The sequence below is a fragment of the Chlorocebus sabaeus genome, chromosome 9, assembly GCF_047675955.1.
Source record: "Chlorocebus sabaeus isolate Y175 chromosome 9, mChlSab1.0.hap1, whole genome shotgun sequence".
NCBI classification, from domain to species: domain Eukaryota; kingdom Metazoa; phylum Chordata; class Mammalia; order Primates; family Cercopithecidae; genus Chlorocebus; species Chlorocebus sabaeus.
Window position 1 is genome coordinate 90359129 of NC_132912.1, and position 72089 is coordinate 90431217.

The window sequence follows — 72089 nt, forward strand, 5'->3', positions numbered from 1 at the left end:
GTGTCTTTGAAGGAAAAGCTAACTTATGAAAACGTGGTCCCAAGTTACTTCAATCTGGATCACCATACGACTTTTGTAATACTTATTTCCCCAGCTGGCATATAAACTGGAGTTCAAGTGGGAAAAAACAAGGTATTGTTCAGATTTATGATTTTTTGGATCAGGCAAAGATTCTGAGCAATAACCTATTAAAAAACCCAGCTGCTGATTTAAGTATGTAAGTATATGGGAGGAACGTATGAGGAACACATGTATCTGGAGTGGTGGTAAATACAGAGCATGTTTGCTTCGCAAAGCAGATTAGCTCATACTTAATAATAGAGTAAATCTGCTGGGCCATGACTCAATGCACCCAAATTCTCCAGATTGCTATGTCTCTACTCGCTAAGCCTTCGGGATCAACAAGCACACAACTTTGAGGGTGCTGTCTCATTGATGTCCGTATGAGCTCTGGTAGTCCAGGTCAAGATTATACCAAAGATTCAGGACTTAAATTCCTGCAGAATGTAAGCCCCTTTCCAAGTTCTCTGCTTTACTGTATCCTGTTTATTTTCAAACTCAAATGGAAAAAAAAAAACAAACAAAAAAACACCTTGGGCTTCAAGAGGCACCCTGCGGCAAGGCCCAGCGATGTGAATTTTCAACAACCGTCTCAGGCAGATTTCATGCTGACGGTTCAGGCACTATACTTTGAAAAACACAGTAACACAGCTGTCCTGTTTTGGCAGCCTAGGAGGCTAAGGTTTAGTCTGGGCTTTATTCACACCCAAAACAACTAAAAAAGCGGAGGAGTCTTTGAGTCAATCCCTGAAGCTCTGGCTAAGAGGAAACTCGCCCACGCTCCAGGGCAGCGACGCCGGCTCCACCTCAGCCACGGCTGTCTCAAGCTCCTCCGGGTTTTCCGCCGGCTCCACCCGAGCCACAAGTCTACAGGGTTCCTCGGAGCTTTCCGCCGGGACGCAGGACCCACAGCCAGCTGCCGGTACCTCCTCGAGGACAGCGAAGCGCATCCCGACTGCCGTCGGCCGGAAGCGCCCTCCAGACCCGCCCCCTGCCCTCCGGAGCCGGAAGCTTGGCAGCTGCAACCGGCTCCGCGCCCTCCACGGTCTGCGCCGACAATGATCCGCGCGCCCCGCTGCCTCCTCAGGACCTCCGTAGCGCCTGCCGCGGCCCTGGCTGCGGCGCTGCTCTCGTCGCTTGCGCGCTGCTCTTTTCTAGAGCCGAGGGACCCAGTGGACTCGTCGCTCAGCCCCTATTTCGGCACCAAGACTCGCTACGAGGATGTCAACCCCGGGCTGCTGTCGGGCCCCGAAGCTCCGTGGCGGGACCCTGAGCTGCTGGAGGGAACTTGCACCCCGGTGCAGCTGGTCGCCCTCATTCGCCACGGCACCCGCTACCCCACGGCCAAACAGATCCGCAAGCTGAGGCAGCTGCACGGGCTGCTGCAGGCCCGCGGGTCCAGGGATGGCGGGGGCAGTAGTACCGGCAGCCGCGACCTGGGTGCAGCGCTGGCCGACTGGCCTTTGTGGTACGCGGACTGGATGGACGGGCAGCTAGTAGAGAAGGGACGGCAGGATATGCGACAGCTGGCGCTGCGTCTGGCCTCGCTCTTCCCAGCCCTTTTCAGCCGTGAGAACTACGGCCGTCTGCGGCTCATCACCAGTTCCAAGCACCGCTGCGTGGATAGCGGCGCCGCCTTTCTGCAGGGGCTGTGGCAGCATTACCACCCTGGCTTGCCGCCGCCCGACGTCGCAGGTGACCCCTCGGGCGTCCCGTGTGCTGTCCCGGTCCTCCTACCCGCCTTGGATCCTCTCCCGCCTTCCCCAGACCCTGGGCTTTTCCGATGCCCACAGCTCTCTTTCCCCTTTTCCCAAGCCGTCATCCCTCGGGCTACGTCCTCCCTGTCGCGGGGTATTACAGACTTGGCTATCTCTTTTTCCCCTTACACGTATGTTCATGTATTCATCAGGTGTAAATTCAGCATCTTCTACACCCTCCCTGCTTTAGTAGAGTTGGGGATCCAACAGGAAAGGGGACAGACAGGTCTCCCGCAAGTTTTGCGCTCCCATTCCCAAATTGAATTGCCCCTTCGAGCGCCAACCCATCCCTTCCCCCTTCCCTGGCGTCCAGTTTCACAATTGGGCTCACGTTTTAAAAAACAGAATCTAGAATTTTCTTCCTCAGGCTTTGCTTCCGATACTAGTTTTTCCTTCTTCTTCTTTTCTTTTTTTAACTCATCATCTTCTTCAGATGACAGTTTTAGACCTACAGCCTGTTTTAGGAACCTGATCTCAAGCCTTTGTGCCCTCCTTTTTTCTTCTGTTTTGTTCATGTTTTTACTCTAGCGTTCCCATCATTGTAGCTGTGGTCCATGGTCACACGCAGTAACTTAACTCATTTATTCCATTAATTATACTTTTTCGAAATTTGAGAAATCATCTAGTAAGGCCCCATTATTTCACAGGTGAAGAACCGGAGCCCAAGTGTATGCCTTCTTAATTGTCTTTTTTAAGGTCTAGAATCCAAGTCTTCTGTTTTCCTAGAATGGGTCTTTTTCTCTTAGAAAATGTTGTAATAGTTACAAATAATAATGATAGCATACACCTCATGCTTATTGTGTGCCAGGTATGCCTCACATTTATTTCACAAAATCCTTACGACCACAATCCAGAGTTGATAGTATTTTCCCCCATCTCAAAGATGAGGAAACTGATACACAAACACAGTATCAAACAAATTTGCCCATTTTCGTACGGCTAGCTGTGGACCCAGGAAATCTGATTGAGAGCTTGCTCTCTTTACCATTTTGCTATACAGCTTCCATTTGTCCAATAGCATACCTGATAAGAAAAAAACAGGTAACACTTTTGTACCACAGAGATGAACAAGCGTTAATAGTTTCTTGATCACTTTTAAGGCCAGAATTGAAGGGAGGATTATTGTTTAGCTTCAAAGCCCAAGTGAAAAATTAGACGTAGGCTGGTTTGTAATTTCTTCTGTAGCTGTTGAACAGTGAAACCATCTGTAAGGGATTTCTCCACTGATTCTGTGTCATGTTATTGTGGGTAATTCAGTTAGCTGACCTGTGTCTAATTATTTGTTGAATTGTGTTTTTTTAAAGATATACTTTTTCCATTAACGGGTGAAAATTCCTCATAAATCTTTTAAATTAACAGAATGTTGAAAGCAGAGCATATTTTAATATAACGCAATATCTATAGTGACTTTCTGGAACAAGTGAATTTTTGTTCTCAGATGGCATTGTGAAGACTGGCATTTGTCTCTCAGTACAGAGCCAGGGATGAAAATATTACAGTTCGGAATAAGCCCACTCCTGACTGTTTTCAGTCTCAGATGATAAACCCTTTGCCTAGCCACTTTGTTATTCTCTATAGACAATAGTTTTGCCTATTATGTACATCTGGTCTTTTGAGGGAGTCTGCTGAATTAGATTTGTAGTTTTATAGAAACAGAACAATGCCTTTGTTTTTGTTTAAAGACTAGCAATAATTAGATAGTAACAAGGATAAAATACCCAGATCCACTTGGGAAATTACATTTTAGCAGCCACAGAAAAAAGGTGATAAAGTTAGCTTATTTTCCTTGTCAAGATGTTTTCTTAAGAATTGCAGTTCAATTGACAAAGTGGGCAGAATTATCCGTTTCAAGAGAGACACTTAAACATACATATTGATATTTTTTTGCATACACATCCAAAGCCCAGATGAAACTATATTCAGTTTTCTCATATTTTATGTACAAAAATGATATACTTGGTGTTCTTTTCATGATAAATTGTTGGATAAATGATTAAAAAAATGTGTGTTTTGAATATGACTGAAAATAAGGGCATGCCAGTAGTTGAAGAATGATTATGCATGCATCTCTAATACATATTTGTTGCCAGATTGGGGGAATAATGTAATTTATTAAAGTCTAAATAGAAAGTTATCTGGGGCTTTAGTTAGAAGATAAACTAAGTCACAGGCACCAGCACAGTGAAGCACAGGAGACCCGGAACATCAGTGCGTTTTGTGCTGTTGTCAGTCGTTTTTGTCCAAAGCAGAATCTTTTGTAAAGTTACACAGAGTTGGGAAAGTCAATTGAGAAAATAAAATACTCTGTTTAGACTTTGGCTTAGACTGAAAAAATAGATTCCATATGTTGAATTCTCTCTTACCTTGTAAGTGGAAACTTTGCTGATTTTTAGTTTGCTTTCTCAAATTTTCCGTGCCTGATAGAAACAGTACTTATAAATGTATAAAGCAGGTTCATTGCGTAGCATTACTACAACACATTTAATCTTCAGTCTCTGTTTCTTTAGTCTTTTCTAGCTATTCTCATGCATTACAGACATTATAAATCGGGAATAATTTTACCCTATGACTTTCCTGATCAATATGTGCTTATTTCAGCTATGCGGATTAGTAAGATGTTAGTGTTCCTTTTTCACACTTAACATTTTCAATAATTTGAAACTGTTGTTTATGTCAGTGATTTACAGATATATATATATATATATTTCTCTCTTTCAGATATGGAGTGTGGACCTCCAAGGGTTAATGATAAACTAATGAGATTTTTTGATCATTGTGAGAAGTTTTTAACTGAAGTGGAAAAAAATGCTACAGCTCTTTATCACGTGGAAGCCTTCAAAACTGGACCAGAAATGCAGAACATTTTAAAAAAAGTTGCAGCTACTTTGCAAGTGCCAGTAAATGATTTAAATGCAGGTAATATGCCTGTTGTCTTTAAACTTATGGTTTAAATAATTTTGAACTGTGAAAATGAAAAATAAGGAAACAGAATTTTTTTTAAAGGCCCACAATTGATTTAGATTAAAAAAATAATATGTTCTAGGTCAAAAAAATTGTATACCTTGTGCTTACTATTTACCATTTTTAGATTCATATTCTTCTTTGAGTGTTATTTAAATTAATGCACAAGATTCTAGCTATATTCTGGAATTTTTTTGAGGGCAGAGTATATAAAGCCTCAACTGTAGGCATTATTTTTAAAACAAATTATCTTTTCTGAATTTCCCTGTCATGAAGTGATACAAATGAAAAAATCATATAAATTCTTTAGCTTTTGAAGCAGTTCAAATGTACCTGTTAATGTGTAAGAGAGGTAAGTTTTAGAAAGTGGGAAGCAAAGTACTATGATGTTTTTTGAGTCTTTTATATGTAGCCATGCTGAGAAGATGAGCAGTCATGTCTATTATAAGTTATTGCAGTGGATGGGCTGACCATACAGCTTAGCATCCAAACTGGTGGGACACTTTTGAAAGTGAAAGGGAACACTATTAATAATTTTGCCAGAAAAGCAGGTGGGAAACCAGGGCACATGGCCACCCAGCAATGGGAGATTAAGAAAATAAGATTTTTTTCTGTTTTCTAGGAATTTATATTCCATACGGCAGATGTTGACAAAGATACATGCAAAGATTGTAGATTACATTATACTCTGAATTAATTTCCAAAAGACTGGAAGTAGATGTTGGGGAAAAAAATAGATTAGAATTTGTCAGTCACAGGACCTGGTTGCTTTATAAGGATCAAAAAGAAGATGCCTAGACTACCATTTGAATTTGAATATTTTCTCTCTCTCCAAACTGGCAGTACATTGCCATCACCCATGGAGCTTTAAAAATTATTTACTTTATTGAGAAATAATTCAAACATAAAGATAACAAAAAAGGCTAATGTAGTGAACATCCCTATACCCACCACTTGGTTTTACTCAATTTTAACTTTGTGCTTCAGTTACTTGCCTTAAATAAATTGAGGTCCATTGGTCCCTTTCCTGGATCCCATTCTTCTTCCCTTCTCACCAATGGTAATTGTTGTCATGAATTGGGCATTTATATTATCCCATGTTTTATACATAAATGGGATATTGTTTTGCAGATTTTAAAACTTTTAAGAATGATATCAAAGTTTATACCAGTCTGAAACTTGATTTTTATGCAGCTTTTTGTTTTTGATGTAATGTTTGTAATTCTAGTCCTACATTTTAAATGTATGTATTGCATTCTATAAGTATACCAATATCAAGCCATTATTCTGTTAGTAGGCATTTAGGTTGTTGAAAAAGATTTTATTTAAACTATTTTTAGTCTCTGAATGGGCAAGAATTATGTATTTTACTGATGGAGTAACAGCTACTTCTTTTGGAGGCAATATTAATATAGTGGTTAAAATAATGTATTCTGGAATTGGACTATTTGCATTTGAATCTTGACTCTACTATCCTATTGAATAACTGTGATTTTTGACAAGTTTCTTAATATGTTTATGCCACAGTTTCCTTCTTTGTAAAATGAATGTGGGAATTATTCTTGCCTTGTAGGATTAGTGCAAAGATTATATAAGATTAATTCATACAAAGCATTTAGTACCTGGTATAGTAATTGCACAATAAATACTTTTGCTATTTAAATACCCTTTTGTTTACATAGAGGGGTGATGCTATATGTATTTTCAGTAACTTTACTATTTTTACTTAACAATATATTTGTCTGTAGACAAATACAGAACTGTCTCATTCTTTTAAATCCTGTGTTATTTCATGGGACATATGAATGACTCAATTTGTAAGTCAATGCTAGTTAAATTATTTAACCCATCATCGAATTTTACTGCTGTAAGAGGCTGTTGCTAATGCAGTCCAGATTCTTTTTATATAAACCGTTTTCCTACTGAAGTTTTTCTTAGTTTTTAACTCTTCCAGGTAATGCTATAGTGAACACTCTTGTAGTCTGTTTTTTACACTTGAGAGTTTATTTGTAAGATAAAATAGGTGAGGCTGGGTGCCGTGGCATAACCTATAATCCCAGCACTTTGGGAGGCCAAGGTGGTTGGATCACTTGAGCCGAGGAGTCCGAGACTAGCCTTGGCTACATGGTGAAACCCTTCCTCTATCAAAGATACAAAAATTAGCCAGTCTCATAACCTGGTCTCCAAATAAATAAGTAGATATTTAAAAACGTTTTTTAAAGGTAAATAGGTGAAATTGCTGGGTGAACACACATGAATATTTTATATCTTGACGTATACTTTGAAATTATTCTCTGAAGGTGTAGTAAAAATTTATATCCACAGTATATGAGAATGTTCATTTTCCCATATCTTCCAACAGTAGATATTATTAGTCATTTTAATTTTTGCCAATTTGATTAATGAAAAATAGTATCTAGCTTTAATTTGCAGTTCTTTGATTACTTCTGAAAGTGAACATCTTTTCATGTTTAGTAGCCATTTGCATTTCTTCTGAGAATTGCCCCTTCATAACTTTGTTCATTTTCTGTTAGGTTATTTTTGTTTTCTTATGAATCACAAATACCTTTTATGTGTTATAGGTATATTAATTATATCTTTTAATTCTGCCTGACAAAAGATTCGCCCTTTGCTTGTTGTATGTTGCTAATATTTTAATTTTTTCCTTATTTCTTAGGTTTGTTGATGGTGCCTTTGATTGCACAGAAGTTTACATCTTTTAAATAGCCATATCTGTCTCTTCATTATGGCTTCTGAGTGTTGTATTTTGTCCAGGAATCCTCCCACTCCAAGATTATTATATTTTCCTATTGTCTTCCTTTTTTGTTGTTTTATTTTTTCTCAGGGGAGCGGAGGGAAAGGGTCTATTTCGTTTCTTAAATATTTAAATTTCTTACCCACCTGAAATGTTTTTGAGGTTCTGAAAGATTGACCAAGAAATCAGAAGGGTCATAACGGATAAGTCAGAGCTGCAACTTAAATAAGATCATGTATCTAACTTCTTTACTTTGTAAGTGGGGAAATTGACACTTAAGAGAACTTACCCAGGATAATTAGTGGCAAAGTCAGGTCTCAGCCTGTCTTGATCTGATGCTTTTTCTCCCTGTACTCTGAAGAGTTGTTTGGTGATTTTTTTTTTTCCAGTAAACTCTCTTCCAGTTAAATAATATACCATTTGGACTGACTTCATAGTTTTAGAATTAGAGCTTTGAGTGTAAATAAGCCAGGTCCTTTCATCAAATGTACCTGGTACTTACAAGCCACTATATTGTATCAGGTATTGAGATTATAAAACCTTTTCTTTACATGAGCAAAGTTTTGAATGGCTTTTCTGTATATTCCCAATGAAATATATTTTTTTGTATCGTATACTGCTTCAGGGGAATTCTTTAAACTCAGAACTAGCGCAAAATGCGTGTAACGTCAGTTGATTTTTGGTCCCATTTGCCTTTAGGAAAACAGGAAATGCAGTAAAATTAAAGAAAAGTTGAAGCAGTGGAGGCAACCACTGCAGTTGAGTTTTTTTCTCTCTAGCGTTAAATATCATCCACTTCTCATGGACTAGCAAGCAGCAGTGTTTTATTTACTAACAAAGGCTACTTTTTATAGCCCAAGCATTCATTCCCTTATCCCGTCTCTTCAATACCCATATGTATCTCAAAGTAATGTAATCAGCAAATTAGCAGTGTAAAAATCCTAGATAACTTATTTTGAAATCCACTTCTGAAATCATTTGAGCAGCTAAGTTGGAACAACTGATGTTGGTACCAATGTTTCTCTCTAGTGTGTGATTTTCCCCTTTGTGCTTCTGTTCTTTGGCTGTCTCTCCTTCCCCCTCACTTACCTTGCACTTCTTCCCTCTCTATCTCTGTAGTCTTCTCTCTCCTTTTATATCTTTTCTGTACTTACTGCTGCTTCTTAGTTATAAAATGAATTGTATAATTTAAACTGTTCAATAAATGTACTTTGTTATTTGTAATTTTTCAAGTCGGGTACTAAAACCTTTATAACCTTAGCCCCCCCTCCTTGAACCCTCTAAAATTAACAAAATCATGTTAAGTTTTATATAGCAAGTCCTTGGATTACACTTTTTGTTGATATTGCTAGGCAAATATGTTCTTAACAAGTAATTACCTGATACAGGAGGATTGCTTGAGCCCAGGAATCCGAGGTTGCAGTGAGCTGTGATCACCACTGCACTCCAGCCTGGACAACAGAGCAAGACCCTGTCAAAAAAAAAAAAAAAAAAAAGGTGGGAGAGGCAGAAAACAGTTACCAATTACAGAAAATTTCTTAGTTTTTTTGGACTGAAATTTATACTTCTCATGATTTCTTCCTGATAGTTCAGTTCTGCCCCCTTAGATTATACAGAGCAAGTCTCTTAATGCTTTGATAGCCAGGAAGAAACTAAATAATTTCTTCCCCAAATCGAAGATGTCCATTTTATTGAACTGTACAACACAAAGATATTTAACCTTTGAAAAATTGCAGAAAATAATGACCCACAAAATTTTACCTTTTTTTCCCCCCCCAGATTTAATTCAAGTAGCCTTTTTCACCTGTTCATTTGACCTGGCAATTAAAGGTGTTAAATCTCCTTGGTGTGATGTTTTTGACATAGATGATGCAAAGGTAAGTATTATTTTTGCAGTTCCTTTGCTTTTTTTGGCTTGCTTGTCTGCATTTGGTTACTTGAAGCAGCTTTTCAGAAAATGAGCAGTTAGGGATCATAGACTGTTTTGTGACTAACTCCTAATTTTCCTTGAATAAAGAGAGACTAAAGGTTCACACTGGTCCCACCTACTTGTAAATAGTTCAGGTTCAAAAAACTCTGGAAACATTTTTTCCATGGTGATTTGATTTCTAAATCAACCCATTTACAGACCTACCTTTAAGCAACCCATCATCAAATTTTACTGCTCGGAAGGGATTGTAGAGCTGATATAATCCCAGATTATTCTTATAGGAAGCCAAAGCTCAGAGAGAATAAATGGTTTTCCAAAGTCCTAGCGACTGTTTTATAACCTTTTTCATGGGAAATTGTGTTCTGTGTTTTACAGTGAACACTCGTATGTCCTTCGCCTATATTTACCAGTTCTTAACCTTTTTTGCCACATTTCCTTTATGAGTCTCTCTACTATATTAGTTTCCTATTGCTGCTCTAACAAGTTATCACAAACTTAGTGGCTTAAAACAATATAAGTTTATTATCTTATGGTTCTGGAGGTCAGAAGTTCAAATTGAATCTTACAGGACTGAAATCAAGGTATCGATAGAGCCGTATTCTTTCAGGGGGCTTTAGGAGAACATCCATATCGTGCTTTTTCTGATCTCCAGAGGCTGCTTGCATTTCCTGTCACTCAAACTTCTGATGGGTACATCTCCAACTCTTAACTGTCCTTCCTGCCTGCCTCTTGTAAGGATACTTGTTGATTACACTGTTGATTACACTGGGCCCACCTAGATAGTCCAGGATTTATATCTCCATCTTGAGATTAATCACGTTGGCAGATTCCCTTTTATCAGGTGAGGTAACATATTCATAGGATGTCAAGGATTAGAATGTGGACATATGGGAGCAGTTTTTTCTGTCCACCATGTATATATAATCTTCTTGTACCCCCCACCATCAGGATGCTTCACTCTTAAATACTTGGACATGCATCTAGGACAAGAACATTCTTTTGTATAACCACAATACAGTATACCATAGTTATATTTATGTGTATAATGTATACCACAGTATTTTCTAATATATAGTCAACTTTCAAATTTTCACATCCTAAGTCTTTTATAGCTGTTTTTTGTTTGTTTTGTTTTGTTTTATAAGATTCAGGATCTGATAAGGGATCATTCATCGCATTTGGTTGCGTTTCTTTTAGTCTCATTTAACCTGAAAGAGTGCTCCAGTCTTCCTTTTGCCCTTCGTACTTTGGTGTTTTGGAGGAGTCTAGGCCAGGTTTTTTGCAGAATGCTTTTGGATGTGTCTGATATTTTTTACTTAGGATTAGATTCAGATTAAACATTTTTGACAAGAGCCCTACATAAGTGATATATCCTTCTCAGTGCATCATGTCAGAAGGACTGATGTCCATTTGTCACGTCATTGATGATGGTGATTATTATTATTTTTGAGACAGTGTCTCTCTCTTGCCCAGGGTGGAGTGCAGTGACGCAATCTTGGCTCACTGAAACCTCCGCTCCCCAGATTCAAGTGATTCTTGACCATTTGATCATTTGATTACAATGGTGTCTGCCTGATCTCTTTATTGTAGAGGTACCTTTTTTCTTGTAAATAAAGAACTTCTTGACCGGGCATGGTGGTTCATGCCTGTAATCCCAGCACTTTGGGTATTTTCTATTATTTTCTTCTTCAGTGATTTGATAGAAAATAATTTATCCCTGCTTTGGACTTTCACTGTGAAATAGGTTTATATACTGAAGTATTTACAGGTGAAATAAAGTGATACGTGGGATTTGCTTCAAAATAATTCAGTGGTAGTGGTAGGAGCAAAGCTGAAATGGGATTGGTTGAATGCTGATTGTTGTTGAAACTGGATGAGTACACAGAGGTTCTTTATACTAGTGTCTTATGTTTTTTATGTGTTTAAAGTTCTTCTTTTTAAGATTTTTTTTTTTTTTTTCCTGAGGCAGAGTCTCCCTCTGTCACCCAGGCTGGAGTGCAGTGGACTGATCTCAGCTCACTGCAACCTCTGCCTATTGTGTTCAAGCAATTCTCCTGCCTCAGCTTCCCAAGTACCTGGGATTACAGGCGTGTGCCTTCATGCCCAACTAATGTTTGTATTTTTAGTAGAGACGGGATTTCACCATGTTGTCCAGGCTGGTCTCGAACTCCTGACCTCAAGTAATCCTCCTGCCTCACCCTCTCAGAGTGCTAGGATTACAGGTGTGAGCCACTGCACCTGGCCAAGAATGTTTTTTACAATTAAAAATGAATAGACATTTATGAAATTCTGAGATAATTAGATATCCTGGACCTTGAGTACCTTCAGCAAGCATTTTTTGAGTTTCTGTTCTGTGACAAGCACTTGCTTGGAACTGAAGACACTAACATTAGATAGATACTGTCCTCAAAGAATGCTGCAAGGAATGAAAGACATGTAGCTAAACCATTGCAAGATAATAGAATGTTTATACAGTAATAGAAACATACGCAGATGCTGCTTGACTTATTGTGGAGTTGCATCCAGATAGACCCATGGCAGGTTGAATATCTTAAGTTGAAAGTGCATTTCCGATTTACAGTGCGTTTATCCAGACACAGCCTCGTTGTAAGTCAAGGAGCGCACTGAATGTGTATTGCTTTTGAACCAATGTAAAGTTGAAAAATTGTAAGTCAAACCATCGTATGTTGGGGACTGCCCGTAAAAGGTGTAGTGATGTACAAAGGAGAAAATTAATTTGTAGGATAGCTTTTTTGCAATTTGTGTCTTTAATAAGTATGTCTAGATTTTCTCTCTCTTGGGATTAGTTTTGGTATTTAATGTACCTATAAAAGTCAAGTCATTCATGTTATCCATTATTTGCTGAATTAAGCCAATATATCTTTTGATTTTAAAAAGTGTTTTCCTTCTCTGAAATTATTTCCCCATAATTACTTGTGTATTTTTGCTTTCAATTTTTTCTTTATTATGGTAGTTTATTGTTGACTAATTTATTTTTTCCCCAAGAAACAGTTTAGCTTTATGTGTTTTTGAACTTTATATTATGGAATTACTCTGTGTATGTTTTTTTCTTTTGGTATCTAGCTCTTGTTCAACATTAAGTTTTTAAGATTTATTTGGGAGCTAAATGGTGAGAACGCATGGACAGATAGAGGGGAACAACATACACTGGGGCCTTTCAGAGGGCAGAGGATGGGAGGAGGAAGAGGATCAGGAAAAATAACTAATGGGCACTAGGATTAATACCTGGGTAATGAAATAATCCATATGACATACCCCCATGACACAAGTTTAAAAAAAAAAAGCTTCCCATTTATAGATTGCTACTTAGAAGGCAGGAATTTGAACTGGGAGGAATTTAAAATGATCTTGACCTGTTGTGTTATGAAAAGGTTCACAAATTTCAGGAAAATGTACCTCTTCTCAAATGGATTATGAATTATGAGGTCACAGACATTTCTCAGGATTCTGTAAAACATATACTTGTAGCAGAATATTAGAGGAGATTGAAGCAAAGGGGCATGAGGTAACTTCTTGGGGGTGATTAAGTCATTGTATTAACACGGCGGGGGTGGGTTATACAGGTGTTTATATTTGTCAAAAATCATCAACCTGTGTATTTAAATCATGTGTATGTAAATTACAATTTAATAAAGTTTTTAAATTGAAAAATATTTATGAGATTGCATATAGCTACAGTTTTTAATTTTCATTACTATATAGTATTCCATTATATGAATATTTTACAGTTAATTCATTATCTTTTTGGTAGACATTGTTTTTAGTTTGGGGCTGTTATAAACCTTGTTGCTATGAATATTATGTATATGTTTGTTGGGGTACAGGTATACCTGTTTCTGAAGGTGTATGTCTGTGGTAGAATTGTTGATTCTCGTGCTTCAGCCTCCTGAGTAGCTGGGACCACAGGCACCCGCCACCACAACTGGCTAATTTTTGTATTTTTAGTATAGAAGGGGTTTTGCCGCATTGGTCAGGCTGGTCTCTAACTCCTGACCTCAAGGGATCCACTTGCCTCGGCCTCCCAAAGTGCTGGGATTACAGGTGTGAGCCACCGCACTGGGCCTTTTTTTGTTTGTTTGTTTGTTTTATAATATAAAGTTTTAATAGTAAGCACGTGAGAGTTTTAAAAATCTCAGTTGCCTCCTTTTTATTTCTAATATATTTTATTTCTTGAATAGATTGAACAGACTTTTATCTAATTCCTTTTAATTCCTTTTTAAATTTCTTAAGTGTTTATGTCTCTTTGCTAACTTCTTGATTTAATTGCCTTTGGGTAAGGACAGACTCTCTAAAGCCGTGTTTTTCGTCCGCTCTCACACCACCACCACAATCATCAACACAGAAGACTTCTGTGACCAAATGTGTGGGAGCCTTTCCCCTGCACACCAAACAGGAGATACCAGCTGGGTGTCCTCCAGTTCGGTTCTGACACTGTCTACCTGGAGGTAGTGTTAGATCCCACAGGTTGAGGGCTCAGTCCCCAGGTGCCCCATTGGTACTCTTCTGCTCAACTGGCTTCAAGTTGGTGTTCCCATGACCTCTTCTTTGGGTTCAGTTAATATGCTGTAGCAGCTCACAGAACTCAAGGAAACATGTTTGCTGATTTATTATAAAGGATGTTACAAAGGATACAGATGAAGAGATGAGTAGGGCGAGTTATGGGGGAAGGGGCGTGGAGCTTCCATGTCCTCCCTGGGCATGCCACCCTCCAGGAAGTTCCACATGTTCAGCTTTCTGTAAGCTCTCCAAATCCAGTCCTCTTGGGTTTTTATGGAAGTATTCCTTCCCCCCAGGATATGAGGCAGGACCCTTTCAGGGCAGGATCTTAAGACCCCCAGAAAGGCAGGAAGATGAGAGTTCTGTCTCTGCACTGTGGAAAGGGAGGCAGGAGAGAGATACTGTTTCCTGAGGCCTGCCCCTAAGGCCTCACACACCCAGTATTATACCAAAAGACTTCAACAAGGGATATGGGTGTTACAAACCAGAAAGTGTGGACGAAAGCCAATATATACGTATCATAACACCACAGGTCAGCCCCTGGTTTTCAAAGAGGGATACCTTACATCAAAAGAGTATACACAGTCATTAATAATTAGTCCAGTCCATCATCTTATATGAATGTCTTCCAGGGCGAGGCCACTAAGGTTTGCCAGCTTCCTTTCAATCCTGTCAGGTTCCAAAACCAGGAGTGGTTTTGGCAAATATATAGTTTCACCGTTTCATGCATCTGTCAGTTGAGCTAAGAGACAGTGTCAACTTTTGCTCGGAGCCTCATTCAAGGCGTTCATGTAATATTTCATTTCCTTTATAACCCACTTATTCATCCTTTTACCCTCAGCTATTCTCCTTTTCTTCATTAATAAATATCTACACTTCTGCCTTTGGAAGGGACACAAGTTGCCATTGTGCTATGCTAGTCTAGATTGCAGGCAGCAATGCTAGTGTAGCAAGCAGCTCCTCCTCACCCCTTTAATGCATTTTTTATTTTGTTTTTACATATGGCACTGACCCACTCATGCTCTTAAAACTTACTATGACTTGAACTTTGTTTCTCTAGGAGCTCTTTTGGGAAGAAAGGTTCGTGACTATTGCAGTCGTCTTGAACCTCTTTTGGGTTACATATTTTAGTCCTCTAGTTGTGGTTTTAGCTACAGGTTTCAGTTCTAGATAGAGGTTTTAGTTCTCCACTTCTACATGAGCAAATGATCAAATGATACGTAAGTGCAAAATTTAACCCTCAGATAAAGGCTACTTAATTACCAGCTCTCAATTCCAGACCTTGCAGCAGAGATTAATCACTGTAATCAGTGATAGGTAAGTTTCAAACTGTTTTCTATACTTGTATAATCTGTATCATTCTTAGAAATATAAAGGGTATAATGTATATGTGTGTGTGGGGGAGTAATAAATGGTATTATAGGGTATGTATTATTTTTAACGGACTCTTATTCAACATTGTGTCTTGGAGCTCTTCCATGTCAGTACATGGAGATCTATAATACAGAACTTTTTGATAACTGCAAAGTATTCTGTAGTATGTGCATACCATAGTTTATTTAACCATCTACCTACTGTTGGAATTTAGTTGTTTCTGGGGATTTTTTGGCATCTATAAGCAGTGCTACTGTAAGTCATTCTTGTACATTCTCGCTGGTGTTCCTCTGTGAATATCACTTTATAAGAAATGGAATTAAATGGGTCATAGAGTATGTGTGTTTTCATGGATTTTGCCAGTTTGCCCTCTTGAATGTCTATACCAATATACATTCCTCCCAACAGTACCCATTTCCCCATATCCTTGGTACACTTTTATTATTATTTTTTTCACCAATGATACATGAACCAAAGTAACTCATTTTCTATTTGACTTCTACCTTCTCAAAATTCTTAAACATTTCTCATCCACTGTTGTTATCTTCTGTTTTAATGAATATTCTTCTTTATTCTTTCTTCTAAATGTATCCTTGACATATGACATAAATACTATATTTTGTGCAGAATGGTAATTAAACACTGTAACCATTTCTTAGAGAATCATTATTAAATCAGGGAATCTGTTATGTTTTTGAAAATATATTAGAAATGATTTTTAAATTTTTTTTAGGTATTAGAGTATTTAAATGATCTGAAACAATATTGGAAAAGAGGATATGGGTATACTATTAACAGTCGATCCAGCTGCACCTTGTTTCAGGATATCTTTCAGCATTTGGACAAAGCAGTTGAACAGAAACAAAGGTAAGAACTTTCTAAAAACTTTGAAGTACATTTTGAGTTTACTATTAAACTTCTGGAAAATTTTTTATAATGAATAATTTTAAAAAATAGTTTTTGCTTGTGTTTTAAAAAATATTTTTTAATGTAATGTGATACGAAAGAATTAGATAACATGTGTAAGTTATAAAACATATGAAACCTTCCACTCTACCCAAGAACTACAATATTAATAATAACTTGGATTTGTTTACTTATGTGTTCCTCAACTGTTCCGTTTTCCTGCCTCCTCTTGCTCTTCCTTTCTCCAGAAACTACTCTTTGGAATTTTGTATTTGTCATTCCTTCGCCTCTTTAAAATGGTTTATATTATTAATGTATTGCTGCCCAAATAACGTATTTAGTTTTTCTTGGAATCATACTGCTTATTGTCTTTTGGACATTGCTTTGTTTCCCCCTGTCAACTTTATGTTTTTAATATTCAGCATATTATTGCATATAGCTGTAGTTCATTTTCACTATAGTACAATATTCAATAATGTGAATACACCATAATTTATGCCATGTACTCTTGTCGGTGGGCATTTAGATAGTTCCTATCTTTAGCTATTATAAATAGTGTAATTGTGAACTCTATGTGGCTCCTGCTATGAATGTGCGAAATGTTTTTACTTTGAAAGAGAAAAACTTTTGTTAATATTTATAATCAATTAAAAATAATTTTTCAAGACTTGAACCTTTGATAGAACCTCAATTCCATTTTATTTGTCAGATTTGCTTCAGTGAAGGCTTATACACTTAAAATTGGAGACAAAAATCATGCTCTAAAAATTGAGATAGAAAAAAACTAGAGATGGTGTGTTTCATTGTGTTTCCAGTACTACATTTTATTTACAAAAATATATTTTGTTTGTGGATATGACTCTAGTTTGTGGAAATTTCTTGAGTTTGTTGGGAGTTCAGGAAGAAAAACCAAATTGAGTATTTAGTTTCTGCTACCAAAAAGTTGTGTGGCGATTTCATTCAAGGCAAGTACCTTTGAAATAGGAGTTAACTTTTTTCCTGCTCAATTTTATGAATGGTTTATAACCCTTAGACTTTATGAGATAATATATCTTTATTATTTGTTCATTGCTTGTCTTGCTTTTGGATATGAGGTATGATAAACTTAAAACTGTGTTTGGAAGATTTTAAAATAATGTTTGCTATTTTATTTTATCTTCAATTTAGTGCTTTAAGAAGTTTATCATTGGTGTTTTAAAAGAAGTATTTCTGTATACTGAAAACTATAAAACATTTCAGAAAAATGACCCAAATAAAGGAAATATATATAATTTTTATGGATTGGAAAACCCAAATTAGTAACCTGTAGATTCTCTATCAGAAATCTCAGTACCTTTTTTTTTATAGAAATTGAGAAACTAATTCTAAAATATATGCAGAAGTTTAAAGGACCTAGAAGAGCTAAAATAATTTTGAGAAGGAACATAGGGACTTAAAGCACCAGACTTCAGAACTTATATAAAGCTATATTAATAGTCAAATATTAATAGATCAATAGGATAAAATAGAATCAAGAAATAAACTCAGATATATATGGTAAATTGATTTTTGACAAAGATGCCAAGCTAATACATTGGGGAAAAGGGTAGTATTTTCAACAAATGGTACTGAAACAATTGGATATACATCTTCTCAAAAAATGACACCTAGACCCTTCACACTGTACACAAAAACAGATTATTTAAAGTGATATATAAAACTGTAAAATTTCTTAAAGAAAATACAGGGGCAGTGACCTAAATATAAGAACTAAAACTATAAATCTCTCAGGAAAACCTAGGGGTAAATCTTCATGACCTTGGATTAGGCAAGAATTTCTTAGATGTAACACCAAAAGTGTGATCTGCTAACAGAAGTTCATAAAATGGTCTGGGTGTGGTGCCTCATGCCTGTAATCGGCCTTTGGGAGGCTAGGCTGGGCTGGCAGATCACCTGAGGCCAGGAGATTGAGACCAGCCTAGCCAACGTGGCGAAACCCTGTCTCTACAAAAAATACAAAAATTAGCCAGGCATGGTGTTGCACGCCTGTAGTCCCAGCTACTCTGGAGGCTGAGGCAGGAGAATCGCTTGAACCCTGGAGGCAGAGGTTACAGTGAGCCAAGATCGCACCACTGCACTCCAGCCTGGGTAACAGAGCAAAACTCAAAAAAAAAAAAAAAAAAAAAAAAAAAAAAAGAAAGTTGATTAAAATGAACGTCAGAATTTAAAACCTTTTACTTCAAAAGACACTATTCAGAAAATGAGAAGACCAAGCCAAATATTTGAAGAAAGTGTTTGCAAAGCATACATGATTAAGGATTGAATCCAGAATATGCAGACAATTACAACTTATACCAAAACAACCAGTTTTTAGAAGGGCAGAAGATTTGAACAGATTTCACTAAAGAAGATGTATGGATGGCAAACAAGCACATGAAGGGTTGTTCACTGTCGTTAGATATTGAAGCCACAGTGAAGTACCACTAATGAATCCTCTAAATTAGCTAAAATAAAAAAGAGATTGTCTGAAGTGTTGGTGAGATGTGAAGAAACTAGAAACCTCATACATTGCTGCTAGGAATATAAAATTGTATAGCCCCTTGGGAAAAGTTTTGTAGTTTCTTAAAAAGTCAAACATGTCGGGCTGGGCTGGGCTGGGCTACGCGGCTTGAGCCTGGCTCTATCCAGAGCGAGACCCTGATGGCTGCGGTGTTTCTGGTAACGCTTTATGAATACTCACCGCTTTTCTACATCACGGTGGTCTTTACCTGCTTCGTCGTGACTACCGTTCTGGTATTGGGATGGTTTGGTTGGGATGTTCCAGTAATTCTGAGAAATTCAGAAGAGACCCAGTTCAGCACAAGAGTTTTCAAAAAGCAAATGAGACAAGTCAAGAATCCTTTTGGCTTAGAGATCACTAATCCATCTTCAGCTTCAGTTACAACTGGCATAACCTTGACAACAGATTGCCTTGAAGATAGTCTCCTTACATGCTACTGGGGGTGCAGTGTTCAAAAATTATATGAAGCTCTGCAGAAGCATGTTTATTGCTTCAGAATAAGCACTCCCCAAGCATTAGAAGATCCTCTGTATAGTGAATATCAGGAACAGTATTTGTATCATTTTATCAGGTATACCCATCAGCACTGAAAATTAGACGACTTATGGATAAAGTGTTGCTAACTTATTGATCATTTTTGGTATATTTTTGTTCTTATGGTTATAGTGGCAATTTGCCTTTACATTTTCAAAAAGTATTAAAAAGGATAGCAAAGAAGAAATATATTGCCGGTTACCAAGAGATAATAAAATTGAAGACTTTGGCACAGTGCCCACATCTCACTATCCATTGGTAGCGCTATTGACCTTAGCTGATGAGGATGACCGGGAAATTTATGATATTATTTCCATGGTGTCAGTGATTCATATTCCTGATAGGACTTATAAACTATCCTGCACAATACTGTATCAATATTTACTCTTGGCTCAAGGTCAGTTTCATGATCTTAAACAACTTTTCATGTCTGCAAATAATAATTTCACTCCCTCCAACTATTCCTCTTCAGAAGAAAAAAACACAGACAGAAGTTTGTTGGAAAAGGTGAGACTCTCTAAAAGTGAAGTTGAGCCATCGGAGAACAGCAAGGACTGTATTGTTTGCCAGAATGGGACTGTGAACTGGGTGCTCTTACCATGCAGACACACCTGCCTGTGTGATGGCTGTGTGAAGTATTTTCAGCAGTGCCCAATGTGCAGATAGTTTGTTCAGGAATCTTTTGCACTTTGCAGTCAAAAAGAGCAAGATAAAGACAAACTGCAGACTCTTTGAAGACATTGTAACACTGAAAAATTACACTTTCTACTAAAGATGCAGAAATTGATGATCTTGGAATTCATTATATCATGGAATCTACAGTATTGGCCATCAATGAAAATTCTATTTTAACTTCATATTTGTATGGTACATGGATGATAAAAATTAATTATTCCTTTCTGCTTAGTGAGTGAATACTGAAATCCATCTGTGTTGATACATAAAAATTCATTCAACTCTTGAAAAGAATCTAAGAGTTTGGCCTTTTAGCTAGATTTCCTCTCACGTTAATTAGAAAAATCATTCTGAAAGGCAATCCATTGAAAATTTGAGGAAGTTAAAGCCTTAAGATCACTAAATGTTTTACCTTTGATGTAATCTGGAGAGCAATTAAGAAAAAACTTAATTCTGCTTAAAGTAATTGTGTGTTCCCTAGTTTATACAAAGGAGTTGGAATGAGCTTCTTTAAATCTTTTCCTGAAATACCAGTTTTTATAAATATCCATCTGTTTGGTTTCTAATCTCCCTTATAGTTACATAAATACAGGTCATAGTTTTTAAATACTCGTTCTTAAATCATAAATACAAGATATAGATAAAAAGAAATGTCAAACATGTATCTATACGACTAAGCAAATTTATTCCTAAGTATCTACCAAATAGAAATGAATATATGTGTCTATACATAGACTCATGTCAATGGTTACAGCAGTGTTATTCGTGATAGCTAAAAACATGATAGCTATAAACAGCTCAAGTGCCCATCAACTGATAGATGGATAAACACGTGGTACATACATATGATGGAATACCACTCAGCAATTAAAAAAGAATGAACTACTGATAGTCAGCCAAATGGATGACTTCAGAAACATGCCAAATGAGAGAGGCCAGATACATAAGACTATATACTGAATGATTCTGTTTGTTTGAAATTTCTAAAAAGCACAAAACTTTGAAGACAAAAGCAAATCGTTGGTGGCCTGGGTCTGGAGGTAGGAGCAGGGATGGGCACAGGGAACCTTTTAAATTAAAAAACAAAAATTTTTTTGAGGCGAGGTGTTACTGTGTTGCCAGGCTAGTTTCAAACTTCTGGGCTCAAGCAGTCCTCTCCCGTTGGTCTCTCAAAGTGTTGGGATTACAGGCATGAGCCGCTGCACCCAGCTGAGCATAGAGAACTTTTTAGGTGGTCCAAGTTTTCCCAAACTGGATTGTGGTGATTACGCACACAGCTGTATACGTTTGTTAAGATATCTAACTCTCTAATTAAAATTGGTAGTTATGCTTCAGTAAAACTTAATCTGAGTATTTAACAAAAGTATTTAAAAAATGGAATGAAATAATTTTTTGGTAAAAGTGGAAAAAATTTTTTTAAAGAAGACTCCATTTTTCTGAATTAGTAAATTTTTTTTTTACAAGGCAACACCAAAATGCTTATGACATAATTACTGAAAATGTTTTAAAATTATTAGATCACTTCCCTGAGTTGATGTGCAATATATTAGAAAATAATTGAATTTTTTAAATTAAGGATTTTACAGTGTCATAGGGTCATTATTTTTTAAAACAGTTTGAGAAATAATTCATATGCAGGCATGTCTCAAAGATACTGCAATTTCAATTCCAGGCCACTGCAAAAAAGTGAGTATCACAATGAAGGGGGTCACACAATTTTTTTGGTTTCCTGGTACATATAAAAGTTATGTTTATACTATAATAAGCATGCAACAGCATTTTGTCTTAAAAAACAGTACATACATACCTTAATTTAAAAATGCTTTATTACTAGGAAATGCTAATGATCATCTGAGCCTTCAGAGAGTTGTAATCTTTTTGCGGGTAAAGGGTCTTGCCTCAGGTGTTGATGGCTGCTGACTGATGAGAGTGGTGGTTGCTGAAGGCTGGGGTGGCTGTGGCAATTTATTATAAAAGAAAATATCAATGAGGTTTGCTGCATCAGTTGACTCTTTCTTTCATGCATTCGTTAATAGCATTTTACCCACAGTAGAACGTATTTCAGAATTGGAGTCAGTCCTCTAAAAGCCTGTCAGTGCTTTGTCAACTTTCTCAATCCTTTGTTGTCATTTCAACAATATTCATAATATCTACACCACGGGTAGATTTCATCTCAAGAAACCACTTTGTTCATCCCTAAGAAGCAACTCCTCACGTATTCAAGTTTTATCATAATATTGCAGTAATTCAGTCATGTCTTTGGGCACCATTTGTAATTTTCTTGCTATTTCCACCACATCTGCAGCTACTTCCTATCATCCATGAGGGCTGGAATCAGCCTCTTCCAAACTCCTGTTAATGTTGATGTTTTGACCTCCTCCCATGAATTACAAATATTCTTAATGGCATCTAGAGTGGTGAAACCTTTCTGGGAGGTTTCCAGTTTACATTCCCCAGATCCATTAAAGGAATCACTGTCTATGACAGCTATAGCCTTATGACATTTATTTCTTAAATAAATAATATTTCTCTTTTATACGAAATTTATTTCTTAAATATTTCTCAAATTTATTTCTTAATAATAAATTTCTTAAAATTTATTTCTTAAATGAAATAAAAATTACTACTTGATCCATGGGATGCGGAATAGATTTTGTGTTAGCAGACATGAGAACAACATTAATTTCCTTGTACATCTGCATCAGAGCTCTTGAATGACCAAGTGTATTGTCAATGAGCAGTAATATTTTGAAAGGAATCTTTCTTTCTGAGCAAGCGGTCTCAATAGTAGGCTTCAAATAGCCAGTAAACCATGCTATATAAAAACAGATGTGCTGTCATCCAGGCTTTGTTGTTCCAATTATAGAGCACAGGCAGAGTAGAGTTAGTGTAATTCTTATGGGCCCTAGAATTTTTGGAATGACCAGTGAGCATTGGCTTCAACTTAAAGTCAGGAGCTGCATTATCCCCTAACAAGAGAATCATCGTATGCTTTGAAGCGAGACATTGATGTTCTAGATGGTGTCTTCTTCCAAAAGAAGGCTGTTTTGTCTACATTGAAAATCTGCTTAGTATAGTGACCTTCAATTATCTTAGCTAGATCTTCTGGATCACTTGCAGTTTCTACATCAGGACTTGCTGCTTCACCTTATATTTTTGTGTTATGAAGATAACTTTTTTTCTTAAACCTCATGAGTCAATCTCTGCCAGCTTCTGACTTTTCTTTCGCATCTTTGTCACCTCTTAGCTTTTACAGAATTGAGGAGAGTTAGAGCCTTGCTCTGGATTAGGCTTTGGCTAAGGGGAATGTTGCAGCTGTGTGGATCTTCTACCAGACTACTGAAACTTTCTTCCTATTAGCAATAACATTCTTCCACTGTCTTATCCATGTGTTTACTGGAGTAGCACTTTTAATTTCCTCCAAGAACGTTTGCTTTGCATTCACAACTTGGCTAACTGACCCAAGAGACCTAGCTTTTGGCCTATTTCAGCTTAGGACATGCCTTCCTCACTAAGCTTAATCATATCTAGCTTTTGAGTTAAAGTGAGAGATGTGTGAGTCTTGCTTTATTTGAACCCTTAGAGGCCATTGTAGGATTATTAGTTGGCCTAATTTCAGTATTGTATCTCCGGGAATAGGGAGGCTAGAGGAGAGGGAGGAGGATGGAGAATGGCTGGTCGGTGGAGCAGTCAGAACATACACAACATTTATCAGTTAAATTTACCATCTTACATGGGTGGGGTTCATGGCACCCCAAAACAACTACAAAAGTAACATCAAAGATCACTGATCACAGATCACCATAACAGATACTACAATAATAATAGTAATAATAATAAAAAACTTTGAAATATTGTGGTAATTACTAAAATGTGATACATTACTAAAATGTGATGCACAAAGTGAGCACATGCTGTTGGAAAAATTACACGGATGGCCTTACTTAACTCAGGATTGCCACAAACCTTCCATTTGTGGCAAAATGCAGAATCTACGAAGCACAATAAATCAAAGCACAACAAGATGAGGTAATGCCTGGATCATATACAGTTTACCTACTTAAAGTGCACAATTCAGTGTTTTAGTATATTCACAGAGTTGCACAACCATCACTACTGCAACTTTAGAACATTTTCATCACCTCAAAAAGAAATTCTATATGCTGCACCTTAGAAGTCACTCTCCATTCACCCTCACTCCGCCATCCCCTGCAACCACTAATATATTTTCTGTCTGTATGGATTGGTGTATTCTGGACATTTCATATAAATGGAATGGTACAATATGTGGTTCTTTGTGACAGGCTTTTTTGATTTAGCATCATGTTTTTAAGGTTCTTCCATGTTGTACATGTAGCAGTAGCATGTATCATTCTTTTTCATGGCTGAATAATATTCCTTTGTATGACTATACCATGTTTTTGTTCATCTTGATTTTTTGAAAAATTTGCTTATCTCACCTACAAATAAATTACAGAGGGAAAAATGCAACTAATTGAGCACTCCATTTCTGTTAGCTAGTAGCTGATGGTATTTTAATAAACTGAGAAGATAATGAGGCAAATTTTCATGCATGGCTTGTGGCAGTAGGTGCAGTTCTGTGGTGTAGAGGCAATATGACGTAGTAGGCAGATGCTTGGATTTGTTTTGACTCCTGGTCCAGCTTTATGGATGCTGCAGATTCCTCACTTTGGAAAAGAGGAATGAAGAATGATGCCTAGCCTTAATTTGAAAATTCGAAATGCTCCAAAATCCAAAACTTTCTGAGTGCAGACATGATGCGGCAAGTTGAAAATTCCACATCTGACCTCATGTGATGGGTTGTAGTTGAAACTTTGTTTCATGCACAAAATTCTTTAAAATATGTATAAAATAACCATCATGCTATGTGTGAAAGGTGTATATGGAACATAAATGAATTTCATGTTTAGACTTGGGTACCATCCTCAAGATTATATATATATAAATATTTGAAAATCTGAGAAAATTTGAAATCCAAAAGATTTATGGTCCTGAACATTTTGGGCAAGGAATACTCAACCTGTACCTCACCTGACTCATAGAATTGTGATAATCAAGTGAGATAATATTTATTAAAGCACTTAATATAATATGATATGCTGACATGGTATTAATATTATATGTGATAGTTCTCTGGCCCAAACATGTCCTTAGTGTCTTTTTCAGATATTCACACACCCTTCCCTTCCACCACCCCCAACCCCCTTGGCAATTGTTCAAATAATGAAAACGAGTACTTTGTAAGACTTACTCTTTTCAAACTTTATGGCCTCATTTATTAAACTACATTGCAAGATGGAAAACATTTTTACTTCTTTTGAATGAGTATGCCTTTTCTTGTGGATTGAAAAGAATATTCATTCAACAAAGCAACTACTATGTTTGTATGTCAGGCAGTAATGAGTGAGGCAAAGTCATTGCACTGTGTCTTTTACAGTCTAGAGAAAATAAAAGTGTAAGATTGTGAAACAATGTGAGAAGTTGAAAGAGGGAGTTTGACCCTTTAAGACAGGAAATCGTTTTGACCACTGCCTCTTGTTGTAACTGAAGAAGGAATCAACAAACATTGTTCAGCAGTGAGTGATGATGGAGAAACTGGCAGATGGTTTCCTGGGACTGGGTATCTCTGTACTAAAAGACTGATGAGGGGTTTAAAAGATACTTATTTCGCTGAATTAAGATTAAATCTTAAAATAGGAAAGGAGAAGAAAGTATAGTTTGAGACTTCTGTCAGATTTCTCTCCTAAAAACAGATTGACCAATGCTGTGAGCAGTGCTGGTGAAGAAAATCAATATATGCTCAGCAAGGAGCAAGTAAGTTGTTTTTTGTTTGTTTGTTTGTTTGTTTTTAATTAATGGACTTTTAAAGGTAATTTTAGGTTCACAGGAAAATTGAGTAGAAAGTACAGAGTTCCCACTTAACTGCTTTTCTCCAGTGTGGTAGAATAATAAGATTTTAATAGATTATTTATCTTTGTATTTTTCCTGATCTCTTTTATCAGAACATTAGCCTTTTTTTTTTTTTTTGTACATGACTTAAATCCTTTTGTTAAATTTGGAATTAGAGTTCATAAATGAGTATTTTGACATTCATATTTTCTGACAAAAAGACTTTCACATAATTCCCAAGTTCCCAGGCTACTTTTTGCTTTCTCCATCCCACCCCTACCCCCTTGTTGGAATGTTAATATGTATACAGATTATATATATATATATAAACATTAAATCAGAGACATTCTTCAGTGCCACTGAATTTTTTTTTGACATGATTTTAATAGCATGGTTTTACTTCATGGAAAAAATGAAATGGAAGATTGCAAATTGTTAAATTTTCAGTTAAATATAACCGGCCCTTGAAATTCAGCTCCTTGATTTTATTAGGAACTTGACTTTTATTTTCCTTTTTGCACCATCACTATAGTAATGGGATTAAAGTTAAAACCAGCAAATTCAAGCAGATATTTCTATTTAAGCAGCTGTGATTAGAAAAGCAGATCTAATTTACTGAAGAAATGAATTACCTCTAGATTTTATTCTACTGTCTCCTTCCCCATATATCTGTTAATTTAATCTTTTTGGATTCGGGGAATTCAACAAGTTACTTCATGTTTTCTCGAAGTAAGATTTATTTTGGGTCTATAATTACTTGCCTCATGAGATCTTCCATTTTAAATTAATTACTACAAAAATATTTTTTACTGTTACTAAATACCTCAACTCTCAGTGTTAACCTTTTTTTCTACCTTTTTGTTGGGTTTCAAATCATTGATATTTTCAGATTTCATAGTCTATATTTTAAAGCTGTGTAGTCCCATATGTTAACGTAAGATGGCAGTATTGAGATAAATGTGTAGTGACACCAAGTGATTTTAGTTATTTAGTCAATTAGCCCATTGTAACAGGGGAAACTTGCTTCTTTAAAGTTCTTAGAAATGTATGCCAATTCTAGGTCTTTTTGCCAATTTTTTGAAGTCACAGTTCCATGGAGTTTAGCCAGGGGTATCAGGAATCTTTTCAGTGCTAGGAATCTCTTTAGTGTTGAAAGATACTGACTAAATATTTTCTTTCTTTTTTTTTTTTTATTTGGAGACAGAGTCTTGATGTATCCCCCAGGCTGGAGTGCAGTGATATCATCTCGGCTCACTGTACCCTCCACCTCCCAGGTTCAAGTGATTCTCATGCCTCAGCCTCCCAAGTAACTGGGATTACAGGCACCTGCCACCATGCCCAGCTAATTTTTGTATTTTTAGTAGAGACAGGGGTTCACCATGTTGGCCAGGCTGGTCTTGAACTCCTAACCTCAGGTGATCTGCCTGCCTTGGCCTCCCACAGTGCTGGGATTACAGGATTGTAGGTGTGAGCCACAGTGCCCGGCCACATACTGGCTAAATATTAATAAGTAAAAGTTTATATAACTATCCTGGCTGTTCCCTGAATTTATATTCAAATGTCCAGCTGCCTTTTGAATAGACACTTTTTGACTATCACTAGATTGTAGGTCTACTAAGTTGTTATTCATTATATCTACACAATTATTTTACCTTTGTACATTTTTTTAAACTATTCTTGTTGAATTGTATCCAGTTTTTTAAGGATTACTCTTAAATCTATTGTCATATCTGTTCTTGCCATAGTTGGAGAGTATACCTACTCTGTGCTGACCCCAACAGTAGAACGGGGAGGCAAATCTTTTTTCAGTTATTATTTTTAAAAAAGAAACCTCAAACACAAAACCCCACAACTTTTTAATACCTGTTAAATCAATAGAATAGGCTGTTTTGTGAAGTAGTAAGTTTCCTGTTTTAGAAGTATGTTAGTCGAATCTGGATGACTGTGTCAGAGATTCTATAGAAGAAATGCTTCTACCACATAAGAGGTTAGGAAATGATTTCATTATTCCATAACTAAAGGCTCAGTTCATTTCAATTCAGCAAGCAGTTTTTGAGCACATACAGTGTGTGGTCATAGTGCTAGGCATTGGGAATACGTAAACAGGATAAGAAGTTATACCCCCTACATCCAAGGGGCTCTCAGTCTAGTAAGGAAGATGCCTTAAGAAAACAATTTAGTCAAAAGCAAAAGGATGCTTGGGAAAGTAAGTCAATCTCTGCAGTTCGTGGTAGTTGGAAATGACTTCTGTGTGGAGGTAAGATGTAAGGTGAGCCTTAATCATTGACATTGTAGTGGGATGGAATTTACATTGGTATAGGATTATTAAAATTCAAATCCTTGTTCAGCATTTCCTAACCAAAACTTGGTCATCTTTAAAATTCAGGTAATACTCATGTTTCAAGATGTTGAGAAGGTTGACTGGAGTTCTGTGTTCATGTATGTATGTGTACCACACAAATACATGTAAAGACACACTTATCTTTTACCACTATGCTTTACACAATTACTAAGTATTTTATTAATTGTTATTAATACCATCATGACAATCATTCCAGGCAAAATTTGGCTAGGAAAGAATAAGGAAGACATCAAGGAAGAAGAGTATTGAGCAAAGGCCTATGTGGGAATGAAAATGTAAAATACCAAAGTTAATTTGATGGTTTGAGTTAGACAGTGTTGGGAAATAAGCTATTAAATAGGGTGTTATCTATGCCAGAGAAAAACAGTATACTTTACCTGTCATCTAGATGCTGATTTAAAATTTTTCCTGGCTGGGCGTGGTGGCTCAGACCTGTAATCCCAGCACTTCGGGAGGCCAAGGCAGGAGGATCGCTTGAACCCAGGAGTTTGAGACCAGCCTGGGTAGCAGGGGCAATCCCTACCTCTACAAAAGAAAAAAAAAAATTAGCCAGGTGTGGTGGCATGTGCCTGTAGTCCCAGCTACTCAGGAGGCTGAGGTGGGAGGATCACCTGAGCCTGGGAGCTCGAGGCTACAGTGAGCCATGATCGTGCCACTGTACTCCAGCTTGGGCAGCAGAGCAAGACCCTGTCTCTCAATAAATAAATAAATAAAATAAGATTGTTCCTATTTCTGCTTTAGTTATTTGTGTTAATTTTAAATAAGTTCCACGTATTCTGAGGTTTACACTTAAACATCTCTCTCCTTAATTAGAACATAGACAAGTAAAATCTATTGTTATTTTTCAGGAATATTTAGACAAATCTATTGAAATAAATACACAGCTTTTTCCAGGTTATTTTTGAGTACCCGCTATGTTCAGGTTATTTGACTGGCAACAGAGGGTATACAAAGATGAATGCATTGAAATTGTCTCCAAACACAGTTTGGAGAACGAGTACAATAGCACTAAAACAGATAAAAACAAAATTACTGAGAGAGAATTAATTTGAACTCTTTGGGGTTTGGTGAAGGCTTTATAAGGAGTGTTTGAAGTAGGCTACCAAAGACTTTTCTTTCACTAATATCAGCATATCAGCCCTTAGTAATTGTTTTGATGTGTTTTTTAATAACCCGATTGAGGTATAATTCATGTCAACTATACATATTAAAGTATACAGTTTGGTCAGTTTTTACATATATATACACCCCTGAAACCATCACCATAGTCAAGATAAAATATCCATCACATCCAAGTTTTTTTGTGACCCTTTCTAATTCACTTTCTACCCCCATTTTCAGGTAACCACTGATAGACTTTCTGTCACTATACATTAAGTTGTATTTTCTAGGATTTTATATAATGAAATCATAGTGAATATTTTTTTTGTTGGGCTTCTTTCACCCAGCATAGTGATTGTAAGATTCACCTGTGCTGTTGATGAATCTAATAGTTCATTCCTTTTCAAGACCAAGTAGTATTCTGTTATACAGATCCACCACCGTTTGTTCACCTTTTGATGGACATTTGGTTATTCACAGTTGTAAGGCTATTGCAAATAATGCTTCTGAATACTTGTGATCTTTGTATGTTATGTTTTGATTTCTTGGCAACCTGTCTAATTAGATGGAATGACTGAGTCTTACGTAGGTGTATTTTTCACTTTTTTTTTTTTTTTTTTCCTCGAGACTCTCACTCTGTTGGCCACGCTGGAGTGCAGTGGCACAATCTTGGCTCACTGCAACCTCTGTCTTGTGGGCTCAAGCAGTTCTCCTGGCTCAGCCTCCCAAGAAGTTGGGATTACAGGCATGTGCCACCACGCCCAGCTAATTTTTGTATTTTTAGTAGAGACTGCGTTTCATCATGTTGGCCAGACTGGTCTCGAACTCCTGACTTCGGATAATCCTCCCGCCTTGGCCTCCCAAAGTGCTGGGATTACAGGCATGAGCCACTGTGCCCGACCGTAGTTTTCACTTTTAAGAAACTGCCAAGCTTTTCCCACCAATATATGAGAGTTTCAGTTGTTCCACATCCTGCCAACACTTGATATGGCAGACCTTTTTAATTTTAACCATTCTAATGGGTGTGTAGTAGTACTTTGTTGTGGTTTTAGTTTGCATTTTCATAATGATCAGTGATACTGAGCATCTTTTCATGTGCTTATTTACGTCTATATATCTACTTCAGTGAAGTCTTTAAATATTTTGTCTGCTTTTTAATTGGGTTATCTTTATTACTGTTCTGTGTGTGTGTGTTGTCTAGGTACAGTCCTTTGTCAGATTTATGCCTAGAAATACGTTATCTTAGTCTATGGTTTGCCTTTTTTTAAAAAAAATTATATATATTAATGGACTGATTTTGCCCCATTATTGAGGCATTTCACCCTGAGTGTTTATATGTACCCTGTGTATTTTGAGGTTTTCCCACTCTAGCTTGTGCGAAAACTATTCTTTTTTGTGTGTTAGCTTTGGGAATTGTTTTTTCTTTTTTCAGACGGGGTCTGTTACCCAGGCCAGAGGACAGTGGTGCGATCATAGCTCACTACAGCCTCAACCTCCCTGCCTCCTGAGGGTCAGGCAGTCCTCCCACCTCAGCCTCCCAAGTAGCTGCGACCACATGCATATACCACCATGCCTGGCTAATCCTTAAAAAATGTTTAATACATGGAACTTTTTATTTATTTATTTTTTAAATAAATTTAAAAATTTTTTTAATTTATTTTTTAAATAAATTTAAAAATTTTTTTAATTTATTTTTCTTGCTGTGTTGCCCAGGTTGGTCTCCTGGTGGGCTCAAGCAATCCTTCCTTTCTGCTTCCTGAGTCACTGGGATAATAGATAGGAGTAATCTGTAATTAACTCTGCTAATTTTTACCTATTCCTTTTCAATGTTTTTTCTCCGGGATTTGGATAGTTTTCTCATATGCATGTGCTGTTCAGTGCCAGCTGAAAACTTGAGGGAGCCCGGGCTGGTCTGCAGCACTCTCTTCTCAGGTACTCTTCCTGTGAATTCAGCCAGTGTGGCCTCCCTAAATTCTCACTCCCATCTCATTTGCTCAGGGTGACTTCCGAGCTGTTTGGGCGTCCCCTTCCTGTGCCATAGTCTGGAAACTTGGCAGTAAGCAGGGGCAGTTGTTGGAGTCACCTCCTTTGCCGCCTTTTTCTCATACTATGACCATTGTTGAGTGTCTGAAACTTTGTGTATTTTGTTCAGCTTTCTGATAGTTTAAGGTAGGACAGTAAATCTGGTCCCTGTTACTCTGTCTTGACCGGAAGTGGAAACTGTTTCAGTGATTTTTGCTTCAGGAAGAAAAATGTCATACTTGAGTCATTTTCGTTCCTGATTTATGTTAAGCTGTTGGATTGATGCTTCTCCAAATACTCCCTGGAACTGATGTTTCAATTAGATGTGGAAGACTTAACAAAAATTTTTTTTCTGGTAATTTTCTTCCCAAAGCATCTGGCAGTTCATGTTGCTTATTTGTATACTTACATAAATATGGGAATTACATGAGTTGTGTAAAGCTGTATTTGATATTCCTGAATCATGTTTAAAAACATACTTTGCATAACATCAATTAGGTGCGAAACGTGAATTAACAGCTTAGAAGGATCTAGCTGAGTACATTTGGGGGGAGAACATGCAATTATTAGTTCTTTTAATGGTTGAGCTTTTTGAATGACTTGAAGTAGTTGCTTTGTATCCTTTATCTACTTTGAACACACACATAGTTATCAACCCTCATTAAAAGACAGGATTTTAGACTTAAACTTTGTTTTTGGTTGAAGACATAGTAAAATCTCCTCACCAATTTCTGTAAGTAAAAGGAGGGGTGTAATTTGGAGAACTGCAGTAATCCACTTAATCATTTCGCACTATTATTCCTAAAATAAGAAGGGTTGACCAGATCTCAAACCTAAAACATTATGATTCTGTATATTTCTATCCAGACATTTATATAGATTACTCATTTGCTTTCTTATATTTGTATTAATAGTTTACATTTTCAGGCAAAATATGTATCTTTTCAAGTGGTTTTGTCACTTTTTGGAAAATGCAACATTCCAAGTTTAATGCATTTTTATCAGGGAGAGAGCAGAGTTAAAGGTATAATTCCTGTTCTTTGGGATACTTCTGCCAAGAGTCTCAAAGAAAGAATAGTAATTGTAATGACTATTATAGTCATTAAAATGTAATGGGAGATGTAAGTTAATTTGAGAACTATGACTAATTGGATCAGAATGCAGAACATCTGAATTATTCTTAATTTGGTGTTAAATATTCATTCTGCTTAGACATTTTAAATATAGTATTAGGACAAAATTACCAGACTTTTGTGGAATATATATGACTCTAGGGACACAAACCAATATGGGACAGAATTATAGACATATTATTCCTCAAGATGTCACATTGTAATATGTAGCACGGGGATTCTTGCGGTATAGAGTCTGAAATCCCGAAACTGTCTTCAAGTTTTTATGGGCCACATGCCTTTCTCTAGTACGAAGTTCCATTTTCTTAGATTCTCAGATGGTTTCATGTCCTTTGTGAAAGTTAAGAATCACAGATGCAGTGAGCATTGAGTGATTGCCTTGGCAGCCCTCCTTTAAAAAACATTTACATCTTCCTGTATTTTTTGCTTGTTTGTTTGTTTGTTTGTTTTGAGACAGGGTCTTACTCTGACACCCTGGAGTGCAGTGGCATGATCATGGCTCATTGTACCCTTGACTTCCTGGGCTCAAGTGATCCTCACACCTCAGCCTCCCAAGTAGCTGGAACTACAGACATGTACCACCACACCTGGCTAATTTTGTGGGGTTTTTTTGTAGACACAAGGTCTCTCCATGTTTCCCAGACTAGTCTCAAACTCCTGGGCTCAAGCAGTTCTTCCATCTGGGCCTCCCAAAGTGCTGGGATTACAGGTGTGAGCCACCTCTCTCAGCTTATTCTTCTGTTAAAGGAAAAACTTGGTTCTTTCTGTCATGGTATCCTGAACCTCACAACTCTGTTTATTGAATGGTAGTGACAAAGCCACATGATACCATAGATAAAATAAAATATAGCAGTCTTTATGCTCTCAGCAGTCTTATGACAAAATATATGCAGGGGTTTTATATAAGAAAAGCATAATTATGAGTGTCAACCGAGAAGGAATTCCTTTCACATTTGTTCTCTTTTTTGCCCTCCTATACCTACATACCTATGTTTCTCTCTCTGTGTGTGTGTGTCTCTCCTCTCTCTGTCTCTCTCTCTCTCTCTCTCTCTCTCTGTCTCTCTCTCACACACACACACACACACACACTCACTTTCTTATTCCCTCATTCAGACATATACACATACTCATACCCATTTATTGTTGCCAGTATTTTGGGCTTATTCATAGACCAGCTTTGGTTTGTTGGAGAAGGTTGGAAGTGAAACCAGAAAAGTTCTCATACCATCTTTGGGACTTTGGTATATTCAAGGAGAAACTGGAGATTTGGTTCCTTCAAATAGTGATTGGGCATATACTAACTGGAGTTACGCTTAAGAACTCCAGTTAGCTAGGAGATGGCTTAAGACCAGATTGGACTCTTTTAAGATTAAATTGTGACATACGGCAAAGAGCAGTGTGTTCATAGACTTGGGACCAAATCACTTCTTCACAGAAATTACTGATTTACTTTATACAGTCCTGGCACATACCTTTAATGGCTTCTGGTAAAAATTGGATCATAAATAAATACTTTTATGAATTTGTTTTGGGTGTTTAAAAGTTATGAAAACAAACAAACCCTACTGTATGTGTGCACACACACAAACTCCACGGCTGTCTCAGCTTCTACCAGTTGAAGGTATCCAAGTCTCCATGTTTGGAGTCCACATATTTGGCATAGAAACATAATATGTTTTTTCATTTGACACTATGCTACTTAACTTTGTCAAATAAAACAGAAATGTGAGTTAGCCTTTTATATGGGCAAACAGGGATAAGCATAAACAACTGTTGAAGAAGGATTGTATATTAGCTCTTTGGAAGCTCTTTTGATAATAGATAATTCCCTGGAGGCAGTTGGTTTTTTATATACCTGAGTTTGATATTTTGCCAGTTGAGTTTCAAACAATGAAATAGAAATTCGTTTATATGCTTAGTCATTCTTGTTTATAAGAAGAGCATTCTGAAATTCTTAACTATGAATGGGCCCTAGATTTGAACCATATAGTTTAAAATGTCTGAAAAATTATTGGCTAAGTCCTCTTGAATTTTATACCTCATCGTTATAAGTTAGATGTTTCACGTATTCCTTCTTTGAGAGTTGTTTGGAAAAAAACCCTGTTTTTCCTCTGACTTCACAACAACACAACAATAGTCAGCACAACTTCTGCGTTAGTCCATTCTTGCGTTGCTGTGAAGAAATACCTGAGGCTGGGGAAGAGACGTTGAATTGGCTCACAGTTGTGCAGGTTATAAAAGCATGGCTCCAGCATCTGCTTCTGGTGTGGGCCTCAGAAGACTTCCAGTCATGGTGGAAGGAAAAGGGAGCCGGTGTACCACATGGTGAGAGCAGGAGCGAAAGTGAGAGAAGGAAGAGGTCCCAGGCTCCTTTACACAACCAAATCTCATATGAACGAACTGAGCAAGAACTCATCACCAAGGGGATGATGATAAACCGTTTGAGAGAGATCCTCTCCCATGACCCGGTCACTTCCCACCAGGCCCTACCTCCAACATGGGGAATCACATTTCAACATGAGATTGGAAGGGGACAAACATCCAAACCATATCATTCCAACCCTGGCCCCCCAAATTTCATATCCCCACATTTCAAAATACAATTATGACTTCACAAGAGTTTCACAAGTCTTAACTCATTCCAGCATTAACTCAAAAGTCGCAAGTCTGAAGTCTGTGGAGTCTCATCTGGAGATGAGTTTCTTCCACCTATGAGCCTGTGAGATCAGAAATTAGTTATTTACTCCCAAGATACAATGGTAGTACAGACATTCGGTATACCTCCCATTCCAAAAGGGAGAAATTGGCCAAAAGAAAGGGGCAGTAGGCTCCATGCAAATCTGAAACCCAGCAGGGCTGTTGTTAAATCTTTTTTTTTCTTTTTCTTTTTCTTTCTTTTTTTTCTTTTTCTCTCTTTTTTTAAACAGAGTCTCACTCTGTTGGTCCAGGCTGGAATGTAGTGACATGATCATAGCTGACTGCAACCTTGACCTCTCTGGCACAAGCGATTCTTCCACCTCAGCCTCCCAAGTAGCTAGAACCTCAGGAGTACACCACCATGCCTGGCTAATTTTTCTATTTTTAGTAGAAACGGGGTTTCGCCATGTTGCCCAGGCCGGTCTTGACCTTCTGAGCTCAAGTGATCTGCCCACCTCGGCCTCCCAAAGTACTAGGATTGTAGGTGTGACCCACTGTGCCAAGCCAGTCATTAAATCTTAAAGCTCCAAAACAATTTCCTTTGATTCCCCATCCCACATCCAGGGCAAACTGGTACAAAGGTGGGCTCCCAAGGCCTTGGGCAGCTCTGTGTCTGACTTTGCAGGGTGCAGCCCCTATGGCTGCCCTCATGGGTTAGAGTTGAATGCCTGTAGCTTTTCCACACCGAGGTTACAAGCTTCTGATGGCTCTACCATTCTTGGATCTGAAGGACAGCAGTCCCCTTCTCACAGCTCCACTGTACAGTTCCCTGGTGGGGACTCTGTGGCAGGACTCCATTGTGATGTTTCCCCCTGGCACTGCCCTAGAAGAGTTTCTCTGTGGAGAGACTCTGCCCTTGTGGCAGGCTTCTATGTGGGTACCCAGTCTTTCCCATAAATTCTCTGGAATTTAGATGGGAGCTGCCAAGCCTTCTTTACTCTTATACTGTGCACCTACAGGCTTAATACCACATGGAAGTCGCCAAGACATATGGTGGCTTGTGTTCTCTAAAACTGTGACCTGAGCTGTACCTGGGGCCCTTTGAGCCACAGCTGAAGCCAGAGCTACTGGGATGTGGGGAGCAGTGTCCTGAGGCTGGGCAGGGCAGCAATGCTCCGTGCCTGGCCCCTGAAATCATTCAGTCCTCCTAGGCTTCTTGGGCCTGTGATGAGAAGGGATTCCTCAAAGATTTTTGAAATGCTTTCAAGGCCTTTTTCCCATTGTCTTGGATATTAGCACCTGGTTCCGTTTTAGTCATGATAATCTCTCTTTTTTTTTTTCTTTTGGAAATAGGGTTTTTCTCAGTTACACAGGCTGGAGTACAGTGGCATGATCATAGCTCACTGCATCCTTGACCCCTCAAACTCAAACAATCCTCCCACCTCTGCCCCCAAGTAGCTGGGACTACAGGCATGCACCATCACACCCAGCTAATTATTTTATTTTTTGTAGAGATGGGGGGTCTAACGTTGTTGCCCAGGGTGGTCTTGAACTCCTGGGCCAAGTGATCCTCCTGCCTTGACCTCCCAAAGTTCTGGTGTTACAGGCATGAGCTAACATGCCCTGGCCATGATAACCTCTTTATCAGGTGGTTGCTCCACAACCTGCTTGGATTCTTCTCCTGAAAATACTTTTTCTTTCTCTATCACATGGCTCGACTGAAAATTTTCCAAACTTTTACACTCTGCTTCCCTTTTGTATATAAGTTCTAACTTTAAGTCATTTATTTGCTCCCATATTTGATCATTGGCTGTTGGACGCAGCCAGGCCACATCTTGAATGCTTTGCTACTAAGCAGTTTCTTCTGCCAGATATCCTAGACCATCACTCTTAAGTTCAAACTTCCACAGATCCCTGTATTGTGTGCCCTAGGGTATTTCTAAGCTGAAAGAGTTTGGAGGGCTCAGAAGAAGATAGGAAGATGAGGAAAAATTGATGAAGGTATCCCTAGGGGACACAATACAGCAGGTTCTTTGCTAGGATGTGACAGGGGTAACATTTGCTCTAGTTCCCAATAACATCCTCACTTCCATCTGGAACCTCATCAGCCTGGACTTACTGTTCATATCCCTATCAGCATTTTCACAACCATTTAACCAGTCTCTCAGAAGTTCCAAATTTTTCCTCATCTTCCTGTCTCCTTAGCCCTCCAAACTCTTCCAGCCTTTGCCTGTTACCCAGTTCCAAAGGCACTTCCACATCTTCAGGTGTCTTTATAGCAATGCCCCACACCTTGGTACCAATTTTCTGTGTTAGTCCATTTCTGCAATACTATAAAGAAATTCCCGAGACTGGGCAATTTATAAAGAAAACAAGTGTATTTTGGCTCACGGTTCTGCAGGCTATACAGGAAGCTTGGCTCTAGCATCTGCTTCTGGGGAGGGCCTCAGGAGGTTTACAATCCTGACGGAAGGCAAAGGGGAAGCAGGTATCACATGGCAAGAAAGGAGCAAGAGAGAAAAGGGGGAGGCCCCAGACTCTTAAACAACCAGATTTCATGTGAACTAACTGAGAAGTCACTCATCACCAAGAGGATGGCACTAAGCCATTCAAGAGGGATCCGTCCCCATGATTCAATACCTCCCACTAGGTCCCACCTTCAACATTGGGGATCACTTTTCAGCATGAGATTCAGAGGAGACAAACATCCAAACTATATTAACTTCTGCGACCCAGTGTTGGAGGATGGGGGTTCCCCACCAATAAGCAGCAGACACTAGCTAGGTATCCTCTAATTTTGATACTATCTCCCTGGACGTAGCATCAGGTCTCACAGGTTGAGGACTCAGTCCCCAAGATTGCCTCCTGCCCGTTTCAGACACCAGTTATAAGTCTGGGCCTCTGGAACTCCTGACTGACTGGCTTCAAGTTGGGGTTTTCACAACCCCCTCTTTGGGTTCACTTAATTTGCAGGAGTGGCTCACAGAGCTCAGGGAAACATGTTTACCGGTTTAGTATAAAAGATATTAACAGAGGATACAAATGACACATAAAACAAGGTATGAGGGAAGGGATGTGGAGCTTCCATGCCCTCCCAAAGCCACACCACCCTCCAGGAACCTCCACATTTTCAGCTGTCCGTAAGCTCTCCAAACCCTGTCCTCTTGGTTTCTTATGGAGGCCTCATTACTTAGACATGATTAAACTATTGGCCATTGGTGATCAACTTGACCTTCAGCCCCTCTCCCTCTTCCCTGAGGTTGAGGGGTGGGCCTGAAAATCCTAACCCTGTAATCATGCCTTTGCCTTTTTGCTGACCAGCCCCATCCTGAAGCTATCAATCAATGTGAGCACACAAAAAGACAGCACTTGGGAGATTTCAAGGATTTTAGGAGTTTCTACCAGGAAACAGGAACAAAGACCAAATATATATTATATTTCACAATATCATTGGAACCTTAAGAAAGAAGCCTCTCTCCTTTCTTACGGCACCTGGAGGAATAAAGATAATAATAAAGATTGCTTTATTTATGAATAGTAATACTTTACAAAGTAATCTTTATTATCTTTATTCTAGTTTGCCCTTGAACCATTAAAGATTACTAAGTTGAATTCGGGCTAAGAAAAAATAGCAAAGAAAAACATTTATGTTTGAGATTTTAGTGATTTATATTCTAAGATGTTGTGTAATGGAAATACTTTTGAGATAAAGCAAAAAGTACTTAACATTCTTTTAGTTGTTGCAACTTATTTCAGAGTGTGTGTAATTCTTACCCTTGAAACCTCAACCCAGACATTTAGTGAATTCTGTTTTTGAAATGGGAAAATCAAGAATAAAGTCAGGTTTTTAAAAATTGTATAAAACGTGTGGTTGCTAAAACGTAATTTTAAGTCCTCCTTAGGGTTTCAGTTTAATGAACCCTAAGTCCTTAGGGTTTCATGTTGATAGCATATTATATGAAATATTATGGCAGCTTTTTCTATTTTATAAGCTGTTTTTCTCTGAGATAAAATTTCTCCAAGCGGGATTTTTAATAGTCAAGCTTCCTTGACGTTTTTTTAAAAAAGACATAAACCAAACCAAGTATATTCTTACCTGTATCCAGTAAAGATTTGTGTACATACATTTAGGAGTGATTTATACATATTTCTTGAAGTGATAATTTGTTTTAGGTGATTATATGTTTTATATATATTTGTGTTATACTTTACCAGTAGTGATATTGTCAAGCAGAAAAATTATGCGGCATCATAAAACTAACTTTATTTTATTTTTTTAAAATATGTTCTTAAGAAACCTTACTTGGACATAATACTAACTTAAAACATCTTCTTTTAATATGTCTTATAGTCCAGTGTCTTAGAAATGACCCAACTCATTTTAGTTACATCTAGGAAATCAAAGATAAAGATGGAGAGATTGATTGGCAAGGAGAGGAGGTTCATGAATTGAAAGTAGAATGTGTAGGAAATATGAAATAGATCACATCGAGTCTGGATACAACGTCAGAATCCTTCTCAGTGCAGTGTTCCAAGTAGCTATTAATTACTGATTGGAGATTTGGCCTAGATACTGGTTGTATGACTAAAAATTGTCATTTATTGACATATTCTCTTTCTTCCAAGCAAGAGTAAAAATTTAGATGCTTACACCCTTGTCTTTATTCATCTGCTTAGAGGCTTACATCATTAGTGATCATGTCATAGGGCAAAATTGGGATTCAGCGCCAGAGGTCACATGGTTCTTGGCTTCAGGGAGGTGAGAATTCAAAAGTTAGCCAAAAGAGTAGAGCGAAAGCAAGTTTATTAAAAAGTAAAGGAATAAAAGGGAGGCTGCCACATAGGCAGAGTAGCCCTGAGGGCTGCTGGTTGGCTATTTTTTATGGTTATTTATTAATCATAGGCTAAACAAGGAGTGGATTATTCATGAGTTTTCTGGGAAAGGGGTAGGGAATTCTCGGGATCAAAGTTTCCTTCCTTTTTAGACCATATAGGGTAACTTCAGGAGTTGCCATGGCATCTGTAAACTGTCACGGCACAGATGGGAGTGTCTTTTAGCATGCTAATGTATTATAATTAGCACATAATGAGCAGTGAGGATCAGTGAGGATGAGCAGAGGACACTGTCATTGCCCTCTTGATTCTGGCTGGTTATGGCTGGCTTCTTTACCACAACTGGTTTTATCAGCAGGGTCCTTGTGACCTGTGTCTTGAGAAACATGTTCTGCCAAACTATCTTAATCAGCTTCTTTAGAACTGTGCTTTTCATTGAATATTTTTTTCTTATTGCATGTGCATTTCAGATGAAACACCCGAGAAATGTGGTCTTTGCCTTTACTTTCTTGGAAAAGAATTGATGCCTTATTTAAGAAACAATCAGCTGGGCATGGTGGCTTACACCTATGATCCCAGCACTTTGGGAGGCCAAAGCGAGAGCATCACTTGGGGCCAGGAGTTCAAGACCACCTTGGGCAACAACGTAAGACCCCATTTCTACAAAAATAAATAAATAAATAAATAAATAAATAAATAAATAAATAAGTGGGGCATGGTAGTGTGCTCCTGTGGTCCTAGTTACATGGGATTCCTATGTGGGAAGAGCACTTGATCCCAGGAGGTCGAGGCTGCAATGAGCCATGATCACACCACTGTATTCCAGCCTGGGTGACAGAGTGAGCTCCTGTATCTTTAAACAAAAACAAGGAAAATAATATCATTTTAAAAAAATTTTGTGGGATTTTTTTTTTTTTTTACATATACTTTTGCCAAATTGCATGTTGCTGAAGAGTGTTACTAAGCACTGACAATGGAGTCTTCCTCAGTCAGTATGTTGAAATACTACGTTTCTTCCCACAAATAAGAACTGATATCATTTTAAATTATTTGTTTTTCTTTTTTTTTTTCCGAGACGGATTCTCACTCTGTCACCTGGGCTAGAGTGCAGTGACGCGATCTTGGCTCACTGCGACCACCGCCTCCCTGGTTCAAGTGATTCTTGTACCTTAACCTCCTGAGTAGCTTGGACTACAGTCGTGTGTCACTACACCCAGCTAAGTTTTTTGTATATTTGATAGAGATGGGGTTTTACTAGGTTGGCCCACCTGTTCTCAAACTCTTGACTTCAAGTGATCTGCCCACGGCCTCCCTGAGTGCTGGGATTACTTGATTTTAAGTGATTTTAATCAACAATGATTTGAAAGTAAATTTAAGTGACTAAGAAGTTACTAAGTTCCTAAATTATTTACTCCTCATAAACAAGTATTTTCTTATCAAAGGCATTAAGGTTTTTCCAAGTAAAATTTTTTGGTATAAACTGTTTCCATACAATTTAATTTATGATATACCTGTGGTTTTGCTTTTGCATTTGGATCTTTAGCACTTTTGGATGTCTGATGAATTTTAAAATATGCTATTCAATGAAATGAGTTTGTTACTTGATACTGTGTTTACCTTTAGAATAAAGTGTTAGGTACTGATGATATTTTAGGAGAACTGACTTGAACTCATCTCCTGGATTCTAAACTCAGCACACCACTAATTTGTGTGCTGGGTCACTTCACTGCTAGAACTGCTGTGGCTCTTGCTGCCACTGTGGCTGTTTGTTATCACTGTAGTAGTGTTTGCCATAGAGCCATCGATCAATCTGATAGCAAATATGCAAGTATTTTTCTGTAGCTCAAATCCAACAGCTTTGCAAGGGAAGTAGCTTACCTTCATTTGGCAGGAATAAAGCCTGAGAGAGATTGAGTAATCTGCCCTAAAATTTGCTCATAACTAGGTTATGCCCGCTAGTTTTCAAGCTGCTTAGTTTTTCCCTCTCTAAAAGGGTATGATAGTACCTGTATCATAGGGTAAGCAATTACTTTGCTAAGGCTACAATGAGTAGCATTTCTGTTTTAAGACTTAGTAGGAATGTATTCATGACCCAGCTCAAACACTACCTCCCCAGCAAAGTGCATTCAATTCTTCCTTAGACAGAAGGATTTGTTCTTCTCTAGGTTTCTCTAACAGACACATGCAAATCTGCAAGAGCCAGAAATGTTTCATTTGTGTTTTTGTTCTTTTGTGCCACTATTCTTCTCCCCTCCCCTCCTCCTCCAAGAAGAAACTAGCATGGTGCCTGGCACTTGGCATGAAATGACAGGGCATGTCACATCTAACAAATTAACCAAATGGATCTTTTGAAAAGTCTCTTCTTTATTACGTTTTGGAAAATTGAGTGCAGCTAATTTGCCCAGGGCCTTTTGTATGAATACGAGCATCATCAGCTAGTGGCTTTTTCTTGAGTAGCAAGCTACGTTAAGTCACAAAGGGTAAAAGTAGAAAAATAATTATTATGAATGAAATTGTGCTCTTTTTAAATACTTTTCATTATCAACAAACTTAAAATATTTATACTTGGTTATTGTAAAAATATATAAATTTTAAAAATAAAATTATAAGTTTATTATTCCCTACAGGCACATTTCAATTTCTAAGCAAAATCTTGTTCTTGCTTTTAATGGCTCTAGTTTTCGTAAACTATTATCCTTGTCTTATTATTGTTTTACTAGTGCATTTAACTAGACCTTTAAGATATTGGGGTTTTTTTGGTGTATTTCAAATTTGTATAATAGACATTGCTCTATGTAAGAAGATAATCAATACTTACGGACTTTATAAAAAGTTAGCACTTTTGCTTCCTATTGAAATTTTTTTGGAATTCTAAAATACAATTTTAAAACAAATTGGATTCATCAAATGGTAGAAGACAGTAATTTGTTTTAGATGGGATGGTTTACTGTGAGAATCTAATATATAAACTTCCTTGATTTCCATAAAAATTCCGATAAGCATTTTTAAGTATAATTTTCCTCAAATTTCTTCTGAAGAATTCACTGATTTTAACATATCACTGACAGTAAGGCAGTAAAAAAAAAAAAAGGGAAGGGGAAGGTGTTTCCTGCCTTTTGTATAAACCCAAGGAACCTTGAAATTGACAACTTAAATCGGAGTCACAGTCTATATTTCATTTCTTCTATAACTTGGATGCAATTAATGAACTTTGAACTCATAATTTGTGCTAGCCCTTTTGGTCTCTTTCCTTCCCCCAATTTATAGTTTTCATGTGTGTGTTTTTGTTTTTCTTGTATCTTTTCTCCTATTTGCTATTTATTTGATTAACTTTTGAATCTAAGTATGTAAGACTGTCCATACCACTGTCTGTCCTGTGCTCTTCAGCATAGTAGCCACCAGCAACATGTGGTTATTGGGTGCCTAAAAAGGGGCTGGTCTGAGTGAAGCTGTCCATAGTGTAAATTATGCACTTGATCTCACACACTTGGTAGAAAAAAGAATGTAAAGTTCCCAAATGGCATATAAATTACCTGCTGAAATGACAGTAGTTTGGATATATTGTCATATGTTGTCCCCAGTTTATTAGAGTTCTTGCGTGGGGGAAAGCGAAGAGAGTTACTGACAATAAATTCTTCTGGTTAGATGGTGGAGGTGTTGCTGCTGTTGCTGCTCTCCTCCCTGACCTGTTTTGTGTCCTAATAGATTCTGTGGTGAGCAATAACTGAAAGTTGAATTTAGGGTTGCTTCTGGCTTTCAGGTTTTTAGGTTTCTACCTAATGGCTAAAGGATTTAAAATGTAAACCAGTATATTTATATTACTTGTTTTTCTTTTAACTTGTATCCTTATTAAATTTCATTATTTAGATGATGACAGTGGTGTTAGCTTAGACTTGAATATACTGAGATGTATAAAGGAGCCAGGCAAGTAACAAAGGAATGAATTCATCCTACGTTAGACAATGTGGAATGATACATGTGCTGTGCAACAAGTATGTGCCCTGTCTAGAGGTTGGGTAACCTTATTCCTGTTTAGCTGATTATGGTCTTATGGGTATATATGGACTTGTGCTGCCAGATCTTTCAGATTTCTAAGAAGAGCCAAAAATCTGGATTTTTAAGAATCTTAAACCTCTCAATTTTTAAATACTGATAAGTAATGCAAAATTTAAAAATACTTATGCTGGCCAAACTAAATATAGCTGTGTTCTGAATGCTACTGCGTGGTACTTCAGCCCTAAGAGGCTGCTTCTTGGAAATAAATATAGGTTGTAGGTATTTTAAATGACCTAATTAAAGTATACCAGTTATGAACAGAGGCTTGGTAAGCTCCTGTTGATGAATGGCTTTTAAGTTTTACACCTTTTAGAGATTAATCTCAAAGTAGTGAATAATTGTCTTTTAGTTTGTTTTGAAATACTGTTAACAGTTTCAGTGTACTTTTTGAGTATATATTTCTAGCGTACTCTTATATATGGAAGTTATTCTGCTCATTTTTTCTTACATGCTTTTCTGTAGTTATTTTAATATGAATTGTTTTCCTGAACATTTAAAAAAAGGTTTGTATCAGATTGCTTGTCTCATCTCACAGAGCCCCCCCTACCCCCCACCCCGTTCTGGTGTGTGTGCTGTTCAGAAGTATGATGGGTTGTTTTCTGAGATTTCCTGGCTCTGTTTCCCTCCCCCTACTTTCATGTGGACTTACTTTTTCCTTTATCTCTTCTGTCCCTCTCCTGCTTGGCCGAAATTTCACTCCCAGCAGTTTCTCTAGTGTGAGCCCTGTGTTTGGAGAGTTCACAGGAGCTCCAGGTTTCTCCAGCCCCAGGCATCACTGCAGGCTTGGCTTGCACTCACCAAGTCCTGGAGAGGACTAAATACTTCCCAATTTGAGCTGCTATCTCCAATTCACCCACAGCGCTTCCAGTGAATACCTATTGGCTGTTGGGGATTCTCCTGTTCTCAGATTGCTCAGATGCTCTGTGGCTTCTCTCTGCTTTCTTCAACAGATACTGATAATATCTAGTGCTTGAGACTGGATGCTACTTGGAGTGGTTCATAGAGAATACTTTTCCACCTAGTTATGTTGTAAATGTTTCCCATGGGTTTTGGATTTGCTCTCTACTTGCTCTGTTTATGTGTATTGAGGGCAGAGGGAATCAGGAAGGTCTAGAACTGCTGCTTCTGTCCTCCCAGAAAATCCACATGCACTAAATTGGTAACCTGATGAGTGGTGGCAAAAAGTCAGACAGTCATGTTTGAATAGGTTTACAAATTATATTTAAGAAAAACAGTATTTTTTCTATAAAAGTAGGGAAAAGGCTAAGCAGTCATTCACTGCTTCTTATAAAAATTCTTTACCAGAAAAAAAAAATCATAGAAAACTTCAAGAAAAAGAATTGATTTAGCTCAGTGTTGAAAGTGGTTTGTCTTCCTGGCACTTTATACTTCCACTCCCAACCAGAGACACGTTGTTTCAGCCACAATAGGTTACATCACTAACCTTTTGTGGGTTTTGTAAACCATTGAAGGATTGAGCTCCATGGAGTAATATTTACGAAGGGCCAGTTTGCTCAGTTTTATGCACAGAAAGGCAATACAGTGTTGAAATACACATCTGTTTCAAGTTCCTGTATCTATAAGACACTTGTCTCTCTTTAAACTTAAAGGAAAATGTGTATGCACACTGTTTTATATGGATTTGCAACAGTACAGTGATCCTGAATTTCGGAACTTAACTTTTGGTATAAAAAGTTTGGTTCTCTGCCACACGGAATTTCAGCCGTATGCTTGAGTAATGTATATAAAGATTTAAAAAATAGATGGGATTATTTAAACTAAAAAAAGATGGGAAAGTTACTCCTAAGTGTAAATACTGTGTTCTATGGCAAGAATATATATACCTTATTTTCCCTTCATTTCTGTTTGAAGGTCTCAGCCAATTTCTTCTCCAGTCATCCTCCAGTTTGGTCATGCCGAGACCCTTCTTCCACTGCTTTCTCTCATGGGCTACTTCAAAGACAAGGAACCCCTTACAGCTTACAATTACAAGGAACAAATGCATCGGAAGTTCCGAAGCGGTCACATTGTACCTTATGCCTCGAACCTGATATTTGTGCTTTACCACTGTGAAAATGCTAAGACTCCTAAAGAACAATTCCGAGTGCAGATGTTATTAAATGAAAAGGTGTTACCCTTGGCTTACTCACCAGAAACTGTTTCATTTTATGAAGATCTGAAGAACCACTACAAGGACATCCTTCAGAGTTGTCAAACCAGTGAAGAATGTGAATTAGCAAAGGCCAACAGTACATCTGATGAACTATGAGTAACTGAAGAACATTTTTAATTCTTTAGGAATCTGTAAGGAGTGATTACATGCTTGTAATAGTTAGACAATTCCTTGATTACAGGAAGCTTTTATATTACTTGAGTATTTCTGTCGTTTCACAGAAAAACATTGGGTTTCTCTTTGGGTCTGGACATGAGATGTAAGAAAAGATTTTTCACTGGAGCGGCTCTCTTAAAGGGAAACAAATCTATTCAGAGAAACAGCTGGCCCTGCAAATGTTTACAGAAATGAAATTCTTCCTATTTATATAAGAAATCTCACACTGAGATAGAATTATGATTTCATAATGATACTTGAAAAGTGCTGGAGTAACAAAATATCTCAGCTGGACCATTCTTAACTTGATTGAACTGTCTAGGAACTTTACAGATTGTTCTGCAGTTCTCTCTTTTCCTCAGGTGGGACAGCTCTATCGTTTTCTTAATCAGGAATATTGTGGTAAGTTGGGAGTATCACTTTGGAAGAAAGTAACATCTCTAGATGAGAATTTGAAACAAGAAACAGAGTGTTGTAAAAGGACACTTTCACTGAAGCAAGTCAGAAAGTACAGTGAAAATAAATATTTTTGGTATTTGGTATTTATAAAATATTTGAACATTTTTTCAATAATTCCTTTTTACTTCTAGGAAGTCTCACAAGACCATCTTAAATTATTATCTGTTTGGACAATTAGCAACAAGTCAGATAGTTAGAATCAAAGTTTTTCAAATCCATTGCTTAGCTAACTTTTTCATTCTGTCACTTGGCTTCTATTTTTATATTTTCCTATTATATGAAATGTATCTTTTAGTTGTTTGATTTTTCTTTCTTTCTTTATAAATAGTTCTGAGTTCTGTCAAATACCATGAAAGTATTTGCTATAATAAAATTCTTGTGACTTTACTACCAGATCTTTTCTCCTTTCCGTGTCAAAATACAATCAATAATTGATGGTAAAAGTTTGGAAATCCAAGCAGCTTTGACTCACCTGGCAATTTAAAGCAATTTTCTTTAAATAGAAATTTCCTCAAATAATGGATTTGTTAACACATTTTATTTTAATTCATATACATGTTAAAGGTAAGATATTTCAAAGGAAAATCTGATATTTTTCTTTAAAATATGCGTTTATTCTTATTAAACAACATACAGCAAAATCCCCTACTAGAGTCTCCTCTTACTAGTTTTATGGTACTTTGCTTTCAAGGAGACAGACCATAGGAAAACCAACACATGTTAAGGATATCCATGTGTCTGTGTACCGATTGTCATATGTGACTTGGATTAGGACATTTTAAAGCCAAACTTCAGTTGATAAAATTGGAAAAATCAGTTTGAGACTTAAAAAATAAAAGGCAATAAGATCTTTTTTATCACCCATAGTTGAAATATTTTCTAGTTAATGCTTAGTCATTTGAGTTTTTTAGCCAATGAAGTTATCATATGCTAATTTAGAGAAAAGATAAAAATATTTTTAATGCTTTCTCTATTAGTAAGAAAACCTTGTGTTGCTTTTGGTTTACAAAATATGACCCAGGGACACCTTTAAAATGATGTCATATTAACCGTTGGGTTATGTGACCTTGACAATACTTTTTTGAATAGATCTTCTGAGGTTAAAAAAAAGTAGCACTAATGAGTAAGTAAAAGAAACAAGCTGACAAACACTGGGAGCTGTAAATATAGTATGTATGCTATGAAAAGATGAAGAAGGACCATTTCAACATGGGATTTTCAGAAACTGAATTATTCCCAAATGGACATGATATATAAAATATTCTCAGAACACAAATTCTAGAAAGAAGATATAAAGATTAGAAAGAAAGGATCCTGGGTTGAAGTGACCTTGGAAAACATGGGGTTATCCTATGGAATGTCTCTGGCTTTTAATGTTCTATTGTTTATTATGAATAAAGGAGGCATTATAGTAGATTACGTTTTTTACTATCTTGCTTGACCTGAGTACATTCTCATTTACAGTCATCATAGATTGTAACTCCACATCAAGAAAAGAGATATCATATTCTTCCAATTAAAGATTTATAGTTTGAGTTCCATACTGGAAAACTTGGGAGGAGGTTAACTTTAAAAACTTTAACTATTTTGTCATTACTGGAATAATGTATTTTAAGATGAAAGGACTCTTAATTTTATTCTTTAAACTAGCCTCAATTCAACACTCCACGTACTATATTCTGTGACTCACCACCCTATAGCCTAAAGGAACCCGATAGCATGTGTTTAATCCAAAATTTTTCAAAGTTTCTAATTTATAATCTATGACAATTTACAATCTATGACAATTGTAAATGAGAATGTACTTTGAAAATTTTTGGATTAAACTAACACATTCCATTTGGGTTCCTTTCAGGCTATAGGGTGGTGAGTCATGGAATTAAATAAAGGTGGAGGAAAAATTGTACTCAATTGTAAATCTAAGTGTCACAACTGTGTATTGAAATTATGAGATGCAGATATCCCTGATTTTTTTATTAGAGATCTTCAAATGAATGATGTTTTATAAAATAGATGATTAGCTGGTAAATGCTGCTGGTGCATTAATACACACTGCTGATTCTGCAAAGTTCTGGTGTTCTCATTTCTTTAAAAAAAATTTAAATATGCAAACAAGAAAACAAAATGATGAGCACCATATCCATCCTATTTTATCAAAATTAACATTATAACATTTGTTTTAAATTTAAATAAGCGCTGTTTTGAGGACTTTTGTATACCTCCATGATTCTATTAGCCCTATACCCTGTCTAGAGGTAATCGTCAACATAAAATTCAGTTTTCATCATTGCACTGCATGCTTGATTCTGGAAGCTTGCAGTATTGTGGGAGTTTTACATTTTTCTATAAAAAGACTTACATTCTCTGTATCATTCTTGAATTAGTAATTTGTTTTAACTGCTCTATTTGTTTTTCAAGACTTTTAAAAATCCTGATCATTTGTTGCAAATTAATAACCTTCAATTTATCAATGCCGGTTGAGTACTTTTATATACAAACACTATACTTTTAGTTTGGGCATATAAAGATGAATGAACTTGGGGTGTTTTTTTTTTTTTTTTTTTTTTTTTTTTAGTCAAGAAGTTTATCTTAAAAGATCTGAAAGCATTTATTGTCTGACACATTAACTTAATATTTTGTATCCTTTGAATACTTTTCTAAGTATCAAAGACTATGAAAGTTTCATAGGAATTAAATTTCATTGTTCAATAGGACATGACTATATAGTCATCTTTGAATCTATAAAGATATATTTTAAATATGTCATATGAAAATACTGGATGGAGGTTAAGCGTGGTCCATTTTTGCTAGTGTTATAGAAGTTGTGATAGTATTCTGGTGTTATTCTCATTTAAGAAATGTCAAAAATGAGAATCTCTAGATAAAAACTAAAGGTATTATCTAGGATAGGATATGTGAAGAGTTGAACATTGAAAAAAATAATCTTTGACTAACAAGAGTTCATTCGTAATAGGTGACCAATTACTCAGTTATGCCAAAGTTTAGTCTTTATTGGTTTGACATTTTAGTTGATTAATTTCTATGGACATTAGCTATTTTTTCTGTCTCATCTACAGCTACATATGCATTGTACTGTACTTACTGTTTTCTGTGGTCATTTCGTCATTTTGAAGTTGCTGCTATCCAACACACACTTACTTGATAACTGCTTTTGTGGATGATCTTGATCTTAATTTTAACACTGAAATCAAAACTCAATGTGTAAGGGAAAAAGTAGTTCATTTTTTCCAGGCATATTCCACTGTTATGATACCTTTATTTGAATACTTTCCTTTTGTAAACTGCAGAACTACTAATGCATGCTCTTAGAGATGTGAGAGTTACATACAGCCTGACCAGAATATAAACTGTACAGTTTTGGAACACATTTTTCTGAGATGGCATTTCATGTGGTTCATTGACGATAGTGGGAATTTGGACTGTCTTTTGCCAAATGTAAGCTGAAAATATTTGCATTACTTGCATATACAGTTTGCTTATATCTAACTATTACCCTGAACTTAGATCAAAGATCACCCAACTCTCTGTTAACTGTTCTTTTTCTCATATTCATTTGTTTCTTTCCACTCACGTGGCAGCCTCTTTTCAGTCTATTTAGCTATGCTTTGTTCTGTGTATGTGTGAGAATAATAGTATTTTTGACAGAACTCCACATCAGGAAAAGAGATGTCATATTCTTCCAGTTAAAGATTTATAGTTTGAGTCCCATACTGGACACCTTGGGAAGAGGTTAATTTTAAAAACTGTATTTTGTCATTACTGAAATTATTTTACGATAGAAGAATTCTTAATTGTATTCTTTAAACTAGCCTCAATTCAACATCTTCCATGTGCTACATTCTCAGATTTTATTTTATTCGTATTTTTAGAGTCAGATTCTCACTCTGTGGCCTAGCCTGGAGTACAGTAGTGCCATCATAGCTCACTGCAGCCTCAAACTCAGCTCAAGTGTTCCTCCCACCTCAACCTCCCAAGTGTCTGGGACTACAGGCACACTCTACCATGCCCGACTAATTTTTAAGTTTATTGTAAAGATGGGGTCTCTCTGTGTTACCCAGGCTGATTTTGAACTCCTGGGCTCAAGTAGTCCTCCCACATCGGTCTCCCAAAGTGCTGGGATTACAAGCATGAGTCACTGCATCCGGCCCATTCCCAGATTTTAAATACCATTTAGACCCAAGCAATCCATGTTCACACTTTTGTGTGTTGTACTGGGAGAATAAATATTTGTTCATTAAAATGACAGCCTTCTGAATTGGGTAATACTGGTAAAATAAAGTTGAATTCAGATATTTATTTTACATTATTTCTAAGATGGCTAATGTGGAAAATTAAGTTGGAATGAAAGTCTGTAGATTTTTCTCTGCATTAACAATTTGGGTGCTTTGGGAAACTTTTTCAACAAGTATTATGGAAAAACAATTTTGATACAAATTACATAAGTATATGCTGGTGAAATATATCCTTGGATACATACAGATAAGAAAATCTGTTTAATTGATAAAAAAGATTCTTAATTGGAAATGCTAATTTTGCTCCAGCCATAGTTGCTCTTTGAGAGACCATTAGTTTCTTTTTCTTTTTCCTATTTTTTTTTTTTTTTGATACGAAGTGTCTCTCTGTCGCCCAGGCTGGAGTGCAGTGGTGCAATCTCCGCTCACTGCAAGCTCTGCTGCCTCCCGGGTTCACGCCATTCTTCTGCCTCAGCTCCCTAGAAGCTGGGACTACAGGCACCTGCCACCACGCCCGGCTAATTTTTTTGTTTTTTTGTTTTTTGTTTTTTTTTTAGTAGAGACAGGGTTTCACTGTGTTGGCCAGGATGGTCTCGATCTCCTGACCTCGTGATCCGCCTGCCTCGGCCTCCCAAAGTGCTGGGATTACAGGCGTGAGCCACCGCGCCCAGCCCTCTTTTTCCTATTTTTTTATGTTTTTTTTTAAATTACTGTTTTTTGAGATACAGTCTCACTCTGTCACCCAGGCTGGAGTGCAATGGCACAATCATGGCTTACTGCAATCTTTACCTCCTGGTCTCAAGTGATCCTCCCACATCAGCCTCCCAAGTAGCTGGGACTACAGATGTGTGACACCATGCCCTGCTAATGTGTCTTTTTGGTTTTTTTTGTTTTTTTTTTTTTTTTATCTTTTGTAGAGACAGGGTCTCAATATGTTGCCCAGGCTGGTCTTGAACTCCTAGACTCAAGCAATCCTCCCACCACAACCTCCCAAAGTGCTGGGATTGCAAGTGTGAGCCACCACACCTGTCGGATTCTTTCTCTTAGATACTTTTCTGTCTTTTGCCTTCATGAGATGAGAAGCCTGGTTTTGGGGAGACAGGATAGTGTTTTTTTCTCTTCTGTCTGTGCAGCTTTGCTCCCTGAAGCTTTCTGTCAGTATTTGCATTATGAAAATTAGGTTAAGGGCCTGGTTTTCTAATTAGTCTCTTAGATAGTCATACCATGCAAGTGCCATTTATAGTGGGAAAAAACAACTGTCTCAGCTTTTCTTCCTACTTCAGTGCTATGAGACTGAAAAGACTCTTCTCAGAGAAATTGAGATCCTTGGGGCAGGATATAAAAAAAATAAAATAGAAACAACAGCCTTCTCTGCGTTTTCCTTGCTAAGAGATAATACACAAAACTCCCAGATTTAGACATAGTTTCCAGAAGCAGCTAGGATTCTATTAATACATCCCTATTACGCTGGTTGCAAGACTTCAGGTTTTTCTAGTTAGGAAAATAAGGGTAGACCAGCCAACACTGTGGAACTTTTCAAATAGACTGCTAATTTTTGCCTCAGTCACCTGCTGGAGGTAGGAAAGTCAGTAATACTCGCTTTTCAAGTTAGTTGCTATTAGCCTAGCTCTTGAAAAATAGCTGGAAGCATGGCTAGAAGACTTTCCTGCAGCCCTGTGGCCTACATGATGTTTCAAAGGACTGTTTTCTTTAACAGGTCTAAAAACTGATGATGTAAACGAAAAATAAAATTCTAAGCCCCCCAACTGACTGAATGGACCCCTTCTTGGCTAAGGAATTCCAAGAAACCTGAACAACTAGTTCAAGCCATCACAGGAAGAAGGGGTTGGACATACCTTGTTACATCCTCCCTTTGAAGTTCAGGAACAACTCACCAGCATTAATGTGAAAATAGAGATCGTAACAATGACAAAACAGGCTTTAGCAATAAGATACCAAATTCCAACGTGACTCTGGTACAGGATCACATAACAGTAGGCTCTGAAGTAAATCAAAGTATTTTACCCCAAAACAAATTTCTTTTACATATTTTGAAATGGCCCTGCAAAGCTGTCTCTTGTGGGTGAAATCTGCATTCTGTAGAGAACCTCCTTCCCTTGCTAGGTCTTCCCCAGAGTCTGACACCTTTTAAATTTCGACAAGAGATACTTACCATCTATTCTGTCTGAAGCCTACTACATGGAGGCTTCATCTACATAAGATCTTGGCTTCCACAACCTCCCCCAGCTTTAACATTTCTTTATGCTGACTTCAGCTCTTAAGGCAAAGCTCAACTCTTTCAACCAAGGGAAGTCTTGGAATCCACCTATGATCTGGAAGCCCTCCCACATCAAGATGTCCTGCCTTTCTGGGCTGAACCAATGTGTACCTTACATGTATCAATTTATGCCTTTGCTTGTAACTTCTGTCTTCCTAAAATGTATAAAACCAAGAGCTATAACCCAAACATGTAGGCCGCATGTTCTCAAGACCTCTTGAGGCTGTTTTATGGGTGGGGTCCTTAAGCTTGGCAAAATAAGCCTACATCGATTGACTTCTGTCTCAGGTACTTTTTGGTTTGAATTACGAACTATTTTGTAAGCCCCATTATAGACCTGGGTACATGTATTTGTTTGGTATTTGTGCAAACACAGGTGAGTAAAGTCCAGTCTTAAGAGAAAATCATTTCATGTTACAGAGCATAATGCATCAAAGTACTTTGTAATTCTCAATACTCAGCAACTTACCTGATGTTAATTAATCTGTAAAATAAATCATGTATTAATAATAGTTGCCATTAGGTAAGAGACATATCTACACTTGCCAAGCACTATAAATGGTACTTTGTTATTCTACGTAATCCTCTTTATAGCACTGTGAAGTTGCTAGTATAAAACCCATTTTGCAGATGACGAAATTGAGGCATTTCAACTTTGTGTTGAAGATCCTGTAGTAAACAGAATAATTGATGAATCCAAGAAATGCCAGAAAACGCCAGAAGACCCTTGGTAGCTGCTGGCCCTTTTTTTTTGTTTGTTTGTTTTAGATGGAGGCTAGCTCTGTCAGTCAGGCTGGAGTGCAGTGGGGCAATCTCAGCTCACTGCAACCTCCACCTCCCGGGTTTTAAGCGATTCTCCTGCCTCAGCCTCCCGTGTAGCTGCGATTACAGGCATGTGCCACTACACCTGGTGAATTTTTGTATTTTTAGTAGAGATGGGATTTCACCATGTTGGCCAGGCTGGTCTTGAACTCCTGACCTCCAGTGATCCACGTGGTGCCTCAGTCTCCCAAAGTGTAGTATTACAGGCATGAGACACACCACGCCTAGCCTGGGCGTATATTTAAACTTCATAAGGGAAGAGCCCAAAGTGCAGAGAACTGGTGTCAGCAGGTACATATTATGACAATGTTGAGTTTGACTGATCTTCCATCTTTGACCTGTTTATACAAGGATAGGGTATATGAAAGAAGAAAAGAAGAAGGTACTTTTTTTTTTTTTTTCTGCATGATAAGCACTATTCAAATTTGTTACAGCAATATCAGTGGTTGAAGTGGAATTTGGGCCTAGTTTATTTGGGGTGTTTTGATTTGCAGATTGTTTCAGTAACAGAATGATTGCAACTAATTCTTGATTATACACACCACTGCAATAAAAATGTATTGAATATGCTGCTACCCTTTGGCCTTTTCTGTAGCCATTGGCCTCTATAATTATTGGCCTCCATAATTGCTGAGGCTGAGAAGTTGCATGCTTAGCAGGAAATGGAAAGGAAAAGAAAGTGTCAGCCTCTTCTATGACCTTTTCTAAGACAAAACAGTTGTTTCTGTTTCTCCAGGCTCCGCTGACTGTATTATGCACCTGGTCTAGAATGCTTTCCGAGTTAACCAGGAGGGTGGGACGGGGTAATTGATTCTTCTGCTGTCCCTTAGAAATGTATTTGTAGAATTTTAAAGCAAAGCACATCTCAGACCTTGTTGGAAATTCAAAGTTGTTTGGATTTCAGAATAATGGGAACTATAGTTACCTTGTTTATTTTCCCTTTCATTGCTTTTGTAACCCTTTTGAGCAATAACTACCTAACAGGCATGGGATTAGGCACTGAAGATAAAATATTCTGTGCGCTCAGATATTTTATGTACATACATAGAGTGTATGTGTTAATTGTTAGTCCTGTTTTAGAAACAATGTCCCTTAGGAAGTCCTCCATCTTAGGAGGATTCCCAAAAGAAGGATGGTTTCTGTTCTTGAATTATAATTTTATGCCCTATCTACCCTCCACCCCATTTCTATTTAGTGAAGTAGTTGTAATCTACGTATGCCAGCCCTCATAGCCTCACTGCTGTAACTCAACTGTAGAGTCCATAAAACCAGGCTCATTGCAAACACAGCAGTGGCAGCTGACAGGTGTTTACCAGATATCTATGATGCAGAATTTTATGGGGGATGAAGAAGTCAAGAATTTGCTGCAGACTTGTCAGAGGCAAGTTGCATACATTGACCATGACAATGATCTCTGTCCTACTGCATCTTATAAACTGAGTATACCACTTTGACTGTCATCACAACAATTTGTGTGACAGCAAACACCACATGACCACCAGTTGTTTTATATCAGTAAAATATTACATACAGACATTGCTAGAAAATATTTCCCAATCTGAGGACTGACTATAAAATTTGATCTCCCAGTGATGACCTTGCCACAAATGTGGCATCACCTGGGGACTTGGGAGCCGATATGTGAGCTTTGCCTATATATCTACTTCTAATTGATTTTTCTGAACCTCGGTTTGGGGGGTGTGGCAGTAGGGAGTTGGTCAGGAGGGCTGTTTCTTGTCCTTTCTATGATCTGATTCAGTTCCCACCCCATTTGTATCTGGATCTTCCCTTTCCTTTACCTTTTTTGTCCCTGTCCTGTTTAATATGGATTTTTATTCCCAAGGGAGTCTCCTCAAAGCAGAGATATATCCTGGAAGGGAACTTCAGCTGGTGAAGTTTGAGAACTCATAGGGCCCACCTGCTCAAATCCCTTCATCACTTAAGGTAAACTTATTGTACAACAGCAGTTTGTCTGCTGTTGTCTGTTGGTCCTCTGCATTTTCAGTGAGTACCTTTGGGTGACTTGGGAGTTCCTCAGTTCTTAGGCCTATTAGCTACCCAAAGCTTCCTTCTGCTGCTTCCTACAAAGATGATGTTTATGCAGTGGGAGTCTTATAGCCATCAGTGGCTTATCACACACTCTCAGATTTGGAAATTCTTGGGTGTCAGATCCAAAAGAAGTTCCTCTTCAAAAGTTTAGTTTGTTTAGTTTCTTTGTTCTCTGCTTTCAAGGTCCAACTTCCTTATCCTTTGTGCCTCCCTGCTCCTAGTTCCAGTAAACAACTCTCCTGCCAGTCCTTAATCTACAGAGCCCACATCTACTACTCACTCTGTAATTTACCCCTCCCACTGTGACAGCTCTTCCCCCCAAAGCTGTCTTTCAAGTTAGCCAATCGTGTTCAGTTTAGATTGTGCGGTCCAACTTCAGCCAACGGAGACAGGACACAGTAGTAGAGACAAGCTGCGTTAGGAATAAAAACCCTTCTCTCCTTTGTTCAGTGTGCTCTTGCAATCAGACAGATGCAGGCAGCACCCTTCTGCAAAAGTAAATTTGCCTTGTTAAAAAATTTTCTGTCTAAGTGCTGGTTTCTCACTGTGGCACCAAGCACTTGTTACTAACATTGGGGATAATTTATCACATAGTTTTGTTGTAGATGTTGTCTGTGGGTTTTTGTTTTTTTCATTTTATTTAAGACTAGTCAAGTGTAGTAGTGAGAAAAGGGAAGAAGTAGAAACAAGGAGTTTGATCTGTGACTGAACGATCAATTCAAATAGCTCCCTTCATACCAGCCTTTTTTTTCTATTTTCTCTTTTTTATTTTTTTTATTATTATTATTTGAGATGGAGTCCCTCTGTGTCGCTCCGACTCATTTCAAACTCCTGGGTTCAAGTGATCTTCCTGCCTCAGCCTCCCCGGGAGCTGTGATTACAGGCATATATCACTGTACCCATTTGCCACTTTTGTTGCTGTTTTTATGTGGGATGGAGGTGATGGATTGGAAAGATTTTTAAAATCATGTGATTACCATCATATGAGAATTTTCCTACGTCTTTTAGAGAATTGCATGTTGAATATATTTTAATGTACTTATATGTACTTATTCATCATTCATATATCTTCTTCGGTAAAGTGCCTGTTCAAATATTTTGCCCATTTTAAAAGTGTGTTGTATAAGGAAGGATGGCTGACTAGATGCATTTTGTACTTGCCTTCTCCACTATGAGAAACCAAAATAGTGAGTAAATAAATCACACTTTAAATAGATCATCTGAGAGAACACTGGAAGTCAACAGAAAAGTGACAGATAACACTTAAGGCAAGGAAGGAGAGGAAAGTAAGGCAGGCTGCTTGGCTGGGATCAGCTGGGAACCAGGAGACACTCTCCAATGTGGGGAAAGGGTAAGTGAGAAACCCTCAGTAGAGCACATTCCCACCACGATATTCTGCTATCTTAGCCACAGGAGGGCTCTTGAGCCCTCCCAGGCCCTGTAACTAACAGAGGGAGCTACCTAGAGACCATGCAATGGCACAGCTGCAAGGATGGAGGTTGCATTGGGTCCCACGTACCCCCTCCACCAAACCATAAGCAGCTACAGCAAGGCACCATTTTGAGAGCCCAGCCCCCAACAGGCTACACATTGCCCTGGGGCTCAGCAGCTCCAGGGCTACGGCACAAATGAAGCATGGACTGCTGTCCTCAGGGCTGAAGCACAAGCAGGGTGATTGTGCCCTCCCCTCCCCAGTGACAGGGCCACAGCATGACTGCTGCCACCTCACCCAAGCATTCTACCAGGGACCTTGAGATTGCCCCACCACTCTCCACCATGGCAGGCACTTGCACACACCATCAGGTGGCCTGAGGACAAGTCTGCTCAAACTGGCTTGGCCCCCACCTCATGTCAGAGCATGTAATCTAGGGGCTTAGGGATTGCCTAGCCCAGCCCACCACCATTGGCACCTGAGCACTCCTCTAGGGGACCTGAGATTGAGCCTACCCAACCTGCTGCTACCACCACAGCTGGCATCTACTTGTACATGCTACCTGGGGGGCTGGAGACTAGCCCACCCAGGCTATCACAGCCACCACCAATAGTGGCGCATACCTCTTGGGACCCAGATAGTCATCTCAGTACTGCTACTGCCATTGCCTAGAATATGCCAACTGCCCAGAGGCCTGAGAACATGCTCACCCTCACAGCTACCATTGTTGCCACTACTGGCATTCAGTCAAGCCACCTGGAGGCTCAAGAACTGGCCTGCCTGGACTTGCTGACACTGGTGCCAGCATATGCCACCTTGGGACCCAAGGACAAGCAGGCTCAGCCCACTAGGGTCTGAAGACTGGACCATGAGGGTTCTCAGTCCCCAGCAAAACTTCACCACAGTCTCCACTAATAACTGTACCCTAAGCCATCAAGGAAATCATAAATACCACTGATGCTGCTTACAGCCAAAGAAATCATACAGAGACTATCCTACTGCATGCACCTAGAATTAAAGTCAATGTGCACTACCCAACCAAAACCATAGACACATCTTCAGCAAAAAGTCCTCCCATACCAAAGCAAATTCATAAAATGGAAAGAAATGACTGTTAGACAACATGTACAGTTACCAATGTAAGAACACAGGAAACATTGAAAATGTAAGAAAATATGACATCTTCAAAGAAACAATAGTTCTCCAGGAACAGATCCCAATCAAAAACAAATTTACACAATCCTGGAAAAAGAATTCAAAATATTGATTTTAAAGAAACTCAGTGAGATACAAGAGAATACTGAAAAACAAAGAAATCAGAAAAATTTGAGGATGTGAATGAAAAATTCAACAAAGAGACATACCATAAAAAAGAACCTAATAAAATCTGGAACTGAGGAATTCAATGAATGAAATACAAAATGCATTCAAAAGCTTCAACAATAGCCTAGATTAAGCAGAAGAAAGAACCTCCGAATTTGAAGATACAAGTCTTTTGAAATAACCCAGTCAGACAAAAATAAAGCTAAAAAAACAAAAAACAAACAAACAAACAAACAAAAAAAAAAACAAAAAAAAGAGAGAGAGAGAGAAAAGCCTGTATGACATATGGGACACTATAAAGCAACCAAATATTTAAACTTTTGGAGTCCCAGAAGGAAAAGAGAAAACAAAAATGTTAGAAAACCTATTTAACAAAATAATAGCTAAAAACTTCTCAAGACTAGCAAGAAATAGAGGTCTAATAGATCATTAGAGACTATTATGAACAACTATACACCAACAAACTGAAGTGGATATATTCCTGTATTTATATAACGTCCCATAATTGAATTAGGAAGAAATAAAAAACCTGAACAGATCAATAACAAACAATGAAATTAAAGCAGTAATAAGAAGTTCCCCAACAAAGAAAACTCCAAGACCAGCTGGGTTCACTGCTGAATTTTACCAAACTTTCAAAGAAGGACTAATATCAATTATACTCAAACTGTTACTGAGGCTTGAAGAGGAGGGAGTTCTCCCTAAATCATTCCATGAGGCCAGCATTATCCTGACACCCAAACCAGAAAAGGATGTAACAACAAAAAAGAAAACTATAGATTAAAATTCCTGATGAATATAGATGCAAATATTCTTCAAAAAATTCTTCTTCCTGAATTGATCCTATATCATGATATACTGATCTCTTTGTCTCTTCTTATAGTTTTTGTCTTGAAATCTGTTTTGTCTTGTGTAAGTATGGCTATTCCTGCTCTTCTTTGGTTTCCATTGGCATGTAATATCTTTTTCTATCCCTTTATTTTCAGACTGTGTGTGTCTTTATAGGTTAAGGGTGTTTCCTGCAGACAACAGATCAATGGATCTTGTATTTTTATCTGTTCAGTCACTCTTATGTCTTTTAACTGGAGAGTTTAGTCGATTTACATTCAATGTTATTATTGACAAGTAAAGACTTACTCTTGCCATTTTGTTATTTGTTTTCTGGTTGTTTTAAGGTCTTTTCTTCCTTCCTCCTTTCCTTTCTGTCTTCCTTTTAGTGAAAGTGATTTTCTCTGGTGATATGATTTAGTTTCTTACTTTTTGTGTATCCATTGCATATTTTTTGGTTTGAGGTTACCATGAGGCTTGCAGATACTATCTTATAACCCATTATTTTAAACTGATAACAACTTAATACTGTTTGCATAAACAAACAAGCTATAAGAAAACTAATAAAAACTCTATGCTATGCCTTAACTTCATCCCCTTGCTTTTTAATTTTCTGTTGTTTCTATTTATATCTTACTGTACTGCCTATATCTTGAAAAGTTGTTATTATTATTGATTGCTTCATTGTTTAGTTTTCCTACTTAAGAGTAGTTTACACACCACAGTTACAGTGTCATAATATTCTGTGTTTTTCTGTATACTTACTATTACCAGTGAGTTTTATACCTTCAGGTGATTACTTGTTGCTCATTAATATGCTTTTCTTTCTGATTGAAGTACTCCCTTTAGCATTGCTAGCAGGACAGGTCTGATGTTGATGAAATCCTTCATTGGACTACCCCTAATGTTCCCTTAAGGCCTGAAGTCTCTTCAGTCAGTTTGTGGTGAATACTGCCTGGCCTGCAACTGACCCTTCAGAACAGTGGGCTCTCCTCTGGCCCAGGGCAGGTCCAGAAATGCTGTCCAAGAGCCAACTCTTGGAATCAGGGACCCCAAGAGCCCACTTGGTGCTCTACCCTTCTGTGACTGAGCTGGTTCCTGAAGCCAGCAAGTCTCAGGGTCTCACCCAAGGACCTCAACATAGTACCTGGGTATCACTGCTGGTTATTCAGGGCCCAGGGACTCTTCAATTAGCAGTGATGAATGCCAGGACTGGGTCCTTCCCTTCAAAGCAGCAGGTTTTCTTTTGGCCCAGGTTGTGTCTAGCTCCAGTTGACATTTCTAGACATACCCCGGGCCCAAAGGAAAGGGGCCTCATATCTCTGACTCATGCCCTATCCTCCTGTGGCTGAGCTGGTATCTATGATGCAAGACAAAGTCCTCTCCACTCTTCTTTCTCCTCGCCTCAAATAGAACGAAGGGGTCTCTTTTGGAGCTGTGAGCCATGCAGCCTGGGGTTAGTGAAGGGGCAATTCTAGCACTCCCTTAGCAGCCCCAGGTGGTGTCTCAGTAGGTCATGTGCCCAATGAGATCAACAATTCCTCTCTGACTAGGGCTGGTTTCAATGTACCCTCTGTGGGCAGGCGTCAGTTGAGTTTGGTCCAGTTTTCCTTTCTGCTCTAACAGGACAGCACTGAGTTGAGTAACTCACAATTGCTGTGCTTTCCTTCCCCCAACACATAAGAACTCTCAGTACCATGCAGCCACTGCAGGGGGTTGCGAGAAGGGTTACACTAGTGACTCAAGAATGTTTTTTTCTACCTGTTCAATGCCTCTTTCAGCAGCAATACAAAGTGAAAACCAGGTACTGTGAGTGCTCACCTAATATTTGGTTCTTCTGAAGGTTTTACAGTTGCCACAACCTAGATGCCTATTCTAAAGCATGTCTTATCAGGACATTTGAGGGTCTCCTGTATCATCAGGCCATTCCTAGTCACTGACTTTGTCCTCCTAATTGCTGAGGCTGATTGCTTCTTCTTCCCCTGCCTCCCGATGCCTTCTGCTTTCTCTTAAGCCAAAGTTCCTGGGGGTGGTCAGGAATCAGTTCTTTTTCATCCTTTGAGTCACCAGACTATGGTGTCAAGGAGTAAGTCATTCATTTCCCATTTAATTTGAGAAATTCTTAGTCCCCATTAAATTTCAGAAGTTATGAGTCCAGCCTCCTCTGCCTGCATCATGGCCAGCAAAGCCAGCCCCTCTTGCTGCTTTATGTTACTCTTTGTTTCTGGTGTGTGGAGTGTACGGCCCATTTTTTATGTCCTCTATGTCTTTAAATTTTGATTTTAATATTTTATTATTACTATTTGAGCAGAGAGGGTATGTCAAATTGTGGACTTACTGAATCATCTTGACTAGAAATCCAATTTGCATCTTAAACTTTTGTACCTACTTACACATTTGGGCCAAGTTATATAATTTCTCTGAGCCTAAATACATCTAAAACAAGGCTATTTGACCAAGTTCATTAAGGTCCATTCCAACTGTAAATTCCATAGGTTTATGTAGCCTACAACTTATGACTATATTCAGGTTTACTCAGATAATGTGTAGTATAGGGGACTTGGAACCTGTGGGGAAAAGAGAGATCAGACTGTTACTGTGTCTATGTAGGAAGAAGTAGACATAGAGACTCCATTTTGTTCTGTACTAAGAAAGATTCTTCTGCCTTGAGATGCTGTTAATTTGTAACCCTACCCCCAACCTTGTGCTTGCAGAGACATGTGCTGTGTTTATTCAAGGTTTAATGGATTCAGGGCTGTGCAGGATGTGCTTTTTTAAACAAGTGCTTGCAGGCAGTATGCTTGTTGAAAGTCATCACCATTCTCTAATCTCAAGTACCCAGGGACACAAACACTGCGTGAAGGCCTCAGGGACCTCTGCCTAGGAAAGCCAGGTATTGTCCAAGGTTTCTCCCCATGTGATAGTCTGAAATATGGCATCGTGGGAAGGGAAAGTCCTGACCGTCCCATAGCCCGACATCCGTAAAGGGTCTGGGCTGAGAAGGATTAGTAAAAGAGGAAGGCCTGTTTGCAGTTGAGATAGAGGAAGGCATCTGTCTCCTGCTCCTCCCTGGGCAATGGAATGTCTCAGTGTAAAACCTGATTGTATGTTGTATTTACTGAGACAGGAGAAAACCGCTGCTGACGTAGGGCTGGAGGTGAGACTGGAGGTGAGGCTGGAGGTGAGACTGGAGGTGAGACTGGAGGTGAGACGTGCTAGCGGCAGTGCTGCTCTTTAATGCACTGAAATGTTTGTGGAGATGTTTGTATACATGCACATCAAGGCACAGCACCTTTCCTTAAACTTATTTATGACACAGAGATCTTTGTTCACATGTTTTCCTGCTGACCCTCTCCCCACTATTACCCTATTGTCCTGCCACATCCCCCTCTCTGAGATGGTAAAAATAATGATCAATAAATACTGAGGGAGCGCAGAGACACAGTTCCGGCGCAGGTCCTCCCTATGCTGAGCGCTGGTCCCCTGGGCCCACTTTTCTTTCTCTATACTTTGTCTCTGTGTCTCTTTCTTTTCTCAAGTCTCTCGTTCCACCTGACAAAAAATGCCCACAGATGTGGAGGGGCAGGCCACTCCTTCAGGAACCCACGTTTTCTGTTTTCTGACACAAGGGCTGGTTCTGCCATATGTCGTAACTATCCTCATCGCGAACACAGCACAGAATCGAGAAACCCAATCCATGGCATGCCATATCTGCCTATTTTATTCCTCTAACTAGAAAGTTGGGGATTTCGCTAATGTTTCTTGCAGGCAGAGCTAGCTCTTATACAACTTTCTGGAATTCCAAACACAAGATTGGATAACGTTTTGAAAATAGAACCCCTTGGACAGAAAACTTAGTTCTTATGCAAACAACAAAGGGCAGAAAGCTTTTTAGCACAGATTATCTCTGAAAACGGACAATAAATAATCAATGCAAACAACATGCCTGATGTGGAACTGGAAAAGATGAGCATTAGGGGATGGCTCTTGGATCACAAAAACAATTACAATTACCGTGAGCAGTGGCAGAGATCAGAATTACCCTGAGTTACTGGCGGCAAATGTGTATGCATCTGCAGCAACTTCAATTCTTGCCTCTTCAGAAGAAAGAATTCGACTGAGGGGCATAAAGCAGAAAAAGAGACCTCGGCAAGTTTCAGAACAGGAATGGAAGTTTATTTAAAAGGTCTTAGAACAGGAAAAAAAAAGGAAAGTTCACTTGGAAGAGATCCAAGAGGGCACGTGAAGGTTAAAGAGAGAGAGGTCAAGTGCCCCCTTTAACCATGATCCTAGGACTTTTATAGGATCGCCTCTTTCCAGTGATTCTCCTTTTAGGGTGGGCTGCCTGCCCGCATGTGCAGAGCTCTCCTTACCCTAGGGAAGTGGGAACACACAATGTGTTTAGGAAGTCGTACACATGCCCATCTGAGGCCTTCTTCCTTTTTCTGGTGGAGTGTACCCAGAAGATCATACTTTGCCATTTTTGTCTCTTAATGTGCATGCCCAGGAAATTTCTTCTCCCTGGAGTCTGCCTTTAATTAACACTTTAATGTTAACAGGTGCGGACTCTCAGGAACTAGCCTCTTCCTAGTACTGGCTGCCAATTTATCACATTTAGAGAGTCAATGCAATAATTGCCGAACCATCACCCAACATTTCAGTGGGTGGTGGGGAGAGTCCTCTCCTGACCCGCTCATGCCTAACTACCTGTAACATTACCACATCATCAAAGAAGGACTTGGGGGAAAGAAAATCTGTTGTATGCTATTTACTAATTAAACCAAAGAGATTATTATTTTTTTTTTATTATACTTTAAGTTCTGGGATACACGTGTGCAGAACGTGCCCCTTTGTTACATATGTATACATGTGCCATGGTGGTTTGCTGCACCCATCAACCCATCGTCTACATTAGGTATTTCTCCTAATGCTATCCCTCCCATTGCTCCCCACCCTCTGACAGGGAGGTATGTGATGTTCCCCTGCCTGTGCCCATATGTTCTCATTGTTCAACTCCTACTTATAAGTGAGAATATACGGTGTTTGGTTTTCTGTTCCTGTGTTAGTTTGCTGAGAATGATGATGTCCAGCTTCATCCATGTCCCTGCAAAGGACAGGAACTCATTCTTTTTTATGACTGCATAGTATTCCGTGGTATATGTGTGCTACGTTTTCTTTATCCAGTCTATCATTGATGGGCATTTCGGTTGGTTCCAAGTCTTTATTATTGTCAATAGTACTGCAATAAATGTAAGTATGCATGTGTCTTTATAGTAGAATGATATATAATTCTTTGGGTGTATACCCAGTAATGGGGTTGCTGGGTCAAATAGCATTTCTAATTCTAGATCCTTGAGGAATCTCCACACTGTCTTCCACAATGGTTGAACTAATTTGCACTCCCACCAACAGTGTAAAAGCCTTCCTATTTCTTCACATCCCCTCCAGTATCTGTTGTTTCCTGACTTTTGAATGATTACCATTCTAACTGGCCTGAGATGGTATCTCATTGAGGTTTTGATTTGCATTTCTCTAATGGCCAGTGATGATGAGCTTTTTTTCTTGTTTGTTGGCCGCACTTTTGAAAAGTATCTGTTCATATCCTTTGCCCACTTTTTGATGGGGTTGTTTGTTTTTTTCTTGTAAATTTATTTAAGTTTCTTGTGGATTCTGGATATTAGCCCTTTGTCAGATGGATAGATTGCAAACATTTTCTTCCATTCTGTAGGTTGCCTGTTCACTCTGATGATAGTTTCTTTTGCTGTGCAGAAACTCTTTAGTTTAATTAGATGCCATTTGTCAATTTAGGCTTTTGTTGCCATTGCTTTTGGTGTTTTATTCATGAAGTCTTTGCCCATGCCTAGGTCCTGAATGGTATCGCCTAGGTTTTCTTGTAGGGTTTTTATGGTTTTAGGTCTTACATTTAACTCTTTAATCCATCTTGAATTAATTTTTGTATAAAGTGTAAAGAAGGGATCCAGTTTCAGGTTTTGGCATATGGCTACCCAGTTTTCTGGACACCATTTATTAAATAGGGAATCCTTTCCCCGTTTCTTGTTTTTGTCAGGTTTGTCAAAGATCAGATGGTTGTAGATGTATGGTGTTATTTCTGAGGCCTCTGTTCTATTCCATTGGTCTATATCTCTGTTTTGGTACTAGTACCATGCTGTTTTGGTTACTGTAGCCTTGTAGTATAGTTTGAAGTCAGGTAGTGTGATGCCTCCAGTTTTGTTCTTTGTGCTTAGGATTTTCTTGGCTATATGGGCTCTTTTTTGGTTCCATATGAAATTTAAAGTAGTTTTTTCTAATTATGTGAAGAAAGTCAATGGTAGCTTGATGGGAATAGCATAGAATATATGAATTACTTTGGGCAGTTTGGCCATTTTCACAATATTGATTCTTTGTATCCATGAGCATGGGATATTCTTCCATTTGTTTGTGTCCTCTTTTATTTCGTTGAGCAGTGGTTTGTAGTTCTCCTTGAAGAGTTCCTTCACACCCCTTATAAGTTGTATTCCTAGGTATTTTCTTCTCTTTGTAGTAATTGTGAATGGGAGTTCACTTATGATTTGGCTCTCTATTATTGATGTATAGGAATGCTTGCAATTTTTGCACATTGATTTTGTATCCTGAGACTTTGCTGGAGTTGCTTATCAGCTGAAGGAGTTTTTGGGCTGAGATGATGGGGTTTTCTAAATATATAATCAAGTCATCTGCAAACAGAGATAATTTGACTTCCTCTCTTCCTATTTGAATACACTTTATTTTTTTTTTTTTTTTTTTTTTTTTTTTTTTTTTTTTTTTTTTTTTTTTTTTGAGACGGAGTCTCGCTCTGTGCCCCAGGCTGGAGTGCAGTGGCGCGATCTCGGCTCACTGCAAGCTCCGCCTCCCGGGTTTACGCCATTCTCCTGCCTCAGCCTCCCGGGTAGCTGGGACTACAGGCGCCCGCCACCACGCCCGGCTAATTTTCTTGTATTTTTAGTAGAGACGGGGTTTCACTGTGTTAGCCAGGATGGTCTCGATCTCCTGACCTCGTGATCCGCCCGCCTCGGCCTCCCAAAGTGCTGGGATTACAGGCTTGAGCCACCGCGCCCGGCCTTGAATACACTTTATTTATTTATCTTGTCTGATTCCTTTGGCCAGAACTTCCAATACTGTGTTGAATAGGAGTGGTGAGAGAGGGCATCCGTGTCTTGTGTCAGTTTTCAAAGGGAATGCTTCCAGCTTTTGCCCGTTCAGTATGATACTGGCTGTGAGTCTGTCATAAATAGCTCTTACTATTTTGAGATATGTTCCATCAATACCTAGTTTATTGAGTGTTTTTAGTAGGAAGGAGTGTTGAATTTTATTGAAGGCCGCTTCTGCATCTATTGAGATCATCAAAGAGATGATTTTTGAATTTGTCTCAGCAGCTTCCAGTGGGACATCTTTTGTCCCTAGCACTTGCCCTGTACTGTGACTTGAGGCACTGAGTTGATTATTATTGCTTCTGTCTAATCCTATGTTAAAATTTTCCTGCTTGTGCTGTAAATCATGCAAATCATTTCCTAAAGCAAACAAATTCAGGCTATCTACCTGAATTTCTTCTGTCTTGTATCAATCACTTTTCCCCCAATTGAGATCAGCTGCTAATTTTCTATTTTGGACCAGATGACAGCCCAGTGTCAGAGTGTAGAGTTTGTAATTGATAGGGACAGAAGGCAAGGAAATTCTAGGCAGAAGAGGGCAGGTTCCTGGTGAGGGTCCCACCCTCAAGCCTGGAACTGTGGCCCAAAGTGAGAACATGCATTCCTGTTTTCTCTTGTGAATGTTGCCTTTTCCAAAACCACTTATGGCCCACCCCACCCCCCATGCTATGCCCATAAAAACCCCAGGCTCCACTGACAAAGCAGAGAAGAGGAGAAGCAGCTGGATATAAGAGACTACAGTTTGATGTTGGAGAGAGGCAGCTTGACTTCAGAGGGATGGCTTGACCACGTTGCTTCGGAGAGGAGTCTGGCCATCCAGACTCTGGGGGAAGATCACCTTCCTGCTTCATTCCCTTTCCTTAAAGGGAGCCACTTTCATCAGCAATAAAATCCTCCATATTTACCACCCTTGAATTCATTCATGTGGCCTGATTTTTCCTGGATGCCAAACAAGAGCTTGGGTGCCACAGGTGTGGACGCTAAAGGCCGTCACACTGACCCTCTGCCCTCACTGGTGGAGAGCAACCACCACATGCAAAAAGACAGAGGGTCCACTGAGCTATTTAACACGTAAGCTGTCCCAAACCAGCAAAACTAAAAGAGCAATGTAACACATGCTCTCTGGGACTTCGGGGGTCATGGGTACCTCCCTCTAGATGCTGCCACAGGGCCTGCGTGGAGTTTTGCTCCTGCTGTTGCCCAAAAGCACTCACCCAGCTCCTGTACCTACTCACCTGCATGCTGCCTCCTGTGAGGGGTTCAGTGCAGTGGATTCGAGTGAGTGGAGTTTGCCCCAACTGGCACCTAAATAGCCAGCTATCCCCAGCACCCACACTCCAGTTCCCACCCACGAAGGGGTCAGGGGAAATTTCCTGCTTTATAATGACTTGGAACTGAGGGGCAGGGGCTGAGGATTTTATCCCTTGAGTCAAAATTTAGAGTGGCCTTGTGAGAGCAATACTCACTTGGGTCAGAGCCTTCTGACACTAGCTGTGACAAAACTGAAACCATGGAGAACACATGCTCTCTTGGTGCCCTCTTTTATTTGCTGGCTGTGGATGCTTAAACTTCCCTTTTGCTTCCTCTTCTCTCTTTGACGCCTTGCCTGGGGGTGGGTCAGGGTCAAAGACAAAGGCATTAACATGAAGACAGATGGAGTTAAGCTCTGACTGAGTAGGGGGCAGGTTTGAGGTGCAAGAAGTCAAGGATTTGAATCCTCTTTGTGGTTGTAATGAATTTACTTCAATTGGGGTCACCCTTGGGGTTTCAGCATTTACAACCAGTGCCTAGCACATAATAGGGGCTCAATAAAATATAGTTGGGGCTGGGCATGGTGGCTCACACCTGTAATCCCAACACTTTGGGAGGCCAAGGTGGGTGGATCACGAGGTCAGGAGTTCAAGACCAGCCTGGCCAATATGGTGAAACCGCTTCTCTGCACAAAATACAAAAATTAGCCAGGTGTGGTGGTGCACACCTGTAGTCCCAGCTACTTGGGAGGCTGAGGCAGAAGAATCACTTGAACCCAGGAGGCAGAGGTTGCAGTGAACTGAGATTGTGCCACTGCACTCCAGCCTGGAGGACAGAGAGAGACTGTCTCAAAAAACAAATATGTATATGTGTGTGTGTGTGTGTGTGTGTAGTCAGTCCTCTGTATCTCTGAGTTCTGCATCTGTGCATTCAACCAGTGAAAATTGAAAATTTTTTTGTATGTGCATTTAGGACAAGCACAGTAGCTCACGCCTGTAATCTCAACACTTCGAGATGCTGAGGCAGGAGGATAGCTTGAGCTCAGGAGTTTGAGTCCAGCCTGGGCAACATTGCAAGACCCTGTCTCTACTAAAAATTAAATTAAAAAAATCAGCCAGACATGGTGGTGCACGCTTATAGCCCAACTACTCAGAAGGCTGAGGCAGGAGAATTGCTTGAGCTAGGGAGAATGAGACTGCAGTGAGCTGCAATCATGTCGCTGCACTCCATCCTGGGCGATGGGGTGAGACCCTGTCTCAAAAAAAAAAAAGTGCATTTATACTGAATATGTACAGACTTTGTTTTCTTGTCATTATTCACTAAACAATACAGTGTAACAATATTAACATAACATTTACATTTTATTAGGTATAAGTAATCTAGAGATGATTTAGAGGATATGGGAGGATGTACATAGGTTATGTGCAAATATGGCAGCATCTTATATCAGAGACTTGAGCATCTGGATTTTGTTAGCCATGGGAGGTCCTGGAAGCAATCCCCCATGGATATGAAGGGACAACATATGTGTTGAATGAATTGAAGGAGGTAAAGTTCTGAGCCTGGTAAGATGGCTGCTCCCAACTCTGTCTTCTGGCTTTTCCTCTCCCTATGGTGGGTGTATCCAGGCCAGGAGTCCCAAGGCTCTCACTCACCTCCTGAGAATGCCTAGACCAGTGGGGCTGTAGGTGAGGCACACCTGCTCTCTAGAACATGTCACCCCTTTGCTAACGTGCCAGTTATTTCTAGAGTCCCTTTTTTCTTACTGTGAGAGTAGTCAGATCCAGGGAACCAGGATTTGGGCTTTGGGAGGAAGGGGCTGGAAGAACTGCTTTTTTCCTAGGTCCTAGCCCTGCCTTCAGCCATGTGAAAGGGATCTTCCACATGGTCCTGTTCAGCTCACCATGGTGTGCATGGGAGTTCAGGTCAAAGTCTCATCACATGTATTTTCTTGGCTTTGGCCTTTGTGCTGTTGTTTTTGTTTCTCTCAAGAACCTAAGGAGGGAAGGGGTCCCAGGGAAGGGAAGGAAAAGGAGAGAGGTGTTTGAAATCCTGAGTCCTTGCCATCCCTCCCTCTCTATGTAAATCTCTGCTCCTTTATACTATGACTTACTTATTCATGGAAATCTGTCTGAGGGAAGGCTGTGGTCAGAAACTGGAAGATAGTCCATCTGCATGCCGGCTTATTGTCCCATTCATTTCAGTTGCGCTGACAGGCAAGAAAGAACAGCAGGAGAAGCTAACAGATCATGTGCTTACTCTGTGCTTGGCCCTGGTCTACGTCTTTCACTTACAGTCTCAGATTCTCGCAGTAACCCCCAAGGTCCATACTATTATGATTTCTATTTACAGATGAGGAAATGAGGCTCATCAAGAAGTACCTTGTCCAAAGTCCGAATCTGCCCAAATTCTAGGAGACAAGTTCAGCAATCTGACTCTGGAGCCAGTGTTCCTACCCATCATGTTTGTCTCTCTCCTCCTCACATGCATACTAAGGAAAAGCCAACAGCTGCTTACTGCGGTTCAACCTGACTGCTACATACAAGGAATTTGCTCCTGAGGGTGGAAGGAAGTTCATCAACCTTGAAGAACACACCCACACGGCAGGGCTGGGATGCCACCATCAGCTTTCCTTTTGACTTAAAGCTTGTTCACGTTGTCATCAAGTCACACACCAAATCACATCAGTCATTTCTTCAGCGTGAAAGAATAAATTCAATATTTTCCTGGGTGGAGTGTTTATATTTTAGTACTTCTGCCTAGAGAGTTGCCATTTGGGCTTAATTGTTATTTGTCTTCATAGATTTATCCATATCTGAGTTTCCCAGTTTGCCAGTTGTTTCTAAAACATTTACTGACCAGTGTAAATAGCAACCTTTTGTAGCATTTATGTATAATTTTGGAAACAACCTATTGACCCAATAATTATTTTAATCTAGAAAGTTTTAGCAAGATAGCTGAAGAAAGTGAACGTGGTGGGACAACTCATAGCCAGAGGGAATAGTATATTTGTTCTCGGTGAAATCATGGTTTGCTGGCACTAAAAACAAGTTTCCAGCCAGAATAATGAGTGGGTCAGCCAAAGGACAAGAATACCATATTTCTTTTCAGTAATCTAATTGGGTGCCCTTGGAAATCACTAGTGTCTGTCTGTGAAGGAGGAAGAGACAGAGAGAAGCTCTGTATTTGTCAGAATTGTAATGAACTTTTAGATGATTTTTTAAAAAAAGTCTCTAGAGTATATTCAAGGAAACATTTTAAGGAATAACAACCTTATATGCCAAACACATCTTTAGCAAATAAAATGACTTTATTTTTCACACAAATTTGGCTTCTCAAAAGAACTGGTTTTAACTTTGTTGAACTAGAAAAGGGAGGCTCAGATTTTCTTCACATCTCCCTCCTTGCCTTCCTGACATTTATGAATGTTTTCTGAAACTGATTCGTTCTCAGATGCTCCATTCAAGATAATTGGTTAATAATACAAGCTACAACTATGTCAAAGGTCACAGCAAACTGGGATCATAAAGAAAATAATTGGTAGGGTGTTTACAAGTTAAATAATGACTTCTAGCTGCATCCATGTCACTGCAAAAGACAATTTTTTTCCTTTTTTATGGCAGTGTAGTATTCCATGGTATACACATAGAACAGTTTCTTTATGCTCCACCATTGATGGGCACCTAGGTTGGTTCCATGTCTTTGCTATTGTGAATAGTACTGCAATAAACATATAAGTACACATGTCTTTTTGGTAGAATGATTTCTTTTCCTTGGAATACATACCCAGTAATGGGATTGCTGGATCAAATGGT

At 38.6% G+C, this 72089-nt stretch overlaps 2 protein-coding genes across 3 annotated transcripts; both read left to right on the plus strand.

The window, feature by feature from the left end:
* Positions 1-1064: 1064 nt before the first annotated feature.
* Positions 1065-47238, plus strand: MINPP1 (multiple inositol-polyphosphate phosphatase 1). 2 transcript variants are annotated; one of them, XM_007963459.3, is made up of 5 exons: positions 1065-1755; positions 4536-4733; positions 9313-9410; positions 16089-16222; positions 45936-47238. In XM_007963459.3, exons 1-5 carry the CDS (start codon positions 1119-1121, stop codon positions 46330-46332), a joined length of 1464 nt encoding a protein of 487 aa, XP_007961650.2. In that variant the 5' UTR covers positions 1065-1118; the 3' UTR covers positions 46333-47238. The 2 variants fall into 2 exon arrangements, with proteins under 2 accessions (XP_007961650.2, XP_072875261.1); XM_073019160.1 differs by lacking the exons at positions 9313-9410; positions 16089-16222 and having other exon boundaries at positions 1067-1755; positions 45936-46124.
* Positions 16233-20069, plus strand: LOC103216203 (cell growth regulator with RING finger domain protein 1-like). The gene is given in 2 exon segments (XM_007963458.3): positions 16233-19356; positions 19496-20069. Coding segments are annotated over 2 exon segments (990 nt in total). The 5' UTR covers positions 16233-18940.
* Positions 47239-72089: the final 24851 nt, after the last annotated feature.

Coding starts and splice junctions, on each gene's coding strand:
- MINPP1 (XM_007963459.3), top strand. CDS start 1,119: ATGATCCGCGCGCCCCGCTGCCTCCTCAGGACCTCCGTAGCGCCTGCC. Junction 1,756..4,535: donor GCCGCCGCCCGACGTCGCAG/GTGACCCCTCGG, acceptor TCTCTCTTTCAG/ATATGGAGTGTGGACCTCCA. Junction 16,223..45,935: donor GCAGTTGAACAGAAACAAAG/GTAAGAACTTTC, acceptor TTCTGTTTGAAG/GTCTCAGCCAATTTCTTCTC.